At 37.1% G+C, this 66,439-nt stretch overlaps 1 protein-coding gene across 1 annotated transcript; it reads left to right on the top strand.

Annotated features, from left to right (window-relative positions):
* The first annotated feature begins 18,947 nt into the window (after positions 1-18,947).
* LOC107458625 (uncharacterized) lies at positions 18,948-27,962 on the top strand. The gene is made up of 2 exons (XM_016076840.3): positions 18,948-19,248; positions 27,659-27,962. The coding sequence occupies exons 1-2, from the start codon at positions 18,974-18,976 to the stop codon at positions 27,684-27,686; spliced, it is 303 nt and encodes a 100-aa protein (XP_015932326.1). The 5' UTR covers positions 18,948-18,973; the 3' UTR covers positions 27,687-27,962.
* Positions 27,963-66,439: the final 38,477 nt, after the last annotated feature.

The following is a 66,439-nucleotide window of genomic DNA, read 5'->3' as shown; positions in this document are numbered from 1 at the left end:
TAGGCACGACTAGACTGACAGTCACACCCATTTCCTTCACTCTCGAGTCAAGTCGAGAAGCCGGGAGCATAGGGACGAGCAAAAAAGGAAATGCCGAAACCTTGTGGTGATTGGTGCCACCCCTTTCCACTTCTCCATCCTCAGAGTCTGATTACCTATGAACTTCAATAAGCCGACAGACATGAGGTATGATGTTCCTAAAGACCCACAAGAGCACATCACGGCCTTCGTAGCTAGAATTAACCTAAAAGTGTGGGAGACGCAATCCGTAACCTTGGCGGGCTAGCGATTTGTTAGTTCAATTCTCTCCCACAAGGTTCCATAACCACTTTCTCAGACATCACTCAGAAGTTTTTAGCCCAATTTACCACTCGGATTTCCAAGGCAAAGCACCCGATCCATCTCTTGGAGATAACACAACAGGCTGGCAAACCCACTAGGAAGTACCTGGACCGTTTCAACGATGAGTTCTTGGAGATCGACGACCTCACAAACTCCGTGGCCCGCTTGTGCCTCACCAATGACCTAGTAAACAAAGATTTTTGGAAATACTTAATCACCAAGACTGTTTGGACAATGCAAGAGATACGACGTGTGACAAAAGAGTATATAAATGATGAGAATGTTAGCAAGGTGGTAGCTACCAACAAACGGCAGCTAGCCACCCAAACCCCCCATCAGGCCGGCAACCCCAACCGTAGTAGTGAATATGTTGGTCGGTAGGGACGCCCCACAAAGTCAAAGTCCACAAAAAAGAAAGATGCCAAGGTATTTGTCGTTGTAGCCGGAGAGAGGCCTTTCTTAGAGAACTCCCCAAAATATCATTTGGACTTGGAAATCGGTGGTGTGGTGACCTCACGAAGGACCCGCCAATGGTGGTTACGATAAGAGTCAGGACGAGTTTGGTCAAGAAAATTTTAATTGACATAGGGGTAGACTCGTCCATCATGTTTTGAAATGTCTTTGACGCCTTGGGGTTAAAGGAAAGCGACCTCAAGGACCACTGCAGTAGAGTCATGGGATTATGTGATAACTACATCAAACTGGACTGCTCCGTCATCTTTTCGATCTGTATTGGTTTTGGGGCAAGTAGGAAGTCCACCACAGTTGAGTTTGTAGTCCTAAAGGATTCCACAACTTATAGCGTCTTCCTTGGAAGAAAAACCATCAACGACCTGCTAGCAATCATTTGCACAAAATTCTTATCAATGAAGTTCGTGGCAGACGATGGGTTAGTAGGGACAATTCGAAGGGATTTGGAAATGGTTGTCGCTTGTGATAACGCCAGCTTGTCCCTACGGAGAAGGTCCAAGGAAGCGGCCAACATGTTCTTGGCAGATTTAGACGCAAGAATGTATGAGTATCCGAGGCCCGAGCCCTAAGGTGACCTGGAAAAAGTCCAGGTAGGGGAGACAGAGAATAAATTCACATTTGTGAACTACAATACTCGATGAGTTGAAAGGATCTCTGATCGAAACCATCCGAGCTAATGGAGACCTTTTCGCCTAGATCCCAACCGATATGCCGGGAATAAACCTAGAGTTTATGTCCCACCGATTGGCTGTAAAACCGGAGGCATGGCCCATCTTGCAGAGAAAAAGGAAGATGTCCTCGGAAAGAGCAAATGAGGTGGTCAAGTAGACGAATAGCTTGTTGGAAGCTGTATTCATTAGGGAATTAGACTACTCTATGTGGCTTTCAAATGTGGTTCTCATGATGAAGGCAAATAAGAAATGAAGAATGTGCGTGGATTATTCAGACATTAACAAAGCCTGTCCAAAGGACTCATTCCCCCTCCCCAACATAGATGCCTTGGTGGACGCGATGGAGGGATACAAGTTCTTGATTTCATGGATGCTCGGTATACAATTAGATCCCGATACACCGAACTAACGAGGAGAAGACGATGTTTATAACGCTAGGGGAAACATATTTTTACAAAGTCATGCCGTTTGGCCTAAAAAATGCAGGGACAACCTACTAACTGATGAATAAGGTTTTTAAGGAACACATAGGCAATTTGCTAGAAGTTTATATCAATGACATGCTAGTTAAAATGGCAAAACCGGACAGTCTAGTAGCCGACTTGCAGGTCATCTTCAACTCCCTTCGAAAACACAATATAAGGTTAAATCCCTTAAAATGTGCCTTTGCCATAGAAGCAGGGAAGTTCCTAGGTTTCATGATCACTCAATGGGGGGTAGAGGCCAACCTGAATAAATGTGAAGCCATGCTCTTCATGGCAAGCCCCAAATGTGTGAAAGGTGTGCAAAGGTTAGCGGGGAGGTTGACAGTTATGTCCCGTTTCCTCGATGCGTTAGCAGCCAAGGCTGCTTTTCTTTAACTTGATGAAAAAGGAAATGGCCTTTGAGTGGGACCCATATTTTGACGAAGCCTTTAACCACTTTAAGAGAATTTTATCGGAAGCACCTCTGCTCGAAAAGTCAAGAGAAGGGGAGCCTTTGTACTTGTACCTCACGGTGATGGAAGAAGCTTTGGCGGCTGCTCTAGTATGAGAAAAAGGCAAACAACAGCAACCCGTATACTTCATAAGTAAGGTGCTCCAGTGGTTGGAGCTAAGGTACACAAGGTTAGAAAAGGTTATATTCGCTTTGCTAGTTTCTTTTCGGAGGCTAAGGCAGTATTTTCAGGGACACCCGATTACAGTGAGAACCGGCAAATCATGCAAGTCAAATCATTAAGAGGTTGTCATCCATATCTCCTTCCTTGATGGTTATTGTTATTGTTTCCTCGGAAAATCTCAACCTCAAAAAGTCATCTGACTTGGAATCTATTATTGCAGAATTCTCCAAAAGTACTCATAGTTTTATGCAGAAAATCAAATCTTCACTCAGAAACTTGGAGATTCAAGTGGGTCAGTTTGAGCAAGCAAGCACTTGAGAGGCCTCCTAATACTCTTTCTAGTGACATAGTGCCTAATCCAAGGGAAGAATGCAAGACTATTCATTTGAGAAGTGGTAAGATAACAAGTTCAGAAGCAAAGGTTAGTGAGGAGCTGGTTGAAAAAGAAGCTCAGGAAGATGTATAGAGCAAAGAGGAGCATGCCCCTCCTAGACAACCTGATAACTCTTTTCCGGTTGATTTTGAGAAATATCCGGCATTGCTAAAGCACCTGATTACAAGCTCAAGATGGCATATCCTCAGAGACTTCAGAAGGCCTCCAAAGACAAGCAGTTTTCCAAATTTCTAGAGGTCTTTAGGAAGCTTCAGATTAACATTCCTTTTGTAAAGGTCCTTGAGCAAATGCCTCTTTATGCAAAAGAAAATGCAAGATCCGGGAAGCTTTTTAATTCCTTGTACCATTGGAGACATTACTATTCAGGGAGCCTTATGTGACCTTGGAGCTAGCATCAATCTCATGCCACTTTTCTTGATGAGAAAGCTCCAAATTGATGAGGTAAAACCTACACATATTTCTCTTCAACTTGCTGACTGTTCAATTATGTTTTCTTTGGGAGTTGTTGAGAATTTACTTGTGAAAGTAGGACCATTTAATTTTTTCTGCTGATTTTGTCATACTGGATATGAAAAAGGACAAGAATACTCTATTATTTTGGGGAGACCCTTTTTAGCTATAGGGAGAGCCCTTATTGATGTTCAAAAGGGTGAATTGACTCTGAGGGTCAATGAAGAGGAAGTAGTCCTTAATGTGCTTGGGACTTTACAACACCCTAGTGATTCTGAGGGGTGTATGAGAGTTGATCTTATTAAGCCACTGATTCAAGAGGCATTTGAAGCTGAAGAGCTTGACGAGATTTTGGAACCCCCTCCAGAGGATGATTTACTTGTGATTGATGACTTACCACCTTAAAAGGAGGAACCACACGCCATTCACAAGGAAGAAGAGCCTCCAAAGCTTGAGTTGAAGCTCTTCTCTCCCTCTTTGAAGTATGCATTCCTATACAAGAATGATTCATATCTAGTGATTATTAGCTCCTCTCTAAGGCATGAGGAAGAGGAAGCATTGCTTAGAGTTCTCAAGAGTCATAAAACAGCTCTTGGGTGGACCATTAGTGATTGAAGGGGATTAGTCTTGCTAAGTGTATGCACAAGATCTTACTTGAGGATGATACTAAACTGGTTGTGCAACCACAGAGGAGACTAAATCCAACTATGAAAGAGGTGGTCTAAAAAGAGATGATGAACCTTTGAAAAGCCGGGATAATTTACCTAATTTTTGACATCCCATGGGTGAGTCTTGTGCAAGTGGTTCCCAAAAAAGGAGGGAAGACAGTGATTAAGAATGAGAAGAATGAGCTTATTCCCACAAGGACCGTCACAGGGTGGTGTAGGTGTATTGATAACAGACGGCTCAACAATGCAACAAGAAAAGATCACTTTCCCTTGCCTTTCATTGATCAGATGCTTGGGAAGTTAGCTGGCCATGCTTTTTACTATTTTTTAGATGGATATTTTGGCTATAATCAGATTGCTGTAGACCCTCAGGATCAGGAAAAGACGGCATTCGCATGTCCCTTTGGAGTATTTGTTTATCAAAGGATTCTGTTTAGATTCTGTAATACCCCAGCAACTTTTTAGAGGTGTATGCTTTCTATATTCTCAGATATGGTTGAAAAGCTCATTAAGTATTTATGGATGATTTTTTTGTGTTTGGTAATTCTTTTGATTCTTGCCTTAAGCATCTTTCTTTAGTCTTGAAACGGTGCTAAGAAACAAACCTTATTTTGAATTGGAAAAAATATCATTTTATGGTAACTGAAGGTATTGCTTTTTGGCACCGAATTTTAATCAAAGAAATTGAGGTTGATAAAGCTAAGGTGGAGGTAATTGAAAAATTACCACCATCCACTAATGCAAAGGCAATCCGGAATTTCTTAGCACATGCAGGATTTTATAGGAGATTTATAAAGGATTTTTCTAAGGTTGCTAAACTTTTAAGCAATATCTTGGTTGCAGACATTCCTTTTATTTTTGATAATGATTGTTTGCATGCCTTTGAAACTCTAAAAGCAAGACTTGTCTCGGCTCCCATCATAGCTCCCCCCAACTGGAATTTATCGCATGAATTGATGTATGATGCCAGTGAATATGCTATAGGGGATATCTTCGGACAGAGATAAAACAAGCTTATGCATGTCATTTACTATGCTAGCTGTGTGCTAAATGACGCGCAAAAGAAGTACACAAATACAAAAAAAAAGTTATTGGCTGTTGTTTATGCATTTGATAAGTTTAGGTCCTATTTAATTGGTTCCAAAGCTATTATTTATACTGACCATGCTCCTCTTAAGTACCTTCTAACCAAGTAGGATTCTAAACCAAGATTGATCAGGTGGGTGGTCCTTCTTCAGGAGTTTGATATTGAGATTATAGAAAAAAAAGGGTCTGAGAATCAAGTAGCTGATCGCCTCTCAAGAATTGAACCTGAAGAAAAAAAAAGCAAGAATCCACTCTTGTGATTGAGGCCTTTCCGGATGAACAAATCTTTATAATTCAGAGGGCTCTGTGGTTTGCGGATATCGCAAACTACAAGGCTATGAGGTTCATCCCCAAGGAGTACACTAAACAACAAGTTAAGAGATGCTATATTTTCTTATTATTTTAGATATGAATTTAGTAAGTTTTATTGAGATTATAATGTTTGAAGCCTATTTGGATGCTACTTTGAGGCGCATTGTGATTTTATTTATTTCATAAAAATCCGAACGAGTTTGGCAGAGTTCATGAAGAAAAAAAAGGAAGAAGTTTGATGTTGCCAAGTTGGCACCAAATGCTGCTACTAGACGTTTGGCACTGAGCATCTCGTAACGCATGCAACCGTTTTGTTGGGTTGGTGCTAAACTCCATGACCTAAAGTTTAGCGTCGGGAGCTTCGTAAAAGACGCCTAACACACACGCTAGTGGCGCTAAATGCCGAACCTGGCATTTAGTGCCAGTAGTGTGCACATGGATTCGTACGGAAGTCTTCATTTGTGGATTTAAATAATAATTAATTAATTATTTTTTCATTATTAGTTAAAATAAAACACAATCTTTTGGGCCTTTAGTAGTAATTTTATTTTATTTTCAAATCAATTAGGTTAGATATCAAAGGGAAAAAGATTTAGCCCTTCGGGCTGGCTTCTCTTCTCACTACCTCATTCTATACTTTACACATTTTTGAAACCCTAATTTTCTCTGAGCCATGAGCAACTAAATCTCCTCTGCTAAGGTTAGGAGCTCTGTTTATTCTATGGATTAATACTATTGCTAGTCTACTTTGAATTGATGTATTGATTTTAATTCAAGGATTACTTTCGTTCATCATCTTATGAATTTGAGTATATTGGAAAATAGCTCTTTTTCTACATGAATTCTTATTGATTCTTGAAAAAGTTAACTCACTTGAATAACAACTTGAAAGTAACTCCTCCTAGACTACTAATTACCTGGACTTAACGTGATACGTGACATATAATCATCTTATATTTGGGTATTTAGGATTTTTGTGGCTAATAAACTAGAATTGGACCTAAACCTTTAATCTTAATTAAGTGACCAAGGAATTGGCGGTTGATTAGGTTAGAGGATACTAATTCACTAAGGAATTAGGGTTTAGTCAATTAAAGTTTGCCATGAATTGAATCTTGCTTGATTAAAGTATTTGGTAAGAACTATTAATCTGGAAAAATAAATATCTCTTAAACCTTATCTATTTTCTCACGTACTTTTCACACCAAATTTACTAATTGGTTTCTTAATTCCTTAATTGTTGTTTGATGCTTTTGAACCCAAAATACTATTTTCTGCTTGTCTGACTAAGTGAATCGCTCAATTATTTTTGCTTGGTCCATCAAGTCTCGTGGGATCGACCTTCATTCACCTGAGGTATTACTTGGTACGACCTGGTGCACTTGCTGGTTCAGTTGTGGTATTCGAAATTTTGCACCAGTCCCGTGTTTGGTAGTTCCCATTCACTTGGGAGCTAACCACTTATGAGCCTCTGCAAACCTTTAGTTTCTTGGCCCTGACTTCCCTTCCCAGTGTCAATCCAGCCAAGAGGGCTTCGTACTCGGCTTGGTTGTTGGATATTAGAAATTGGTACTAAATGGATTATTTGATAGTGTCCTGTTCTCATTTTCCAGTATTATCGCTGCACCTCTGGAATTGGTGTTTGATGAGCCATCGACGTAGAGCTCCCATGAATCCGGGGGTTCAATTTTGAGGGTGATTTTAGCAATGAAGCCTGCTATGGCCTGAGCCTTAATCGCATTCCTGGGTTCAAATTTTATCTCGTATTGGGATAGCTCGACTGACCAGGCAAGCATCCATCCTGCCAGGTCTGGCTTTTGGAGTACTTGCCTTACAATTTGGTCCGTTCAGACCGTAATAGGATGTCCTTGGAAGTATTGTCGAAGGTATCAGGATGCCGTGAGTAGTGCGTAGGCTAGTATCTCGAGTTTGGAGTAGCGCATTTTGTCGTTTTGGAAGACCTTGCTTATGAAGTATATTGGGCTCTATGTCCTCTGGTTGTCTTCCCGGACGAGCGCGCCCCTTCCATTATGGACAAGTAGAGGTATATGGTCTTTCCCATTTTGGGTTTTAAGAGTATGGGAGGTTCTGCTAGTACTCTTTTAAGGTGTCGGAAGGCCTCCTCGCACTCGGACTCCCAGTTGATACTTATGCCCTTTTTCATGAATATTAAAGAAGGGGATGGCTTTTTGGGCCGATGCTCTGAGGAATCGCGAGAGGGTGGCAAGTGGTCCTGTTAGTCTTTGAACATCTTTGAGGTTTGTTGGTCTACTCATCTCGAGGATGGCCCTACACTTTTTGGGTTTGCTTCACTCTGCGTTGTGTGATCATGAAGCCCTAAAACTTTTCGGCTTCCATCCCGAAAGCGCATTTTGTGAGATTAAGGCGCATTCAATACTTCCTTATCATGGCAAGTATAAGTTTTAAATCATCAATGAGCTCCCTGTCGGTTTAGATTTTGGCTAGCATGTCGTCGATATAAACCTCTAGTTTGGTCCCCAAAAGGTCTTTAAAAATCTTAGTGACGAGTCTTTGGTAGGTGGCCGCAGTGTTCTTTAATCCAACTAGCATGACCATATAGAAGTACGTGCCTTCTGGGGTTACGAATGCAATTTTTTTCTCGTCTAGTTGGTACATTGGTATTTGATTGTATCCAGAGTATGCATTCATGAAGCTGAGGTATCGGTATCCCGAGGCGGTGTCTACTAGCCCATCAATGTTTGGCAGGAGAAAGGCGTCTTTTGGACAAGTTTTGTTTAAGTCTGTGTAGTCGACGCACATTCCCTGCTTCAAGTAGCTTTTAACCTACTTTCTGACCTCGGATGCTCGGTCTATGGATATTTTTCTTTTTCTTTGTGCTACCGGCTTGGCCTTGGGGTTTATGGCTAACCGGTGGGATATTAACTTTGGATTAAATCCTGGCATGTCGGCCGAGGTAAACGCAGATAGGTCCTATTTCCTTTCACGAGCTCCACAAGGTCGCCTTTCTAGTCGAAGGGTAGTTTTTTGTTGATGAATGTAAATTCATCTTTAGTTTGTCCTATTTGTAGTTTTTCGATGTCTCCTTCTAGTTTTAGTCAGGGTTGGTCATCTTGGCGCGCGTCGTGGTCGGCCAGAAAGATGCCCGCCACGTCTTGGGATCTCTTTTGGATGGCTAGATTGGTGTTGTCGTATTCCACAGCGACTTCATAGTCCCCGTGTATCATTCCAATGGTGCCGTTGTCGGCCTGAAATTTCATGATTAGGAACTTAGTGAATATGACGGCGGATAGATCATTAATCGTCTTCTTTCCGAGGATGATGTTATAGGCCGTGGAGTTTTTTAGCACTACGAACTTGGAGAGCATGGTCTTCCTCTGACCCCCGGTACCAATTATGACCGGTAGCACGATGGAGCCGTCTGGTTTAAAGAAGTTATCTCCGAGTCCGGTTACTCCATTGTGATGGCTTTGTAAATTTTTGTTTCGGAGGCATAGCTTGTTGAAGGCACCGTTGAAGAGGATGTTAAAGTCAGCTTCCTTTTATAGTGCCGACTTTGACTTTTCTGGTGCGTCTTTTCCCATGATTACATTTACTATTATGGTGGGGTTGGTCTCCAGGCTCTCTTGGTGTGCCTGTCGAACCATCTCGGGGAGTTTGTCATCTCGGATAGCATGTTCGAGAGCATCCTTCAGATCGAAGCAGTATTGGGTCTTGTGTCTGTATCCTCTATGGTAGTCGCAGTTAGGCTCTTATTTTTACCTGTCCATTCCTTTAAGTGTCGTGCTTTTGGGAGAACGCCCGGTTCTGCTATTTGGTGATAGATTTCTGCGTTAGGGGCCGGTAGGGGGTATAGTTCCTGAACTTTCCCACCCTAGACGGCCGGTTAGGGGCGGGTGACTTGAAGTGCTCTCTTGGGGTGTCTTTCGGTGGCGGGTTATTTTGAGGTGGGGTGCTCCCGTGCTGTCGTTTATTGGCGGCCATGACTTGGCTTACCTCTTTGTTGTTTATGTATTCTCTCATGACATTTTGGATTTCATGCATGGTCCAGACTGGCTTGGTGGTGAGGTGCTTTCGGATATCCTCATTCATGAGGCCATTGGTCAACCGTTAGGCACTCATTATTAAACCAATCGAGGTATTTTCTTGTAGGCTCGTCTTGTCGTTGAGTGATTCTGAGAAGACTGATCCTGGTTGTGAGTGTTCCATGAACTTCCTTGCGACATCATCAAAACTGGATATCGAGCTGTTAGGGAGGGCGTTAAACCACTTAATCGCAGGACCAACTAGGGTTACCAGAAAGGCCCAGCATCGAGCTGCATCGGCGGCTCATTCTAGGTACATCCTGGCCTTGACATCCGCAAGATGTTCTTGTGGGTCCTTCATCCCGTCGTACTTCATGTCGGTCGGTTTGTCAAAGCCTTTTGGAAGTTTGGATTTTTGGATTCTTTTGGTGAATGGGTGAAGAACAAAACTCTCGCGCGATCTAGAATTTTCACAAATAAATTCCCGTGTAAGTATAGCTTCTAGACCGACAAGAATTCCTTTCTTACAAAAGTTTTGGTTGTCACAAGTAACAAACCCCTTTGAAATTGATAACCGAAGTATTTAAACCTCGGGTCGTCTTCTCAAGGAATTACAGGGAGGTGTTCTTATTATTGGTTATGCAAAGGTGTACTGTGGGGTTTTTAAAAGGTATGAACAAATAATTTAATTGACAAGAAAAAATAAATTAACAATTAATAAAACTCTTGGCAATGTATGAGAATTAGAAGTCCTATCCTAGTTATCCTTATCAATTATGATGAGGATTAGATTTTTCTCCCACTTTGTTAACCTCTAACTATGAAGGTAAGTTAAGTGGATAAATTAATTTTGATTCCTCAGGTCCTAGTCTTTCCTTGGGAAAGGCTAGAGTTATTGGAACTCGAATTAATTCTTGAAGAATTTCAATTTTCAATCAACAATGAGTTTGATAATTCAAGTGTCTCCAATCACTCAACCAAAGCCAAAAGGGAAAAATCTAATTATTTATATAAATAGAAGAAAGCAATTATAATTCTGAAATACCTCAAATTGAATTAATAAAGATATCAAATGTAACATGGAGAAGTTCATAAGCCAATTTGGCAACATAAGTCATTAATAAATAAAAGTATTAAAGTATTTCAAAGTAGAAGAGAAGTCAAAATAAAGGAATATGAACCTGGAGCTCAGAAAAAATTGTAAGTTGAAATAATAAGAAATCCTAAATCCTTTAAGAAGAATCCTAATCCTAAATCCTAAGAGAGAGGAAAGAGCCTCTCTCTCCAAAAACTACATCTAAATTATGAAAAGTGAAATATGAGTCATCTTCCTTCATTCCTCCACTTTGCAGCATTTAATCTGTGTTTTCTGGGCTTGAAACTGGGCCGGAAATAGCCCAGAAATCGTTGGGACCGAATTCAAACACGTGCAGGTCGCTGGAATTTCTGCAGAACGACACATCCGCATGATTCACGCGTGCACATCATTTTGCTGTATGGCCACTATAGCGAATTAATATCAAATCGAAGCCCCAGACGTTAGCTTTCCAACACAACTGGAATCGCATCATTTGAATTTCTGTAGCTCAAGTTATGACCGTTTGAGTGCGAAGAGGTCAGGCTGGACAGCTTAGCAATTTCTTCAACTTCTTGTATTCCTTCCATTTTTGCATGCTTCCTTTCCATCCTCTGAGCCATTCCTGCCCTGTAATCTTTGAAAACACTTAACACACATATCAAGGCATTGAATGGTAATAAGAGATGATTAAAATACACAAATTAAAGACTCTAGGAAGCAAGTTTTCAACCATAGAACAAATTATGGGAAGGAAAATGTAAAACATGAAAATCATATGAATAAGTGGGTAAAGAGTTGATAAAAACCACTCAATTGAGCACAAGATAAACCATAAAATAGTGATTTATCAACCTCCCCACACTTAAACATTAGCATGTCCCCATGCTAAGCTCAAGAGAAGCTATAATGGAATGAAGAAGAATGGTAGAATGTATGAAATGCAATCTATGAATGCAACTAAATGCAAAATGTTTCTACCTACTTGGTTAAAAAGTAAATAAATCTTTCAAGAACAAATTTATTGAACTGGATTTCACTAATTCAAATCACAAAATACAATACAAATAACTTGCAAGAAGAAGATAGCTCATGAAAGCAGGGAACATAGAATTAAGCACTGAACCCTTACTGGTAGTGTATATCATTCTTATTCTCAAGTGTCTAGGGTCAATTCTCTCAATTCTCTACTAATCTTGCTTTCTATAGCTTGCTCTTCATCTAACAATCAACAAAAATTTAATGCACCAATACACAAATCAAGAGATCTTTTAAGGGTTGTAATGGGGTTAGGGTCAAGGTAGGATTGTATTTGGCCAAGTGGACTAAAATCTAAATCCTTAATTAACTTAAACTTTCCACCTAACTTAGGACAATCCATGTAATCATAATATAAAATCAATAACTACTCATTAACTGCGTTTACTACATATTTATGCATTCCAAGTTTTGAGTACAGTACATGTGCATTGCTATCACCATTTACTTTGGGGCATTTTGTCCCATTTTTATTTTTCTGTTCTTTTTTTTTCTTTTCTTGTTTCTCTTTTTTTTCTATTTTTCTTTTCTTAATAATTTTTTTCAATGCATATGATTAAGGTATTGAATGTATAAACATGTTCTTAACATTTTTCACATTTTCACACAAAGTCTAACATACTCAATTCTCAAACCAAACGTTTCCAAATCCACTTTCCCCACACTTAATTCATGAGCACTCTCACTAGTCTAAGCTAATCAAGGATTCAAATTAAGGACATTATTGTTTTCTTCTTAGAGTTAGTGATGAGCTAAAGTAAAGAACAAGGGGTAAACTAGGCTCAACATTGGTTTGCAAAGGATAATGAAAGGGTAAGGCCATATGGGTATGTAAGCTCAGTGAAGTAAGGCCTCAATCATATAAATGTATGCACACATTAAACAATAGAAATATAGAATCAAGCAAGACAAGGATCACAATTTTAGAGAGAATAACAGACACCAAAAATAAAATATTAGTTGATAAAATGCAACCAATCAAATAGGCTCAAAATCTCACTGGTTTTGTGTGTTCGAGCTCTAAACCATGTTCCAAAATAATATTTCTTCATACAAGTTTTTCAAAAAGTTTTATTCAAATTAGTGAAATACTATAAAAGGTTTCTTGAAAAAGAAAATATTACTTCAATCAAGTGGTAAAATATGCACAAAATCAAACAAACATGTGAATGCAACAATGAACAAATAAAGAAAATAAGACATTGGTGTTGAGAAGAGAATAGCTAACCCATGGAGATCAGTATCGACCTTCCCACACTTAAAGATTGCATCATTCTCGGTGCATGCTAAGATGTGCAAGTGGATGGGGGTTGTGGTTTCTCAGCTGGTGCTCTTTTTTGTTCCTTTTCTTGCCGGTGGTTTGGGAGTAGCTTTCTCTTTACCCTTCTTAGTGGCCATCCTGAAAAGGGAAAAAAAGTAACTTTTAAAGCTAAGGGTTAGAGCAAGGAAGAGGATGGTACAAGTGATAATCAATGCACCGTAAAGAAGGATGTTGTTAACACATGGTCATGACTACATGTGAAAAGTTCATCAATTGGAAATATGACAAGTGCATGTGATGGCTATTAAATGCAAGATGTTTATTGGCATGCTGGCAAAGGCATGAGTAGCATAGATCAAGCATTCAATATCCAAGTTAGATTACCAAGCCTTTCAAACTAACAATATGTTTGTATGGACAATTATAAATAATTAATAAAATATAAAAAGGTTTTGTGAAAAGCAGGCATGAAAGTAGGATAACAGAAAAATAGTGCGTGATGCCATACGGGCTTTTCACAAACACTTAGCATGCATGATAAATAAGTTATTGAAAGTATTAAATTGAACATGCACGCAACCCTATAAAAAGTTATATATAATTGTCAAACAATTTCTTAATAATCCACAAGCAAAATAATGACCCAAATAAATTTCCAACACCAATTAAAAGAAAAAAAGAAAAAAGAAAAAGAAGGGAAGGAAAAGATTTAGATTTGGGGAAGAAAAGATAAGATAGTTGGCAGTGATTAGGATAAGCTGTGTGGCGCAGGTGACGCGGACGCGTGGAGCACGCGTTCGCGCGGTTGGCGCGATTTGTAAGTGACGCGAACGCGTGGGCGACGCGTTTGCGTGATGGGGTTTGTGCGTCCAGCACCATTCTAGCCCCACTCCATCACAACTTGCTGCCATACACCCGTTTACGTTGATTTTACAGGGCCACGCGTTCGCGTGGGTGACGCAGACGCGTGGAAGGCATTTTTCCCACATGACGCGGACGTGTCAGCGACGCGGTCGCATGGGTCAAATTGTGCCAAAGGCACGCCTCCAGCCACACTTTCGCGTGACTCTTTGTTCAATCTTATTTTCTTCCCAACGCATATTTGACGCAGACGCGTCAGCAATGCTGTCGCGTCGTGTGCGTTTTTTTTAATATGCAAAATGCAGAATGCAATGCTAATATGAATGTTATGCATGATTCTAGGTTCAATCAAATAAAATAAAACTAAAAAACAAACAAAACGAAACAGAATTAAATTGAAAAAGAATGATCATACCATGGTGGGTTTTCTCCCACCTAGCACTTTTAGTTAAAGTACTTAAGTTGGACATTTGGTGAGCTCTCTGTCATGGTGGCTTGTGGTTGAACTCATCCTGAAACTTCTACCAATGCTTGGACTTCCAATAAGCTCTATCAATACCAAGTAAATTCCTCAAGCTTTGATGGAGTTCTTCACATGCTTTGAGCTCCCAAATTTGATCCTCATATATTCCCGGATCCCAAATCTTGTTTCTACACCCGTCTTCAAGTTGATTATCATGATTCCATCCGGGTGGTTCAGCTTTAGAATTCTCACTAAAGTGTCCAAATAACTTCCTAAACCCATTCAATTGAGCTATACACCAACCTTTGCGTTTAAACTTAAAGCTTCCAACCATAATGAACCTTGCAGGACAATTCTTACCACTGACCATCTTCCTCTTACTCTTAATGTCACAAAGAGCTCTAAGTTGACTGTCCGTCTCTAGTAGCCCATATTCAAGTGGAATTAGAAAGCTAAGGGATATGAATTTTACCCACTTGAATGTTGTGAAGGATGATGGCAACTTAGGGGGAGGGGTCTCCAACAACTTTGGCAAGGTAGTTGCAGGCTTTACTCCCTTGTGCTCTTCTCTGACAACTTCCACCTCTTTGCAAGCTTCTTCACTTTCAACCTCTTCTTCTTGGTAGCTTTCTTCCAATTTAATCTCTTCTTCATTGCTTACCAAGGGCATGGGAGGCTGTGCTTCTGCTTCTTTAGTCTCTGTCTCTTGATCAACCTCTTCCAAGTCTTCAACCAGGATATGCCTTAGAGGTTGTACACCCTCCTCAGCATCAATTTCAATCACCTTGGAAGGAGGCTTTATAACCTGACTTTCCCATGGAGGTTCCGCATCTCCTAAGTCTTTGACCACTTCTTCCTCTTTAACGATTACGGCTTCCTTCAATTGTTTCAATACAAAGTCATGCTGCTCATTGTCCACCGGAGTTTCTAGCTTCTCCTTCATGCTGCGTTCTTCAGTAGATTCTCCACATGAAGTCATGGGAGTTCCTTGAGTGTCCAGATGTCGGGAGTCTAGTCGGCTTATCGCTTGGCCCAGTTGTTGAATGGTTGCATTGAGTCGATCCATTGTCTCCTTGAAACGATCCTTTGACTCTTGTTGCGCTCGGCTATGATAAGTAGGATCATAGTTCTCTTGGATTGATGGATATGAAGATGGTGTATATTGAGGTGGTGGTTCTTGGGAGTGATTGGGTTGAAATTTGGGTGGTTCTATATATGGTTCATAAGGCTCATAAGGTGATTGGTATGATGGTTGAGGGTTAGGGTCATATGGAGGTGAATGACGGAAAGGAGCTTGTGAGTATGGTGGTCTAAAGTCATGTTGAGGAGGAGGTTCATAGGCATATGGTGGTGGTTGTTGATAATCAAAAGGTTGTTCACCATAGTCATTGCCTTGATATGCATCACAGAATGGTTGTTGATAGTCCATTGGAGGTGGTTGTTGCCATGAGGGTTGATCAAGTCCTTGTGGCTCCTCCCATTTTTGATTGTCCCATCCTTGATGCAAGTTGTCATTATAATCTCCTTTTCCTGCAACATAATTGTAACCAGACTCATAGCCAAATGGGTGAGAGTTCATAGAAGTAAGAGAAAATAAAAAAAAAACAAAAACTAACAAAAAGAAAATATTTTGAAAAAGATATGATTTTTGAAAAAAAAAAGATAAGATAAGATTTTGAAAAAGATATGATTTTTGAAAAAAAAATTTTAAGATAAAAATCTGATTTTTTTTTGAAAAATATTTACAATAACTAATAATAAGACACACGTTTGCAATTCCCCGACAATGGCGCCATTTTGAAGAACGAAACTCTCGCGCGATCTAGAATTTTCACAAATAAATTTCCGTTGTAAGTATAGCTTCTAGACCGACAAGAATTCCTTTCTTACAAAAGTTTTGGTTGTCACAAGTAACAAACCCCTTTGAAATTGATAACCGAAGTATTTAAACCTCGGGTCGTCTTCTCAAGGAATTGCAGGGAGGTGTTCTTATTATTGGTTATGCAAAGGTGTATCGTGGGGTTTCTAAAAGGTTTGAACAAGTAATTTAATTGACAAGAAAAAATAAATTAATAATTAATAAAACTCTTGGCAAGGTATGAGAATTAGAAGTTCTATCCTAGTTATCCTTATCAATTGTGATGAGGATTGGATTTTTCTCCCACTTTATTAACCTCTAACTATGAAGGTAAGTTAAGTGGATAAATTAATTTTGATTCCTCAGGTCCTAGTCTTTCCTTGGGAAAGGCTAGAGTTATTGGAACTCGAATTAATTCTTGAAGAATTTCAATTTTCAATCAACAATGAGTTTGATAACTCAAGCGTCTCTAATGACTCAACCAAAGCCAAAAGAAAAAAATCTAAATTATTTATATAAAGAAAGCAATTATAATTTTGAAATACCTCAAATTGAATTAATAAAGATATCAAATGTAACATGGAGAAGTTCATAAGCCAATTTGGCAACATAAGTCATTAATAAATAAAAGCATTAAAGTATCTCAAAGTAGAAGAGAAGTCAAAATAAAGGAGTATTGAACTTTGAGCTCAGAAGAAATTGTAAGTTGAAATAATAAGAAATCCTAAATCCTTTAAGAGGAATCCTAATCCTAAATCCTAAGAGAGAGGAAAGAGTCTCTCTCTCCAAAAACTACATCTAAATTATGAAAAGTGAAATATGAGTCATCTCCCTTCATTCCTCCACTTTGCAGTCTTTAATCTGTGTTTTCTGGGTTTGAAACTGGGTCGAAAATAGCCCAGAAATCGCTGGGACCGAGTTCAAACACGTGCAGGTCGTTGGAATTTCTGCAGAACGACACGTCTGCGTGATTCACGCATGTGCGTCATTTTTCTGTACTGCCACTATAGTGAATTATATATCAAATCGAAGCCCCAGACGTTAGCTTTCCAACGCAACTAGAATCGCATCATTTGAATCTCTGTAGCTCAAGTTATGACCGTTTGAGTGCGAAGAGGTCAGGTTGGACAGCTTAGCAATTTCTTCAACTTCTTGTATTCCTTCTATTTTTGCATGCTTCCTTTCCATCCTCTGAGCCATTCCTGCCCTGTAATCTCTGAAAACACTTAACACATATATCAAGGCATCGAATGGTAATACGAGATGATTAAAATACACAAATTAAAGACTCTAGGAAGCAAGTTTTCAACCATAGAATAAATTATGGGAAGGAAAATGTAAAACATGCAAATCATATGAATAAGTGGGTAAAGAGTTGATAAAAACGACTCAATTGAGCACAAGATAAACCATAAAATAGTGGTTTATCAATGAGGTTGCTCCCATTATCATATGCTCGCTTTTCGTCCACTTGGAATCCCGACGGTGTCTTCTGTCGTCCTCATCGCGTTGGCATTCCGGCTCTCGGGAAGGGCTGTAATCTCTTTGTTTCCTTGTCGCCGTTTGGATGACTTCTCGTTCTTGGTTTCTCGATGTGACTGGATCTTGGAGGTCGCTTGACTCGTATGTTCTGGCTGGTATCTCTTTTTGGAAGCGATCTGGCCTTCCAGGGTTTGTAACCTTTCATATAGCTCTTGAACTATCTGGATCGCCTTTTCTTCTAGGCCTTCGATATTTTTGGGAATCCCGTCCTCTCGTTTTTGCTGTTTGTCAGTAATTGACTGGCAATACACTGCACTGCTTACCTTCCTGTGGGTTGGCGAGGGAATATTGTTTCGTGGTGTATGCGTTAGATTTGGCGGGTTAGATTCATGGTGATGACTCGAGGATCGCTCTTTGAATTCCTCTGTCATACCGACAAGATTTGGTCGGTCCACACAGAGGGCGCCAATGTACAAAATGTCACTCGTATGGATTTTTAAAGGGATCGAGGACTAGCCGTACTTGATAACGACTGGTCGAATTCTTGAAGTGATGGGGGGCGTGATACCTGCAAAGGCACTCTAACGCTCAAGTTAGAATGGATCTAAGAGGTATAGGAGAGGGTTTAGTGCATTACGTATCTAAAAGTGTCCTTGACTCCGTTTATATAATATGCGGTTGTTATCTTATCTTATCTTGTTGGCTAAGATAAAATAAGAGAGCTATTTAAATTTAAATGTTTGGCTAGAAATTCCTAAGCCAATTTGTGGTTATTGGGCCTGCTTAGACTGTAGTGGTGACCCAGACCCGAATAACCAGGTTCAATGATTACTCCGAGGAAGGATCAGGTATCCGGTCCGGAACAAAAGGCTTCCATTTTTTTTTTTTTGTCATGCATGATGAAAAAACGACCATTATTCCATCATGCTTAAAATATCTTTCTGTTTTATCTTTTGTCTTCACTACTATTATAAATGGCATTATTCCACATCAACGATATTATGCTTTCAATTTTTTGTATAGCTTTTCATTTCTTTGTTATGACTTGTGACCTTTATTTTATATTTAACGCCATCTGTGCAATAATGTCTATGTCCTACTATATATATTTAGATTTCTTAAGTTAGCACTATATTATCTTATAATGAGTATCTTTTTAATCAAAATTGATTAAATTTAAGAGGCAGTCAATGTTATCAAATAATAAACAATTCTAAGATTATACTTTCGTTGCAAGGAACGACAATATTTTGTTTTATTTATATTAATTGAAATTTAAGCTTTTAGTAGAAGTAAGAGACATAAATTAACAGAGAAAAATATCTTCATTTTAGAATTTTAGTGAATATGATAATGTTAAAGAATACTTTAATTTAAGTATATACTGAACTTTGTATATAATAAATTTCTTGTTGTAAGATTAAAATAAAGAAGAGACATGGCTAGAAACAATAGTACGGCTCATGCACTTATGTTGTTGATTACTATTGTAGTGATTAGTAGTTGTGCTTCCGTTGAATTAGATGGCAATATTCATGAATTTCCTTCCAAGAGTAAAAGGCTGAAGGAGTGTATTGCTAAATGCAATCATCGTTATTTGCGTTTGCCTTCTACGTCTTATTCGGAAAAGATTGAAAAGCTTTCAAATTGCATTCGGGAATGTTATGCTACGTATTACAATGTTGGTGTCTATTACTATATGCGGATCTATAGGTAAACGTTTATTCTAATACAGGCTATTTAGTTTTAATTTTTGGCTTGAGATTATTTGGCATTGTGAAGATTTATTATTTGCCATATGTTTTTTTTTTTTTTTTTCCGTGCTTAGACTCTCTTATTTTTCCTTTTGTTCTCCTTAAAGTCTTTGTGACTTTATAGAATTTCTCTCTTTTTGGGATCAAGTAAATCATTTGTTAACGAAATAATCAGAGCAAACAATTAAATTGTTCTTGAAGAATTTTAAATTAAATATTTTATTTCTTAACAAATTTTTATTATTGTGGAAAATTTCGAGATAGTATTGGTTAATTTATAAGGGAGACTAATTTGTTATATAACGATATTTTTTTTATAAAACTAATTATTTTATAATAATTTTTTTAAGAATATATTTGCTCAATCACATACTAAATTTTATTAAAAGCAATGGAAAGACCAATTTATCTGGTGATAGTAATTTTTAGAGATTTTCATAGTACTAAAAATATGTTAAAAATAATCAATTTGGATTAGTCTAATAGTTAGTTTATTGTAAGACTTTCATCATTAGAATATCACGCTTTCGGCTGCGCCATTCTAATAGCGAGAATATTAGGACAGTACAAGAAAAAAGCCTGTCGACACATTTTTTCATGACACACTTTAAAAGTGTGGCTAAAAGTGGTCAATGGCCACGTTTTTATGAGGGTGGTGACTGCTTAGTGAATTGGCCATGCTTTTTTTGGCACGCTTTTTCTCTTTCATGAGAGTAGCGATTGATTAGTGATTTGGCCACGCTTCAAAAGCATGGCCATAGAGGATAACAGGCACGCTTTTGAAGCGTGGTTAGTTTGTTTTGTTACGATCACATTTTTAAAGCGTGCCTATATCCTCTAATTATTTGGGCACCCTAAAAGTGCATAGCGACAGAGTTCCCGCAAAAAAAATTAATTTTCCACCATTTTTTTTCCAAACACTTTAATTTTTTTCATGTTAAACCCTTTAATCCTAAAGAAGCTAAGTGAGAACCCTTTTACTACTCAAGCCATCGAAGACCCAGTCATCTCTCTCAGCCCTTCATCTTCATCACTGTTGAGAACCAATTCATCACTGCTGATGAGAACCCTCGCACCCAGTCCTCTCTCCGAGCCCTCTTTTGCAGCCCTTTATCGCACCCTAGCTCTATCGCAACCTTCTCTCGCACCCTCTCTGTCGCTACCCTTTCTGTCGCAACCCTTGCACCTTCAACACAAGCCTCCTCCTCAAATTCGCAACCCTTGCACCCTCCATCGACACTGCCTTTGTCGACGCACCCTGCATCAACGTGCCTTTCCTCAGCGGTCACTCTCTCTCCCAAACCCTACCACCCATCGACGTTGCCTTTCTCTCGCTCCTCCCTCAATCGTCACTGTTTCTTTGTTTTCCGTAAGTATTTCTTCTCTCTGTTTCTCTGTTCCTATTCCATTATTTTGATTCCCTGGCTATTTCGCTATTCCTGTGTTGCAGTGATGTAAAAATGGAAGTTTAAATATTGACACATGAAAATGGAAGTTCAATTTCTCATCATTCATCAATGTTTTTCTTTGACCCATTTTTCATGGCTTTACAATGAGTTACATGATTTAAATTTCAATTTTTTTAAAAATTTGTTTGTGTTATGTTGATGTTTTCCATTTTCTAAAATCTAAAATTAAAGAATGTGGTGCATTTTTTAATTGGTAATGTGCATTATGGGCGGCTTTTATCTAAATTGAAATTGTGGAAGTGGTTGTTCTTTGAATGGATAATGCGCATAACTGGATTGGAATTTGATCTGAAATTACAATTGGAGAAGGGGCTATGTTTGTAATTGCCTGTATGTGTAATTTAATATGATTTTAGATAGCTAGGCAATTAATTTAGTTGATAAAACTCTACTATCAACTGGAAGTGGAAGTTTGAATGTCGCTAGGAAGGATGTTGAGAATCAATGACATTTCTTTAATTCTCTTTCTAGAAATTCATTTTCGTTTATGTTTGTAAATTTCATGTACGCGGTTGTTGCATGTATAGATATGACATGGCTAATTTGGTTTGAATTTTACTAATATAATACTAATTTTTATTGATTAATTTTTTTAAATGATATTCACATTTTTGTCAATGATTTTTATCGTTTTTGGAGCGCATTAGAGTACATGTAAAAGCATATACCAAGTTTTTTTTAATTTAATAAGAATATAGCCATACTTTAAAAGCGTGGTTAATAGGTTCATTTCTAGGTACATTAAAAAAGTGTAGTTAGATATTCTCCTATCAGCACGCTTTTGAATCGTAGCCAAAACCAACCCAATAGGCATGTTTCTAAAAGCGTGGCTATAGGGTTATACATATAGTCACGCTTTTAAGCATGGCAATAGATGAAAGCGTGGCAAAAAATAAACCTGTCAATAGATGGCAATAGAGTAATTGGCACGCTTACAGATTGACCCTTTTAAAAGTGTGTTGATAGCTCAAAAAACGTGGCAAAAATCTATCGCAACGCTTTTTTTATTTTTCGGCACGCTTTAAAAGCGTGAAAAAAAGGCTAATTTTCTTGTAGTGCGATGACTTAACTATATATAACTATAATAAGTAGAGCCTTTACCTGCAATTCTTAAATGCATCTCAATTTAATCTCATCTCTCATCATAAGCCTAATATGAATCTCACTTTTGTTATAATCCTCAAATCAAAATATCGTTTTTCATCGATAATCTCATAACAAATATAAATCACATCATAATAGTCAACACACTTCCACTTTCTACTCCACACTTTAAATTTCATCGGGTTAGGCTTCGGCGATTACATACGGCTTGCGGGTATAAGGTGTCAAATATAATACTCTAGATTCGAGGTCAAGATTGCAAACTAACTCAAATACAACATAAAAATCTATAGACAACCTCCTATATCTAACTTAAACACATAACCTTTTCTTCATTCAATCTCATCATAACATTATTCAATTATTCACCTTATAGGATAAGAAACCAAACTTTCATAATCCTCAAGTTTAAGCAACATTTACAATAACACTTTTTAGACCTTTTTCTTCTGCAATCAATACCTATCAAACCGCATCCATGTTCAAGCCTAAATCGTATCCATCCTTCCTAACACCCAACAACTCATCAAATATCCAATATTCATCTTAACCATCACATGAATCTCTCGTGTTTTGTTCATCGGATCAATAACAATGGCTTCCAATTGACGGTGACGGGAGCTTCAGTGATAGCGACAAGCCCTACCAGCGGCGGTCGAAGATTCAGAAGTGACGGAAACAAAGCGCGGTGGCGACCTCAACTGGCTCCCTTCTGCGATGGCGATGGTCTTCCATGGTTGTAACCGTGACGACGATAGCAATGGCGGCAGACCTTAGCCGGCGTCGCCCCCTTTTTTCTCTCTTCATCATCGTAGCTCTCTCACTCTATGCATCTCTTCCTAGGGTGTGTGTGTTTTGTGTGCGGCAAAGAGTGTGTGTTAAGGTTAGAAGAGGGTTTTAATTTGGGAATTTGGGTTTGGTAAAAGGGAAAAAGGGTTGTGTAGGACCCTTAATAAAATTAGAGGGTGGAGTAGTAATTTAAAACTAAAATTAACCCAATAAAATTATTTCAAGAACATTATTTGTTTATCTACTTACTGATTAGTTTCAAATAGCTATTCTAATTTAAAATTAGAGATATTCTAATTAATTTTTTCAGTTCATAAAACTAAACCAAAAATTTTAATATTCAAATTAAATTAACAAATCTTCATTATTTTTCAGTTATTAAAACTTTAAATTTTAATTAAGAAAATACTAAAATTATTAATTTCAATTAAGCAAAATATCTAATTAAATAGAATAAGATTCATAATTAATTTAAACTCATTATCATAAAAATTAATTTAAATACCTTCAATAAAAATAATTTCTATAATAAAAAGCTCAATTTAATAAAATAAAACGTAATTTATTCATAATTAAATTTTTCTAACATAAGGGGTGTTACACTCACTAGTTTATTTAAGCAAGTGTCAAGATTTTAATCCAGCATTGTATATGCAGCAATCTATTAATCAGTGACAAACCCTTAAATAAAGTTCAAATCTACAATGGTTAATTCTTGGTCTACCAAGCTAAAAAATACTGTGAAAATCCAAAAAACTTTTGTTAAAGACCAAAGTAGTTAATCTATAATCTGTTAAAAATTATTTTGACTATATTCATTTAAGAGATTATAAGTATTTCAAGTTATTATAAATATTTTTGTTTTATATTTTTTATATAAATATTTTTTATCATAAATACTCTAGGATTTTATAAGCGATGATGTGATCTCAATGAGATATCACTAAGGAAATATATATAAGGCATATATTTACCAATATCTGAGGTATTAAAAGATTACAAAAACAAAACAAACAAGTTCAAAGAGCACAACACACTAGCTAAAAGCAACACCATCTCTCAGCAGAATTCACTCTAATTCATCACTAGGGTTGATCCAGGTAACATAAGTTATCGTATTTCTGGCCTCAGTTTTGGTCAACCAATTTGTAGCATAATTTGCTTCCCTTCGAACAAGATGAAAATGAACCTCCCAAGCCTTGGACAAAAGCTCCTGGAGCTTGAGCACAATATCTGTATCCCCATTTGAATTGTTCTTGGTGATATTGCTCAATACAAAATAAGCATCTAAATCTGTCTCACAGATAACACACTTGCATTCAGCTTTCTAAGCCAACATTAGTCTCTACCAGGCTACCAACAATTCACAACGATAAGTAGGCCAAAAAGAAAAAGCGCCAAAAGAGCCCAGCAGCCATCTCCCTTTATCATCCCTCAATACACATCCAAATAATCCAACCAATTGAGCTTCATGAAAGACACTTGCATCACAGTTGACCTTGAACTTGAACATGTTATTAGGGGGAGGCTCCCTCTGATAACTCCAATCAATATTCATGATGATGGGGCAAATATTTTGCAAGGAATTCAACTCATAGTTCAAGCTTCTAGATAGCATTGCCACCTTCTTCTCTGACCAAGACTCACCAAGGTTAAACACCTCTTAGAACTGATGCCTCTATATCCACCAAATTCATACCATGATAAGACAATCCTTTCTTGAAATACTATGCTTAACCCATGAAGAGAAGTCAAGCATTCCGTTAAGATCATTAATAAAGGAATATAATATGTTCTAGACAGCTTTGGCTCTATCATTGTGGATAAAGAATCGATTTTGACTTATCTCTGCAATACTGGCAAATATCACTTGAAGATAAATTTTGATTGAACCAAAACACTTCGATAGGAACAATATTCTGGATGGACAACCACAAGAAGAAATTGATCTTCTCAAGGATAAAGATCTTCCATAATCAGTTCTAGCCTTCACTCTCATTCCTCTGGTATTTCCTTTTCACCAGCCAAGGTAACCACTTCTGGTAGTGTAATCCTCAGTTAAGGCAGCTTTTCAAACCCACCCCAGGCCATATAGTTGTGACTAGGAACGAGAAACTCAGCCAAAGTCAATTTGACATGATGGGGTAAGGGAGAATAAAGCTTACTAAAATTCCATCTACAGTTATGGATAACATCAACAATTGAAAGTTGGACGTTTGTAATAGGCACATAAGGGAGGAAGTCTGCATGCTTACCCAAAGGTAACGACTGATCGAACCACAAGGATTGGTCTGAATTGCCACAACACCACACAAAACCCTCTATTAAAGGCCTTTATCACACTTTTCCAAACATACGAGGCTCTGTAAGAAACTTCAAAACCTCTACCATTTGAGAAATACTTGCTGGATCAGAGTTGGACCCATAATTTATCTTTATAGTGTAGAAGTTGCCAAACAAAATTTTCGAGAAGGACAATATTCACACACTAAGAGTTTCTCACCTTGAGACTTCCGTATTTTTTCAGGGTCACTACCTTTGTCGACTTCACAAAAGATAATCCTCTCCCATCCACCTAATCTTTCCATCCACCTAATCTTTCCAAAGAAATTGTTGCATCACCGAATCAATTTTTTCACATGCATAAGAGGAAAATTAAGAGACGTGCATTTCATAAGCTAGAATGGATGTCAATACCGACTTAACTAAACACAACCTTCTTGCCTTATTAAGTAGTCGACCTTTCCAGCTAGCTAATCTTCCTTAAATCTTCTTAATAACCTCTTGCACTACCTTTTTTTCCGCTTTATCATGGCCAATGTTAACCCTAGATATTTTCCCAGATTTTGAGTAAAGTGGATTTGAGAAATCCTCGACAATACCTCTTTCCTCTGTTGTGTGACATTCTTAGAACGTTGCGCCTTAGACTTGGCCAGATTAACTTTCAAACCAAAAACCTTGGTAAAAAGCTTTAGAACTTGCATGACCATGTCAACCTGAAACCTGGTTGCCTTGCAGAAAAGGAAAAGGTCATCAGCGAACGTATGATGAGAAATCCTGAGCCCACCTTTGGAAATAGCAACAGTTACCCAAGACCCATTTGACACATAGTAAGATATAAGGCATGCCAATTGTTCGATACATAGCACAAAGAGGTACAGGGACAACAAGTCACCTTGCCTCAGACTTCTCTGAGGATTAAAATTTTGTAATCTCTCACCATTCCATAAGATCGAAAGAAAAAAATAGCAAACGCATCCCATGATCAGACTAATAATGTTGTGCAGAGAGCTAAAACTTTTAAGAGTATGGTGAAAAAATCTCTAATATACCCTATTATATGTCTTCTCAAAGTCTATTTTAAAGGCAATGGTTTCTTTCCTAGACTTGATCTTACGCATGAAGTTGAAGATCTTCTAGACAACGATAATTTTCTTGATCTTAACCAGAACCTTTATTATAATTTTATATATGATATTGCACAAACTTATAAGCCTAAATTCCCTTATGACTGTCGAGTTATCCACTTTCGGAATAAGAATGATAAGGATCTCAAATATAGATGCATCTAAGACCTTTCCTGCAAAAATTTTACATATAATCTTTCAAACATCAGTTCCAATTACTTTCCAATATTTCTTTAAAAAAAAACCGCTGAAAATCCATCCAATCCAGGACTTTTAAAAGAACTCATCTCTGTAACAACTCTCCTCACTCCATCAACCAAAACCGATTAATATGCTTCTCAACTTATATTAACCAATATGATACAAGTAAAAAAGACAAATGAAATATAATAAGTATATATCAAAATATTTGCCAATCACCTATATATGATATTAAAAATATTATTTGTACATTAAAATAAGTTATTATTTATTTGTGTATAAATATATATGTGTAACTTAATTTATTTTTAATATACATTTTATATTTTTATGTGTATCTTATATTAATAGTTTATTTTAGTGACTAATTTTAGTATATATCTAACATGGGTGATATGACATACAAATGCAAATTTCAAAAGATATGGCAAACATTGAATTTTATTTAGATGTAGTTTTGTTAACATATCAAATATATTTCAAAAGTTTTAGACTTTATTTTGCTAACGTTCCTGTTGGATTTTAATTTTGGTGAATTTTACCCAACCTTCTTTAAATTAGAGGGTAAATTATCTCTTATGACATATTTTTTTATTATTAATTAAAATAAAATTAATTGACTTATCATAATTAATTTAAACTCTTAATCTAACCTAAATTTTGTTAATTTAATTAATTAATCATGATCTAACTTTTTTTGTAAATTATAAAAATTATTAAAACATTTAAAATTAATAATGATGTAAATTACCCTATCACTGGACTATTTAATTCGTTCATCCTTTCACATCAAAATCTTAATATATATGATCTTGTGATAAGTTATTTTACTTAGGACTCATCATATTATTAGTAGAGAGTAGTGTGTGAATCACAACAATAGTGCTAATTTTATCTTATTATCCTCATCATCAACTCGATGGATAGTATAGTAAAACGTGAAGTTGATGCAATTTGAGGTTAAATTACAGCATAATCACATTATTCATTGTTTAAATCAATTTTTGGGGGGAGGGAGAATTGAAATTGGAAAATTTTTGTTTAAATCAGTGATGTAACTTTTGTTATAAAAATTTCATTTCATTTCATTTCATTTAATAATAAAAACATATGTTATAAGAAATAATTTATCCTCTAATTTAAAGAAGATCGGATAGAATTTACTTTTAATTTTTTACGGGGTTTTTTTCTTAATGAGTTATAATCTATATGCGTCAAGCTTTGTTAATCATTAGTGAATTTAGTTTTAGAAATTAGAGTTTAGTTGAGATAATTGTTTATTTATTATGAATTCATTCTATTTGAAATTTTTTAAATAATCTCAAATTAGATAGCGAAATATTTGAACACTTTCATATCTAACTTCGAAGCAACTCATGATTCAAATTATTTTATGCAGACGCCGTGCGGATGAGATCACGTTGTAGTAAGGCTCAAGGTGGCGCTATGATATAGATGATACATAAGGTGATATTGATGTGGCCTATTATTGTGGCATTATGATGATAAATGACGTGATTTATACTAACGATAACGACCTATCATGACATTGTGATGACAATTGAGATTAGAATAATGGTAGGAACCAAAAGGGTATTAGTAAAAAATTAGTTAAATATTTTTGAGTGAATCTAAAATTTTTACGAGTTAATATATATGGATGTTTTTTCTGCTAAATATTGGAATGTTTCTTTTTCATACTAAATGGATTTTTTTTATATATTTTTCGAATTTCTTTGTATTACAAATGTGAATGTCTCTATTTCTTTGAGAATTTCATAATTTTTTTTAAATTTTATAGGTATTTAATTATTTTTCCTAAAATATAACTGAATATTTCTTTTGTTAAGTATAAAAATGTTTTTTTTTCATATTAAATGAATATTTTTTTAATAACATCCGTAATGCCCCACTTCATACTCCCTAAAAACACAACCTTCAGAATCTACACTCTCCCTTCAACTATGACCAAGATGATCCAATATTCCAACCGGCTTCATAGGCTTCCTATGCACCAATTCCCTGCGCCGCAACGCAGTGCAAGTCCCTGGACCTCTCCGAGTGCCGTAATAGAATCTGCCTCCAAACAACAATGAAGGAGACTATTATGGTCCGCTCCGTTTCAGTCTCCAATGTAGCCATCGGCTGCGGCCACAACAACGAAGGCTTGTTCGTCGGAGCTGCTGGCTTTCTCGGTCTCGGAGACGGCCCATTGTCTTTTTTGCCTCCATGGCTTCTCAGGCTGTCCTCCCGCCCTCGAAATCACCGTCGCCTTAGGGTTGAGTTCAAGTTTAACTCCAACTGCAACGGCGGCTCCGGTAACACATCTGGTTTGCGAAAGAAAAGCAGTTCTTGTCGACGGTGGCGAATCCGACGAACCAGATGTCGGTGATAGAAGAGGAGTGGGTCGCAATGGGAAGGTGGAGAGGACCTGACGGTGAGAGAAAGGGGTCTGTGTGTGTGATTGTTGGAAGTGAATAGGTTAATGTGAGAGAGAAAATGAAAATTTTTATAAGTTTTAATTAGGTTGATCTAATCAATTTTAAATTTTTTAAATTTTGAATTTAAAAAGTTTAAAATTAATTAATTATTAATATAAATTATTGTGGTTTTATTTAGGCAGGTAATAATTTATTATGCATCAAAATCTAATATTTTTGTCACAATGAAGAGAAGATTTTTTTTTCTATCATAAAAAAGAAGAGAATATTTTTTTATATTTTTTTATTTTAAAGGATGAACTAATAAATTAGAAATTAATATAACTTGTAACGGCAAAGCTTTGAATTGATAAAATTAATAAAATTTGCGGTAAAGATCAGAGACGATAAATATAGATCCTGAATATAAAATGATTTAATTAAAATTTGTTGGAAAAAATAAATTACATAAAATATAATGTAAATTTCACATAATTAACGAATAATTAATTAATAAATTAATTATTAATAAAAAAATTTAAAAATTGAATTTTATAGTTTAATGAAATAAAATTAATTAAAATATGAATTTTGACACAAATTTTAAAAATTTGGACCAAATAAATCGAACTGATCGGACTGAATCTAAACCGAACCTAAGACCCAACTCAATCCAGCCCGCACTTAACGAACTCAGCCTCCTTTCCCTTTTTTATTCTCATTTCACGCTGGAACTTGGTAATGACGGGGAAGAACAAAAGAAAACACAAAACCCTTGAATTGAATTTAAATCCACATAAATCTCAACTCCGAGCTCCGATCGTCATACCGTTTGGAGCCACGCATTTATCACGTCGAACTTTATAAAGTCCAGTAACCAATTTGGTAAAGAAGTGGCAATGTCACTCTCAGTTTGCTCTTCTACAATTTAAAAAATTTAATGTTTTGAGTGTTGAGAATTGTGGTTAATTTGATATTTTAGGAATAAATTAGCTTGGGAAATTAGCGGGTTTTTGGTTTTTTATATGTAATATATAATGTCTTGTGAAAATTTATGTTAGACGACTTAGGATAAGTTGAATTATGAGTTTGGAGCATGTTTAGTGATTTAGTTGATAATATATGTAGAATTGATGATGTTTGATTAGATTAATGAATCATGATGTGAATGTGATTGTGGTTGGAGAAATAGATTGATGAATGATGATTTGATGGCGATAAATGAGAATAATGATTAAGGGTATATGAATATTGATAAATTGTGAATTTTGTTTGTATAATTGAGAAGTTTTGGAATAAACATGATTAAATTGAGGTATCGATGGTTGTGATAGGATATGAGTTGTGTTGGATTTGGTTGGTGTCATTTTGAGTGCTAAAAGTTTGATTTTGGTAAAAATAGAGGTTTGAGATTTGTTGAGAAAAACTAATTTTTGACCAAACTTCGACAAATCATAACTCGGCTTCCAGATCCTCAAACTTTTCCAAACTTGTATTAAATGAAAATTGTGCTCGTGAAGTTTACGCCATTCAAAGAATGGATGAAAAACGATTTTTAGCGAAAAAGTTATGCATGTCGAAAGTTTGGTGTATAAAATGAAATTTTGCATCACTTAACAATTTTTAGCCATTCTGTAGAACTCGCGTACGTGAGCATACACGCGACGCGGGTATTCCATTCTGTTAAAATTAGTATCCCCGCGGGAGTGTGCATGCATGCGTACACGGGACCCTGTTTTTCAGCAACTTGAGTTTTGTGATTTAAACATGATTTTGAACCTCTAAACCTCTATTTCTACTCTCCAAGACCTTAGAATTTAGTTGTAATGATAGTGAAGGGGGTTGAATTATGAAGGGGTGGTAACTTAGAAGTGAAGAAAGTTTAAGATATGATGAATTATGATTGAGAAGTCGGAAAATGTTATATAATTGATGAATATTGGCCATAATGATGATGAATGAATGAATATGAATGATATATTGGCTTGTGCACTTTATATCTGAGATACGAGTTTTTCTCGGTAGATGTAGTGGCTTGCCACCACTTGCTCTAGGTTGAGATTCGATACTCTGTTGACCCTACGTCGCAAGATGTGGCCGGGCACTTTAACTTTCTGGAAAGTCCCCCAATGAGCTGAATTTGATACATACGTACATACATACATATATATATGATTGAGAAAAAGCTATGCATAGACTCTTGGGGATGGGCGCATGAGAGACTGTGCAGAATTAGCTACCAGACATGTCGAGCAGGCTTTATAATCGACAAATGAGACTCATCAGCCATAGGGCAGGCATACATCATATGCATACATGTGTTTTGTTTGATTATGCATTAATTGGTTTTACCTATGTGATTATTATGCTTACCAGCGATATTTGCTACCTACTGTATCTGTATCCTACTTGTGTTTACTTTGTCTGTATTGCTTGTCTGCGCACTGGAGTTTTAAGGATTGGAGGAAGGCGGAAATTAAGGCTTAAGTTAGAAAGGAATCAGAAATAAGAAACTTAGATAACCTACCCTGTTTAGGGTTTTCAATTTATAAACTTTAAGATTTAAATATGAGTATCGGAGTTCTAGGATCGCCTTTGGCTTTCCCGAGACCTTATATATTATATATGTTGGCACCATTACCATGATGAGAACCTCCAGTTCTCATTTCATACATATATTTGTGATTTTCAGATGTAGGTCGAGAGGCACCTCGTAGGCGTCGGAAGTTCTTGTCACAGTAGAGTTGGGACTTTGTATTTTTTGGGGGTTTTAATGTTTATGTACATATATGTATAGACTTCTCTTATTATGTTTCGCTTTTGTTCCTCTTAGAGGCTTTTGGAGAACTAGGGTTTATTTTAAATACTTTGGGAACTTGGGTTTTGTATTTACTTATGTAAATATTCTCCGATCAGCCTTATCTTCGTTGGTTGAGCCCGGAGCTTGATTGTTTTGTATCCTTGACACTATGTTCCTATTATCTATATGTATCTTTACTTTTCTTTGTACGCAAGAAATCGTTATCTTGAGCATTGCGCTTTTATTTTTTACTTTTTTGGTTAACTAACCTTCAAGGCTCCTCGAATATTATATTCTTTCAATTATATTATTATTATATATATTTTTTAAATTTTAGAGGTCATAATACCACACCACCTCTATTTTACGGCTTAAGTGTAAAGCTCTGTGTGGTAAGGTGTTACATTATGGTATTAGAGCAATTCATTCTTATAGAGCCTGAGAGGCGGACTGACTATGCTTTTGGGCATAGCCTCGGTGTCTATACATGCTAAATTAGGTTATCTAACTGATATATGTGGCATGAATGTTCATGATCATGCATTTAGGACTTTGAAGTATTAGACTTGCGATATTGAGACTGATCAACTTGATATCACTTGTTTGGTGTGAATGGGACCCGATATCGACTCGTGGACGTGGTCATGGTCGAGGGAGAGGCAGAACTACTAACACTAAACCTGAATTGACGGGGAATAACCTTGTAAACTTTATGTTAACCCTGGAAAACATGGTTGCGGCTTTGCAGGCGACAGCTGAAGCGTTAGGGAATCAGGCGAATAACAGAAATGGTAATAATGGTGAGGAAGGGCCGATGACACTACTTTTCTGAAGGTGCATCCTCCGATCTTCAGAGGGACCACAAATCTTACTGAGGCCAATAACTGGCTCCAAATAATGGAGCGGGCTCTGCAAGCTCAGCAGGTTCCTGAAGAACAATGGGTGGAGTTTGCGACCTACCAGTTACAGGGTGAAGCTCAATACTAGTGGCAGTGAATGCGATGTATTCTACAACCAAACGGTGCTGTGATATCTTGGGAGGTATTTTAGAACGAGTTCTACAAAAAATACTTCCCTAATTCAGTTAGAAATGCTAAGGAGCTTGAGCTGCTATAGTCAAAACAGGGTCAGATGTCTATTTCTGAGTACACAAATAATTTTGAAGACATGTGCCAATTTTTCCGAATCTGCCAAGGTGCTCTGGAAGACTTTGCAGAATGGAAATTTATAAAGTACGAGAGAGGACCTCGAAGTGATATTTTGAGCTCGGTTGGGCCGATAGAGATTAGGGTTTTCTCTAAACTTGTGAACAAGAGCCGAGTCGCTGAAGAATGTGTAAGGAAGGCAACAGTGGAGAAAGGGAGTCAAAGGATGCCTTTTCAGAGGAACCAAGAAAGGAACTTTGCACCAAGGGGTAGGACCTTTAAGCTTGGAGGATTTGTTTTGCAACAGAACCAGGGTCAGAATAATTTTCGGAGGCCTTATAGCAATGATCATCAAGGGCAAAGGTTTGGGAAGCAGTTACAGAATGAGATGACTTGCCAGAGGTGCGGGAGTTACCATCTTGAAACTCCGTGCAGAGCTGGACTGAGAGTGTGTTACTTTTGTGGAGGAGCCGGATATAAGTCTTGGAACTATCCAGAAAAAAGAAGTGTGAAGCCGAGAGTGCACAACAACCAGGGTGAGTATTCACTACATCTATTGCAGGTGTCGAGGGATCCAATACATTGATTAGAGGTAGCTGTGAAATAGATGGTAAAATTTTAAATGCTTTATTTGATTCTGGAGTGACACATTCATTCATAGCATTCAAGAAGGCTAGTGAGTTAGGATTAAAGATAGTTGTGTTGACTTATGATCTGAAAGTGCATAATGCTACTTCTGAAGCTATTGTAACTAGATTTGGCTGTCCACAAGTTTCGTTCTGAGTTAAACAGTGAGATTTTGTTCATGATCTAATTAGTTTTCCGATGACGGGTCTTGATATCATCTTGGAATTGGATTGGTTATCTAAGAATCGTATTTTGCTTGACTGTTCTGAAAGGTTGTTGCATTTTATGTCGGAATGGTTGGAAGGACCGGTTGTGGCGAAGGGATACTATTTGAACTCTGTGGTAGTAAACTATTCTGGATATGAATGTCAAGGTGTTATGCTGTTAGCTGCGAATGTGTAGGGCAAGGAGCAGAGTTTAAAATAGATTCCGGTTATGAGAAAATTTTCTGAAGTGTTTTCAGATGACTGATGAAGAAATTTTTGATTGGTAAAGAATTTCACAAATGAAATCTTGTTACAAGTATAGTTTCTAAACCAACAAAGAATCCTCTCATACAAAAATTTGGTTATCACAAGTAACAAATCCCTATAAAAATAAACCGAAGAATTCAAACCTCGGGTCGTCTCTCAAAGAAATTGCAGGAAAGTGTTCTTGTTATTGGTTATGAAGTATAATTTGGGATTTTTGAATAAAGAAACAAGAAATGTAAATGGCAAAAGAAGTAAACTAACAACTAGAAAAGCTCTTGGCAAGGTATGAGAATTGGAAGTCCTATCCTCATTATCTTCATCAATTGTGACAAGAATTATCCATTGCTCCACTTAGTTAACCTCTAACGATGAAGGAAAGTCAAGTGGAAATAATCAATTTGATTCCTCAAGTCCTAGTCAACTCCTAAGGAAAGACTAGCTTTAGTGGAATTCAAATCAATTAGCAACTTCTAATTGTCAATCAACAAAAGTATTAGATAACTCAAGAGTCTCCAATTACTCAACGAAGACCAAGAGGAGAAAAATCTATTCTAGCATCCTTCCAAGCATTTTATCAAACACTTGGAAGGCATAAAAGGAAAGTAAAATCAAATTGCAAGAAAAGTATATCTACACTACCAATTGCAAGGAATTAACAACAATAAAGCAAATCAACAATAAAAGAACTCAAAACATAAATTGCATTAAAAGGGAAATAAGAGGAACAAGAGTTCATCAACATAAAAGTAAACAATTACAAGAATCAAATGCTAAACTAGAGAGAGGAAAGGTAGAGGAACAAGAAATTGTAAAGGAAAAGTAAATCAAAGCATGAACTAAACCTAGATCTAAGAAATCCTAATCTAGATCTAACCTAATTCTAGAGAGAAGAGAGAGCTTCTCTCTCTAGAAACTAACTAAAGCATTCCCTCCAAAATTCAATTATAACTTCTCCCTTGACTCCTCTTAGTTTCTGCATGAAATAGGCTCAGAAGTGAGTTGGATTTGGACCTGGGAAGCCCAGAAATTGCCCCAAGCGGATTCACTTTAATGAGGTCACGTGCAAGCATTGACGCGTACGCGTGGATCATGCGTACGTGTCGCTTGACATTTTCCATCCACACATACGCGTCATGTACGCATGCGCGTCGATCTCAGGATCCCAAATCCTTGTTTTTCGATGAGTTCTCCACTTGCATGATTTTCCTCTTCATCCCTTTTATCCATTCCTAGCCTTTTCAATCTGAATTCACTAACAAACATATCAAGGCATCTAGTGGAATCAAAGGTGAATTAAATTTAGCTAATTAAAGGTCTAAAAAGAATATTTTCACACTTAAGTCCAAATTAAGAGACAATCATAAAACCATGCCATTTTATTGAATAAATGTGGGAAAAGTGGATAAAATCCACCTAAATTAAGCACAAAATATACCACGAAATAGTGGCACATCAAATCTCTCCACATTTAAACCAAGCATGTCCTCATGCTTAACCAAGAAGGAAACAAAGCGTACTATCATTTATTCAATGTAAACTAACTAGATGCAATCTACCTACATGAAACTATCTAAATGCATGAAATTGCTTGGTCAAAATAGATCAACTCACAAGAAAACCAATATAAGCATAAGGGCTAAAGGTATTAATCAACCAAGCCAAACTACAATTGAATTGAGCTATTAAAGATTTTACAAACTTGCAAGAAAAGTGTTGATTCTAGGTGAAAACATGTAACTGAGCAATCAAACCCTCACCGGATGTGTATCTACTCTAGTCGCTCAAGTGTATAGGGTCAATCCACCCAATTCTTCCCTAATCATGCTTTCCAAGATTTGTTTTTCATCTAACAATCAACAATTATTTAATGCATGCATACGAATATCATGAGGTCTTTTCATAGGTTGTAATGGGGCTAGGGTCAAGGTAGGATGCATATGGTCAAGTGAGCTCGAGATTTGAATCTTTGATCAACTTAAACTTCCCACCTAACCTATGACAACCTATACAATTTCAAAGCTATCCTAACTACCCATTCTTCACTTTTTCACATACTCATGCATTCTCCTTTTGAATACAATTCATATGCATTGATTATTATTGAGCTTCACTTTGGGGCATTTTGTCCCCTTTTTATTACTTTTCTTTTTCTATTTTTGTCTTCTTTTTATACATTTTTTTTTGTTTTTCTCATTTTTTTTCTCTTTCTTTTTCTTTTTCAAACTAAAATATATACAAGAGCATTAATGCATATGGTTTTACATTTAATTAACGCATGAGTATGTATCCAATTCCCAATATATTCAACAAAACTACAACACACACACCTTTTCCAAACCAATGTCCCAAGTTTCCCCACACTTGAATGATACACACATTCACTAGCCTAAGCTAATCAAAGATCCAAATTAAGGACATTTATTATTTTTTGCTTTAGGGCTTGTAATGTGCTAAATTAAGAACAAAGGGGTTTTAAAATAAGCTCAAAATTGGCTAGCAAAAGTTGATGAAAGATATGCTATTTGGGTAAGTGAGCTACATGAAACAATGGCCTCAATCATATATATGTATGTATACAAGGAATAATGGACATATAGATTCAAACAAATCAAGGATCACAATCATAGAAAGAGAATAATGCACATAAGAAGGAAAATAAGTGGTTATAAGATGTAACCACACTATTAGGCTCAAAACTCACAAGGTTGTGTGTTCTTAGGTCAAAAACATGATCCACAATGTATATATTTCAAGCAAGTTCAATAAAAAGTTTTCACTCAAATCAATTGCGGTGCTCTATAGATAGATTCTTGAAAAATTTCATTACCTTGACTAAGCTTATTATGTATATAGATGCAAAATAAGAAAATGCAACAAAGAATCTTAAAAGACCTAAAATGAAATGCAAAAGTGTTGGGATTAGAAACTTGTCACCCAAAAATGCCGACTGGTCGGACGACCTCCCCATACTTAAAAGTTTACACCGTCCTCGGTGCATTCAAAGATGAACAAGGGGGTACGGCGACTCTCCGGATTGCTACCTTCAGCTGGTAGATCAACCGGTGCTGCGTGTTCTTTCTCCAGCTTCCATTTTTGCTTATAATGACTCATCCTAAAATTAGAAGGTGGGATAGTAAGAAAAGTAAATGTAAAAGCAAGGAAGCGTACATTGTTGGAATGAGGTGATAATCACTAGAATGAAGTGAGTGAATTAGTGTGACATTAATGAAACAAGTGTGAGAGTCCCAAGATGCATGCGGTCTAGAACACACACTAGCATCAAAAGCTATGTCACCAAAAAAGCATGCACTTCACTCGTCCTAGGGTGCTTGGGATACTCTAAACTCGTAAGTGTAGACAACCAAATAAGCAATAAAGAAGCATGAAAGCATTCAAGCCAAAAACATATGGATGCGTATAATCAAGAAACACAATGCATTAAGATAAATGCACAACATCAACCATCAAGAGATTGCCTAATCAAAGAGGGGGGGTTCAAATCACATGGTGGCTAGCTACAACATGCAATTCGAAAAGGGTTAAGATACTTGGAGACAATTTTCATTCACTTGGTATTCAAAGATTTTCAACAGGAAAACTCAAAACCAAGTAACAAAATATAACCTCAACAATGATTAGCAGCAATAAACAACAAATAATATTAATAATCCAACACTTATAATGAAAAACAAAGAATTGGATGAAAATTAAACTAACTAAGCAACTACTAACTGACTAACTAACTAAAAGAAATGGTTATGGATGGTGTTTGGTAGAGTTGGATGATGGATAAGAGGTGGAAAGAAAAGAGAAGAAGAGAGAACATGAACGAAAATGGAAAGAAGAGAAGAAAAGAAGATAATGAAAGAAGGCTGTCCACGCGTACGCGTGGAGTGACGCGAGCGCGTAGGTGGGTGAAATGGCAGCGGCGTGTACGCGTGGGTCACGCGTACGCGTGCCTGGTAAATCAGAGAGTCGACACGTACGCGTCTTTCACGCTTACGCGTGGGTGGGTTTGTGCGAAAGGCACAAAGCACGCACAAAGTAGGATCAACTCTCTGGTTTTTGGGTGGGAGGTGAAACTTCTGGATCCACGCGTACGCGTGAGAGACGCGTGTGCGTGGATGGTCGAAAATACTTGGGGCACGCGTTCGTGTAGATGACGCGTACGTGTGGGTTGGTGCTCTGTTTTCAAAAATTTTCAAGTTCTTGCACCAAACTAAGCATTTCAACCCTACAATAGCTACCAAAACACCATAAAACCTTATTCAACCTACTAAACTACCAAACAAGCTTAACAACCAAACAAAACATGAAATTAAGCTAATTTTACCAATATTTAAAAAAGAGGAAAAATGAAAAGATTTTGCCATGGTGGGTGTCTCCCACCTATCACTTTTGTTTATTGTCCTTAAGTTGGACTTATGGGGAGCTCCTCATCAAGGTGGCTTGTGCTTGAATCCATCCTTGAACATCCACCAATGCTTGGACTTCCAATAGGTTCCATCATTCAAAATCAATGCCTCTAAGCTTTGATGGAGTTCTTCACAAGCTAAGGGCTCCCAAAAGTGATCCTCATGTATTCCCGGATCCCATATCTTGTTTCTACACCCATCTTTTAGTTGATCATCATTATTCTATTCGGGTGGCAAGCAAGATGAATTCTCAATGAAGTGACCAAACATCCTTCTAGACCCTCCTAATTGAGCACTAGTCCAACCCTTGTATTTAACCTTTGAAGTATCAACCAAAATGAGCCTTGATTTACAACGCCAACAATGAAACATCCTTCTCTTACGCTTCATCCTACAAAGATCCCTAAGTTGACCAACCGTTTCAAGCAAGCCATATTCGAGTGGGACAATAAAGCTAATAGAGATAAATTTCACCAACTCAAATGTAGGAGTAGATGACAACCTAGGTGAAAGAGCTTCCAATGATCTTGACAAAGCGTATCCCATTCTCTTTTTTCTAAGGACCTCCACCTCTTCACAAGATTTTTCAAATTCAATCCTTTGCTCATCAATTTGAGAAGGTTCTCTAAGCTCAAAAGATTCTTCACCACTAAGACTTGATGCTTGATCTTCATTGCCAAGGGAACTCAATTCTTCCACTATCCCATCCAATTTCTCATATGGAGTATGCCTTAGAGGTTGCGCACATTCCTCCTTAAAATCAAATTCGATCTTCTTGGAGGGGTCTTCTTTCACTCTATGTTCCCAAGGAGGTTCCGTATCCCCTAAGTCTTCAACCAATTTTTCCTTTTCTTCAACAATTAGATCTTCCTCCAATTGTTCCAATACAAAGCAACATTCCTCATTTTCCACCGGAGTTTCCAATCTCTTCTTCATGCAAGGCTTTTCATTTGATGCTCCACATGTAGCCATGGGAGTACTTTGAGGATTCAAGCATTGGGAGGTTAAGTAGCAACGTGAGATACTCATCCATTGGAGTTTGGGGTGGATAGAAGGGTTCATTATTTTGGAGAAAGGGTTCATGAAAGGAAGGTGGTTGATAAACCATTATTTTATGATTTATATTGTGTTTAACTGAGTGGTTTTATCAAGTCTTTACCAACTTATTCATATGATTAGCATGATATTACAATTCCTTCCCAAAGTTATTCTATGGTTGTAAACTTGCTTCCTAGAGATATTTTTATTGTGTATTTTAATTCTTTTTTATACCATTCAATGCCGTGATTCGTGTGTTAAGTGTTTCAGGTTTCATAGGGCAGGAATGGCTTAGAGAATAAAGAGGAAGCTTGCAAAAATGGAAGGAACACAAGAAATCAAGGAGATGACCAGCGAACACTGATGCGGACGCATGGCTCACGCGACCGCGTGAAATGAGAAAATCGCAGTGATGCGTTTGCATGCCTGATGCGAACGCGTAGATTGGAATCTGCATGAATGATGCGAACGCGTAGACGACGCATACGCGTGGCAAGGAAAAACGCTGAATGACGCGCACGCGTGGACGACGTGTATGCGTGACATGCGTGATCTGCAGAATTAACAGAACACGCTGAGAGCGATTTTGGGCCGCATTTTGACCCATTTTTCGGCCCAGAAACACAGACTAAAGCCGAGGAGCATGCAGAGACTCGAGGAGATTCTCACGAGGATAGTTTTTAGTTTTTAGATCTGATTTCACTCCTCCTCTAGGTTTTCACACTAAACATTCATAATTCTTAAAATTTTTCATTTTGCTTTTGGATTTGGATATTGAGAAGAGTTGTTACCTCCGCCAAGACTTCATCATTCTAGTTTGTTTTCTTACTTTTCACTTACTCTTTCATATCCTTAATTTGTCCAGAGTTACAATTGGATTATTTTTAGAGTTTATTAATACAATAATTATTTTTATTTTTAATTGATCTTTTTTATTATTGTTTATCATGTCTTTATTTATTTTCCCTTTTAATTTTATGAAGTCTATATTTATGATAATAGAGTAGTTTCCCAACTTGATTGGGAGTTGATTAAAAGGAGAACCTTGAGTTGGAATACTCAAGAGTCAAATTGTAATTAGGTTTATTGTTGGTTGAATCTCTAGTCACTAACACTAATCCTTCCCAAGGGAGAGGATTAGAACTTGTGAATAGAAGTTGACTTCCAACTTACTTGACCTTCCTTTATTCAGTAAAGGATAACTAAGTGGAAACAACTACCAATTATCAATTGATCTTGAGAAAAATCCAACAAGGATAGAACTTCCAATTAATCTTCTCCCGGTCAAGATCTTTATTTAAATTACATAAATTCTCTTATTTATTTTTCTGTTTCTCAAACTCAAAATTTTTTTGAAAACCTCTGATCAATAAGCTGCACTCTTTTGTTGGGAGACGACCTGGGATTCATACTCCCAGTATTTTTATTCTAATTTTGTGACGACCCTTTTAAATTGATAAGCAGATTTTCACTGGTTAAGAACTGTACTCGCAACGTATTTATTCCATTAAATTCTTAATCGGTCAATTTTCGCCTCCGTCAATTTTTGGCACCGTTACCAGGGAGTTGCAATAGTTTGCTAATTTATTGGTTAGAATTTATTTATTTGCATGTTATTTTATTTTGTTTTATCGCCATGAGCTGTATGTTTCTCTCGTTGAATGACGCGCTCACTTCCTGATCCGAGCTTAGCCGCATTTGATCCTAAAATTGAAAGAACTCTTTCACGTGTTAGGCGAGCTCGACGTCGGTTAGCCTCTGAGGGTGGTGAAGTGATTGTTATCGATTCACCAATCTCATCTGAGGGCGAATCTGAACCGCCATCTCAGAGCGAAACAAGCTCATTTACTACTGATTCAGTTGATTCATGTGCAGGTAACATGGCAGAACCTAGGAGGATTACTCTCCAGGAAGCTGGAGTCCTAGATTTTACACTGCAGCCGTATCAAGTGCATCACCCAATGGTAGCTGCAAATTTTGAACTGAAAACTGCACTAATCAACTTGCTGCCCAAGTTTCATGGCTTACCTGATTAAGAGCCTATTAAGCACTTTAGGGATTTCCAGACAGCCTGTTCTACTGTTAGGCATCATGGTGCGAATGAAACTCCTATTCTATTAACCGCCTTCTCGTTTTCTCTTGAGAGAAAGGCGAGGGAATGGTACTATACCCAACCTGAAGCGACTGTTACCAACTAGGATACGTTTAGAAGAGAATTTTTGGAGAAATACTTTCCAGCTGAAGTTACTGATAGATTGAGGAAAGAAATTTCTATGATCATTCAAGGCGAATCCGAGACTCTCTACGAATATTGGGAGCGCTTCAACAATCTCCTGGATGCATGCCCCCATCACAAGATCAACAAGATGGTGCTGATCAGCTACTTCACACAAGGCATGAAGCCTCAGGATAAGACCACATTAGAAGGTGCTAGTAATGGTTCTATGAAAAAGTACAAGACCGAAGATGAAGCATGGCAATTAATCAGCGACTTAGCTGAGTCCACTAGGAATCACAGGCATAGGCACAGCCACTCAAAACATGTTGCTGAAGTTTCTTCGAGCAAAGAGACTACTGCTCTGAGCCAGAGTATATGTGAAATGACCAATCTACTGAAACAGGTGCAGTTGAATCAACAACAAGCGCAACAAGCTCAGCCTCCCCTGCCACAACAAAGCCAATAGTTGGTTCCATAAAGAGTATGCGGGATCTGTGCTGATTATAGTCATTATACTGATGAATGTCCGCAACTCCAACAGGAAGACAACACTGTGGCAGCCACTCACAACTTCTATGACCGCCCAAATCAAGGATACAATCAAGGTGGCAACTATAACCATGGATGGCAGGACAATTCCAACCAAGTTTGGAGAGAAAATTTCTAACCATGGTTTGAGGGACAACTATAACAGAGGAGGCAGAGATAACAATGGAAACCAGAGGTGGAATAACAATAACAGCAACAAACAGCAGAATCAGAACCAACCTTACAGAGCCCCTCACCAAAGACAGTCTCAAGGACCACAGCACAACCAAGCACAAGTACCTCAGATCACTTATTTTAACTCTTCATCAAATGACGAGATGCTTCGTTCTCTCGCACAAGAACAACAAGACATGCACACGCAGTTGAGTTCTACTTTAAATGGTCCAACTACCACTTTACAAGCTCTTGTTTCCCGGTTAGACTCACCACCTAGTTCCACCAATCAACCTTCAAGCTCCAGTAGAATTCCTTCTCAACCCCTACCTAACCCCAAAGGTGGCATCAATGCCATCACTCTGAGGTCCGAAACCACATTCCAGGAGAGGAACCAGGAGGAGCCAAGCCCAACAGTACACGTCCCAGCTGAGGATGTAGTGGAAGTGGAAGATGTTGAAGAGGAAGAGGACGTACAGAACATAGTTGAAGAAGAAGCAGCTCAACCACAGAATGAAACACCAAAGGATGCAGAAGCTGCAAACAACGCCTTCCCTATTCCCTTCCCACAACTTGCAAGGAAGCCCAGAAAGCATATGGAACTTGATCCCAAAATGGTAGAAATATTCAAAAAGGTCGAGGTAACTGTTCCCCTTTTTTATGTTATTCAGCAGGTACGTAAATATGCAAAGTCTCTAAAAGATTTGTGCATACATAAAGATAAAATAATAAATTCGAAACTATTCCTTTAGGTAGTTCTATATCTGCTTTAATGGGAAATATACCTGAAAAATGTAGTGATCCAGGTCCATGTATGGTTAACTATTCCATTGGAGGTGTAATTTTTTCTGATTGCATGTGTGATTTAGGAGCGTGCGTAAGTATTATGCCTTTGTCTGTATATGATGCTTTGAGGCTCCCTCCCTTAAAAAGGTCGGCAGCTCATTTTGTGTTAGCAGATAAGAGCATTATTACAGTGGCTGGAATTGCTGAAGATGTATTGGAAAGCATTAAGGGGCTCACATTTCCCATTGACTTCTATATCTTAGAGTTGCCCCAAAATAACTCAGGAAAGCCGTCATCCATCCTACTTGGAAGACCCTTCTTGAAGACTTCAAAGTTCAAGCTGGATGCCTTTTCAGGAACCTATTCTTTTGAGATAGAAGGCCGAGCAGTGAGCTTCAATCTGAATGAAGCTATGAAGCATCCTCCGGAAGATTATTCAGTATTCCAATGCGACATTATTGATGAGATTGTAGCTGCAGTTCACCAGGAGGAAATAGAAGAGAAGCACATGGAGCAAGGTCCAAGTGCAGGGACATCCTCTGAACAAAATGAGGATGCCTTACCATTATCATTAGCTCCAGAAGGTCCAGAGGCTAGCCATAAGTAGAAATTGGAATTAAAACCCCTCCCTTCATACCTCAAGTATGCTTACCTTGAGGATAAGCAGAAGTTCCTAGTTATCATTGCAAGGGAGATCACTTCCCAACAGGAAGAACAACTGCTTGGTGTGTTGAGGAAGTATAAGAAAGCAATTGGATAGAGCTTAGTGGATATAGTAGGCATCAGCCCTCAAGTTTGTGAACACAGAATATTCTTAGAAGAAGGAGCAAAGCCTGTCTGTCAGCCTCAAAGAAGATTGAATCCCACCATCTTAGAAGTTGTCAAGAAAGAAGTAACCAGACTACTTGAAACAGATATCATTTACCCTATTTCAGATAGCGAATGGGTCAGTCTAGTACAAGTGGTGCCCAAGAAGTCTACAGTCACAATAGTGAAGAATGAGCCTGGAGAGCTTCTGACAACCAGAGTGCAGAATTCATGGAGAGTTTGCATTGACTATAGGCGTCTAAACCAAGCCACTCGCAAGGATCACTACCCCTTGCCTTTTATTGATCAGATGCTTGATCGCCTGTCAGGTAAATCTCATTATTGCTTTTTAGATGGTTATACATGTTACTTTCAAATCCATATAGCTCCTGAAGATAAGGAAAAGACTACTTTTACATGTCCTTTTGGAACTTATGCTTATAAGAGAATGCCCTTTGGCCTATGCAATGCACCAGCTACTTTCCAAAGGTGTATGATGAATCTTTTCTCTGATCTCATAGAGAACTGTATGAAAGTTTTTATGGATGACTTTAGCATATATGGTGATTCATTTAGCCTTTGCTTGGATAGTTTATCTAGAGTTTTAGACAGGTGTGTTAGTTCAAACCTTGTTTTAAATTTTGAAAAATGTCACTTTATGGTCAAATAAGGTATTGTTCTGGTACACGTTGTTTCTAATACTGGTATCTCTGTAGATCCAGCAAAGGTAGATGTTATTTCTAGTGTACCTTACCCCTCCTCTGTGAGGGAAGTCTATTCGTTCCTTGGCCACGCAAGTTTTTACAGGAGATTTCTTAAGGACTTCAGTAAGGTTGCATTGCCTTTATCCAGACTAATGCAGAAATATATTGAGTTCGAGTTCAGTAAGGATTGCATACAAGCATTTGATAAGCTAAAGATCGCCCTGACTCAAGCTCCGATTGTGAAAGGCCCAAACTGGAGCCAGCCATTTAAAATCATGTATGATGCCTCCAATCATGCAGTAGGAGCAGCATTGGCTCAACGCGAAGGTAAGGATCCTTTTGTATTTGCTTATGTATCTAAGAATTTAGATGCTGTTCAGTCTAATTATACTACCACTGAAAAAGACCTTCTAGCTATTGTTTTTGCTCTAGATAAATTCCGAGCCTATTTACTTGGTACTAAGGTAGTAGTATACTCATACCATGCAGCTTTAAAATATTTATTAGCAAAAAAAGAGTCTAAACCAAGACTAATACGTTGGATACTACTGCTGCAAGAATTTGATTTAGAAATTAAGGATAGGAGTGGTAATCAAAATTTAGTGGCAGACCACTTGAGTCGCCTTGAGCACATTAAGAATGACTCCATTCATATCAATGACACTTTCCCATTTGATAGCTTACAGGCAGTATCTGAAGTAGTTCCTTGGTATGCACCTGTAGCTAATTATCTAGTTAGCCATACTTTTTCTCCAAATTTTACTAAGCATCAAAGAGACAAGCTAAAAAATGAGTCCAAATATTATATATGGGATAATCCATATTTATGGAGGTGTGGTGCTGACCAGGTAATTAGATGGTGTGTGCCTCAATAAGAATTCCAGTCCATATTAGGGGCCTGCCACTCATCTGAGAGTGGAGGACATTTTGGCCCTCAAAGAACAACTAGAAAAGTTTTAGACTGTAGATTCTAGTGGCCTACTCTTTTTAAAGATGTTGCTGAATTTTGTAAATCTTGTTCCCCTTGCCAAAGGTTTGGTAAAATATCCAAGAGGGATGAGATGCCTCAACAGATTATGCTTTTCTGTGAAATTTTTTATGTTTGGGGCATCGACTTCATGGGTCCATTTTCATATTCTAATGGTCACCTTTATATACTGTTAGCTGTAGATTACGTTTCTAAATGGGTGAAAGCAATTCCTACCCGTACTGATGATGCTAACACTGTTGTTTTTTTTGTTAGAAACCATATTATTTGTTACTTTGGATCACCATGAGCAATCGTGAGTGATCAAGGCACTCACTTTTATAACAGGAGACTAACAGGATTACTGAAGAAGCATGGGATAATTCACAAAGTATCAACAGCCTACCAACCCTAGACCAATGGGCAAGCCGAGGTGTCTAACAGAGAGATAAAGCATATATTACAGAAGATAGTCAAGCCTCATAGAAAGGATTGGAGCACCAGGCTCCAAAATGCAGTTTGGGCATATCGGACAGCAAGACACCAATCGGGATGAGTCCCTTCCGCTTAGTTTATGGAAAGACCTGTCACCTCCCAGTTGAGGTAGAGCACAAAGCCTTCTGGGTGGTAAAAGAATGCAATATGGAATTTGGGAAAGCCGAAGCTGAAAGGAAGTTGCAACTGCAAGAATTAGAACACCTTCGCCTAGAAGCTTATGAGAACTCCAGGCTGTATAAAGAGAAGGTAAAGGCTGTGCATAATAAGCACATCAAGAGGAGATAGTTCCAACCTGGGGACTTAGTCCTCTTTTACAACTCCAGATTAAGGCTCATGCCAGGCAAGTTTAGATCAAGATGGGACGGTCCCTATCGAGTAAAGAATGCTGAGCCATACGGAGTCTTCCACTTGAGTCATCCTTCAAGCTCTGAATTCATCAAGGTTAATGGACATCGCTTAAAGCTATATCATGGTGATAAGATACAAAAGAACAAGGAGCTAGAGATCTTTCTCTTGGAGGATCCACCAATAGCAGGAGACAGAGCTAGTGGAGCGTCCAACAGCAACTGACACGACAGCATCGCCGATGCGTCCGCGTCATATGTGCCTCGGGAAGAGAAAAGAATTTTACAGAAAGTCGTGCGATAATGTGGCTGGAGGCGTGCCTTTGGCACAAACATGCTCACGCGACCGCGTCACTAACGCGTTTGCGTCATTTGCGAAATAGCCTCCCCACGCGTCCACGTCACCCACGCGAACGCGTGGCCCTGTAAAATCGACGTAAATGGGTGTATGCCAGTAAGTTGTGATGGAGCGGGGCTAGAACCATGCTAGAAGCACAAGCCCTACCACATGCACGCGTGACCCACGCGTCCACGTCATTTTCAAAATATGGCCTTTCACGCGATCGCGTCAACCACGCAAACGCGTCACCCTAAATTTTGGCAAATATGCGAATTAAACAGAAAGTTGTGCGTACGCGAGGCTGCTCTGACGCCACTAGCACAATTCACGTCACACGTTCGCGTGACCGACGCATCCGCGTCACTTCAAAACGCGCCAACCGCGTGGCTGCGTGCCCCACGTGTCTGCGTCGCCTGCGCCGCACAGCTTATCCAGATCAGCCAAATATCATATCTTTTCTTCCCCAAATCCTAATTTTTCTTTTTTCCCTTCTGCTTTCTTTCTTCTTACTCCCTCCCCTCTTCATTCTTTCCCACTTCTTACTTACTTTCCCCCCTCTTTCTTTTTCCCACTCATCATCAAGGTTCTTTTCTTTCCCTCTTCTCTCTTTACCTTTCCATTTATTTATTTTCTTCTTCTCTTTTCTTTTTTCTTTCATTATCTATGTTTTCTTTTTTCTGTTTTCTTTTTAAACCTTTTTTTATTGGTGTTGGAAATTTATTTGGGTCTTTATTCTCTATATTTTGCTTGTGGATTATTAAGAAATTGTTTGACAATTATATTACTTTTTACAGGGTTGCTTGCATGTTCAATTTAATACTTTTGATAACATATTTACCATGCACGCTATGTGTTTGTGAAAAATCTCGTATGGCATTATGCACTATTATTGGAATTATTTTATTCTACTACTCTAAATGCTTGCTTTTCACGAAAACCCCTTTTATATTTTATTAATTAAATATAATTACCATTACAAACATATTGTTAGTTTGAAAGACTTGGTAATCTAACTTGGACATTGAATGCTTAATCTATGCTACTCATGCCTTTGCCAGCATGCCAATAAACGTCTTGCATTTCCATTGATGAACTTTCACATGTAGTCATGACCATGTGTTAATGACATCCTTCTTTGCCGTGCATTGATTATTACATATCCAGCTCTCTTCCTTGCTCTAACCCTTGAAGTTTTAAAGTCCTTACTTTTTCCCTTTCAGGATGGCCACCAAGAAAGGTAAAGAGAAAGCTACTCCCAAACTACCAACAAGGAGAGGAATGAAACGAGCATTAGTGGCAGAGCCATCTTCAACAGCGATTAAACCCTCAACAAAACAAATCAAGAGGATCATCAAGGTCGATGAAAAAGAGAAGGCCTTTCCAGCAAAGGACACTACGCGGTTCACTAACCACTACTGTGAACAGATGTTCCCCATTCTGGCGGAAAAGAACTATAACAATGAGCACCTTCTCATCCTCCCAACCCAAATTGCTGAATTTGTTGAGCCCCGCATTGAGCAAAGACAATGGGGATTCCTATAAAGACAACCACGACAGGTTAATCTATCATTGGTAGTTGAATTCTACTCCAACTTTTACTTGCCAACCCTGCATTCTGTCTATGTCTGTCAGAAGCACGTCCCCATCACAGAAAAGGCCATTCAAAAAGTTTTAGATCTTCCCCATGCTCCAAAAGGACTGGACGCATTTCAAGAAGCCGCACCAAGCGCCAGACATACTAATTTGACTGGGAAACCATTCTCAGAGTTATCGCACAACCTGGCAGCAGATGGATTTATGGATACCATCGCTCCTGACCTAAGGGGATATCGGCTTCCGTACTTACCTTAGAAGTTCGAGTATGGGCGCAGATTATGTCCCATAATATCTTTCTGAGCACTCATGGGTCCTCCTTCACTGCAGATATGGCTGTTTTACTCTAGTGTATCATTACAGACCAGCCTCTAAACCTACCAAGACACATCCAGAATGTCATGAGACACGTACAAATTGCGGGCAACTTACCTTTTCATGCCTTGGTCTCAGATCTCGTCTCAGCAGCTGAAGTCTCCTACAGGACTGGGGACACCAGAGCCATACTTCTACGGAGTGATCAGTACGTCCCTAATGGAAAATATATCAGACCTTCAGCAGCCATTACCAGCCAACCTGCAGAATAGGCTGAAGACATTCCTCCTTCAACTCCACAAGCACCTTTAACAAATCAGCTACTCCATCAGATACTGGAGAGGTTGGACCAGCAAGAATAGAAAGCGAAGCTAAGAGAGCGCCGTAACCAGCACCGATTCACTTACCTCAAGGAGCTACTAACAGGAAACCACAGACCTGACAAAGACCCTGACACTCCGAACTCCACTTCATTTACCAGCACAGGGAGCCATGACGGTCCCGACTGTGGAGATACTGCTACCAGCCCCCCTTTGTTCCTGATAGATGGCACCAAGGACGGTGCAAAGCCTTAAGTTTGGGGAGGTCGGTCAGTACCCAACTTCCGGAGGTAACTTCTCTTCCCTAACATCAATAAAGTAGGATATTTAGTTATTTTTTCTTTGATTAGGATAGGATAGATTGTTTAATAATAGGTTATTTGCATGCATGTTCTATTTGGTTGAAATATAATGAGTTTCTTTTCAAGACCCTATTCTTGAAAATTTTCACTAATTTAAATCAAAACTTTTTGTGTTAAATTTGTTTAAAGTTGTAATTGGAACATGGTTTTTGAGCTAAAGAACACACAACCCGTGAGATTTTGAGCTTAATTATATGGTTACACTTTTTAACCATAAACATTTTATTCTTGTGTGTTTACTTCTCTATGATTGTAATTTATATTTTGTTTCATCCTATATGTCCAATGTTTAATGTGTTATATGCATGCATATGATTGAGGCCATTATTTGTTTAGCTCACTTATCCCAAATAAGCCTAACCTTTAAATTACCTTTGTTAGCTACTTTGAGCTTTTTAATCCCAATTGTTCTATATTTTACCACATCACTAGCCTTAAGCAGAAAAACAAATTAATTATCCCAAATAGAATCTTTGGTCAGCTTAAGATAGAAATTATGTGTTAATTAAGTATGGAAAAACTGTGGAAACAAGGGTTAATAAGGAAATGTGTCATGATAAAATAATGGGAATTTGGGTACCTACTCATGTAAAACAGAAAAAAAATCCATATGCATTGATATGTTATTTTATCTTTCTAGAAAAAAATCCAAAAATATTCAATACATATATAAATAAATAAGGGGACAAAATTACCCCAATGCTAAGTTTAATTAAAGATCTATGCATATGTGATAAAAATTAAAAGAAAATTTGATACATGAATATGTAATGCAAAGTGAGAAATTATGGGTAGCTAGGTGTGATTTTTAGAATTATATAGAGTGTATGTATACTAGGTGAGAGCTTAGGTTAGTCAAAGATTCATATTTTAGCTCACTTAGCCTTATATATATACCCTTACCCTTACCTTAGCCCCATTACAACCTTAAAAAGACCTCATGATGTTTGCATTGGTACATTGAATATTGTTGATTAGTTAGGAGAAGAACAAAATTTAGAAAGCAATATTAGAGAAGGATAGAGTGATTACCCTATACACTAAAGAGATTAGAGTGCACATACACCATCAGTGAGGGTTCAATGCTTGATTCTATGTTCCCTGCTTTTATGAACTATCTTCTTACAAATTTACCTGTTTTTACTGTATAGTTTGAATTAGTGGAATTTGATTTATGTCTATCTTAAAAAACTTATTTGTTTTTAACCAAGTAGACAAAATCATATAGTTGCATCCATATATATAGGTTGTATTGCATTGCATGAGTCTTACATTTTTCCTACTCATTTATTTTATCTCCTTGAACAAAGCATGAGGACATGCTAATGTTTAAGTGTGGGGAGGTTGATAAACTATTATTTTATGATTTATATTGTGTTTAATTAGGTGGTTTTATCAAGTCTTTACCCACTTATTCATATGATTAGCATGATATTACAATTCCTTCCCAAAGTTGTTCTATGGTTGTAAACTTACTTCCTAAAGATATTTTTATTGTGTATTTTAATTCTCTTTTATACCATTCGATGCCGTGATCCATGTGTTAAGTGTTTCAGGTTTCATATGGCAGGAATGGCTTAGAGAATGAAGAAGAAGCTTGCAAAAATGGAAGGAACACAAGAAATCAAGGAGATGACCAGCGAACACCGACGCGGACGCATGGCTCACGCGACCGTGCGAAATGAGAAAATCGCAGTGACACGTTTGCGTGCCTGATGCAAATGCGTGGATTGGAATCTGCACCGAATGACGCGAACACGTGGACGACGCGTACGCGTGGCGAGGAAAAACGCTGAATGACGCGCACGCGTGGACGACGCGTACGCGTGACATGCGCAATCTGAAGAATTAACAGAACACACTGGGAGCGATTTTGGTCCGTGTTTTGACCTAGTTTTTTGCCCAAAAAACACAGACTAAAGCCAGGGAATATGCAGAGACTCGAGGAGATTCTTATGAGGATAGTTTTTAGTTTTTAGATATGATTTCACTCCTCCTCTAGGTTTTCACACTACACATTCATAATTCTTAAAATTTTTCATTTTGCTTTTGGATTTGGATATTGAGAAGAGTTGTTACCTCCACCAAGACTTCATCATTCTAGTTTGTTTTCTTACTTTTCACTTACTCTTTCATATCCTTAATTTGTCCAGAGTTACAATTGGATTATTTTTAGAGTTTATTAATACAAGAACTATTTTTATTTTTAATTGATCTTTTTTATTATTGTTTATCATGTCTTTATTTATTTTCCCTTTTAATTTTATGAAGTCTACATTTATGATAATAGAGTAGTTTCCCAACTTGATTGGGAGTTGATTAAAAGGAGAACCTTGAGTTGGAATACTCAAGAGTCAAATTGTAATTAGGTTTATTGTTGGTTGAATCTCTAGTCACTAACACTAATCCTTCCCAAGGGAGAGGATTAGAACTTGTGAATAGAAGTTGACTTCCAACTTACTTGACCTTCCTTTATTCAGTAAAGGATAACTAAGTGGAAACAACTACCAATTATCAATTGATCTTGAGAAAAATCCCACAAGGATAGAACTTTCAATTAATCTTATCCCGGTCAAGATCTTTATTTAAATTACATAAATTTTCTTATTTATTTTTCTGTTTCTCAAACTCAAAATTTCTTGGAAAACCTCTGATCAATAAGCTGCACTCTTTTGTCAACTCGTTGGGAGACGACCTGGGATTCATACTCCCAGTATTTTTATTCTAATTTTGTGACAACCCTTTTAAATTGATAAGCGGATTTTCACTGGTTAAGAACTGTACTCGCAACGTATTTATTCCATTAAATTCTTAATCGGTCAATTTTTGCCTCCGTCAGTGGTTCTTCTTGATTGGTATGTGGCGGTTCAACACTTTCCAATTTTTCCACTTGTTGCACACCATATTCCATGGTGGCTCCTCCACAATCATCCTTGCACATGTTTTGCTTGTCCCATGAGTCTATCTTTTGATGGATGGTTGCTTGAAGCCGGTCCATTGTTTCTTTGAGACGATCCATTGGCTCTTGTTCCAAATTGTTAACATAAGTAGGATCATATTACTCTTGAATTGATGGACATGGATATTCTTCCATGGAGGGTTGTGGTGGAAGGTAAAAGTCATATTGTGGTTGAAGATTTGTGTACATTAGAAGTGGTTCATCTTGGTAATAGTATAAAAGTGGTGGTTCTTGGAAGTGTTGATATCCTGGTGGTTCCATATATGGTTCATATGACTCAAAAAGTGGTTGGTATGATGGATATGCATTAGGGTCATATGGAGGTGTTTGGTGGAAAAGGGCTTGTGAGCGTGGTTGAGGGCTATGTCGAGGATATGGCTCATAGATATATGGTGGTGGTTCTTGATACTCACAAGGAGATTCACCATAGCCATTTGATTGGTATGCATCATAGAATGGCTTTTGTTCATAGTCCAATGGTGGAGGTTGTTGCCATGAGGATTGATCATATACATATAGCTCTTCCCACCATTGATTGTTCCATCCTTGATGCATGTCTTCATTGTAACTCCCATCTCCTACAACATAGTTAGAACCAAACTCATAGCCAAAGTGAGAGTTCATAATGAAAAGAGAAAATAAAAACAAAAGCTAACAAGAAACAATGAAACAAAGTTTTAAAACTAGCAAAAACTAACAAGCAATCCAAAAACCAAGCTATTCACAATATTCACATATATACAATAACCAATAACAAGGTACACGTTTGCAATTCCCTGGCAACGGCGCCATTTTGATGAAGAAATTTATCATTGGTAAAGAATTTCACAAATGAAATCTCGTTGCAAGTATAGTTTCTAAACCAACAAAGAATCCTCTCATAAAAAATTTGGTTGTCACAAGTAACAAACCCCTATAAAAATAAATGAAGTATTCAAACTTCGGGTCATCTCTCAAAGAAATTGCAGGGAAGTGTTCTTGTTATTGGTTATGAAGTATAATTTAGGGTTTTTGAATAAAGAAACAAGAAATATAAATGGCAAAAGAAGTAAACTAACAACTAGAAAAGCTCTTGGCAAGGTATGAGAATTGGAAGTCCTATCCTCATTATCTTCATCAATTGTGACAAGAATTATCTATTGCTCCACTTAGTTAATCTCTAATGATGAAGGAAAGTCAAGTGGAAATAATCAATTTGATTCCTCAAGTCCTAGTCAACTCCTAAGGAAAGACTAGCTTTAGTGGAATTTAAATCAATTAGCAACTTCTAATTGTTAATCAACAAAAGCATTAGATAATTCAAGAGTCTCCAATTACTCAACCAAGGCCAAGAGGAGAAAAATCAATTCTAACATCCTTCCAAGCATTTTATCAAACACTTGGAAGGCATAAAAGGAAAGTAAAATCAAATTGTAGGAAAAGTATATCTACACTACCAATTACAAGGAATTAACAACAATAAAGAAAATCAACAATAAAAGAACTCAAAACATGAATTGCATTAAAAGGGAAATAAGAGGAACAAGATTTCATCAACATAAAATTAAACAATTACAAGAATCAAATGCTAAACTAGAGAGAGGAAAGGTAGAGGAACAAGAAATTGTAAAGGAAAAGTAAATCAAAGCATGAACTAAACCCAGATCTAAGAAATCCTAATCTAGATCTAACATAATTCTAGAGAGAAGAGAGAGCTTCTCTCTCTAGAAGGGTAGGAGTATGCGTCTGTGTGTAGACTACCGGCAATTGAACAAAGTCACTGTGAAGAATAAATATCCGTTACCAAGAATCGACGAGCTGATGGACCAATTGCAAGGTCCTAGATTATTTTCTAAGATTGACCTTAGATCTGGTTATCACCAGATAAGAGTGAGAGAAGAAGACATTTCGAAGACTTCTTTCAGAACTCGTTACAGCCACTATGAAAATACTGTAATATCTTTTAGTTTAACCAATGCCCCGGCGATGTTTATGGACTACATTTTTATTGTCATCTTCATTGATGACATATTCATCTATTCCAGGACAAAAGAAAAACATGTGAATCCCTTGCAGATTGTGCTACAGATTCTGAAGGAAAGAAAATTGTACGCCAGGCTATATAAATGCAAATTCTGGAAGAATAAGGTGAAGTTTCTTGGTCATGTGGTGAGTCAACAAGGAATTGTGGTGGTTCCTGCTAAAGTTGAGGTGGTAAGGACTGGGGGAGACCAACTTCTGTGACAGAAATTAAGAGTTTCTTAGGTTTGGCAGGTTATTATTGGAGATTTATCAAAGGTTTCTCACAACTTGCTTTGCATTTGACTAAGCTAAATAGGAAGGATATGCCATTTATTTGGACCTCTGAATGCGAGGAATGTTTTCAATCATTAAATTAAAAACTGACTACTGCACCTGTGTTAGTGTTGCCTGAGCCAAACAAACCTTTTGATGTATACTGTGATGCATCATTGAAGGGTTTGGGGTGTGTGCTGATGCAGCACCGTAATATCGTGGCATACGCGTCACAGCAGTTGAGACCATACGAAATGAATTATCCGACTCACGATCTTAAATTGGATGCGGTTGTGATTGCTTTAAAATTCTAGAGACATTATCTATATGGTGTCAATTTTCAAGTCTTCTCAGACCACAAGAGTTTAAAGTATATTTTTGATAAAAAATAACCGAATATGCATCAGAGGTGGTGGATGGAGCTGCTAAAAGATTATGATTTCGAGTTAAACTACCACCCAAGAAAAGCTAATGTTGTGGCTGACGCTTTGAGCCAAAAGTTATTATGTGCTGCTTGCATAATGCTTCTAGAAGAAGAAAGGCATTTGAGAATCTGAAATTGGGTGTCAGAAAAGTGTACGGAACTCTCTGTTTAAGTCAATTGCAAGTTTCAAGTGATTTAAGTCTGATGTCTTAAAAATCTCAACAAGACGATTAGGAGTTGCAGAAGATGTTGCTGGCAATTGAGAAAGGAAAGTGATCGAGAGTTTCATGGGACGGAGACGGAATATGGAGGTACAAGGGTAGGATTTGCGTGCCGAATATTGGGAATTTACGGCAAGATATCTTGAAGAAGGCACATAGGAGCGAATTTTCTATTTACTAGGGAAGTACTAAGAATTACCATGATCTGAAGGCGATGTTTTGGTGGTCATGAATGAAAGCTGATGTGGCGTCATATGTATCTAAGTGCCTAACCTCTCAGAAATTCAAAATTGAACATCAGAGACCATCTATAACCCTTCAACCTTTAGAAATTCCGCAATAGAAGTAGGAAAGCATCGGAATGGATTTTGTGTCAGGTTTGCCAAGAACTCGAGCTGGATTTGATGCTGCTTGGGTGTTTGTGGATCGGCTTACTTTTTACCCATTCAGATGAATTGTACCTTAGAAGAGCTAGCACATTTGTACATCAAGGAAATTGTGAGGTTGCATGGCGTGCCTACCACCAAAATTTCAGACAAAGATCCACGTTTCACTTCTAGATTCTGGAGAGTTTTCCAACGGGCGTTTGGGACTTAGTTGAGCTTAAGTACGGCATACCATCCTCAAACCAATGGCCAATCAGTGAAGAGAATCTAAACCCTAGAGGATATGTTGAGGGCTTATGTTTTGGACCAGCCGAGGAGTTGGAATCGGTATATGCTGCTAGTGGAGTTTGCGTATAATAACAGCTACCATGAGAATATCGAAATGGCTCTGTTTGATGCTCTATTTGGGAGAAAGTGCCAATCTCTACTATGCTGGTATGAAGCTGGGGAAACAAGCTTGTTAGCACCTAGTTGGTAGCTAAAATCACCGAATAGATCAAGAAAGTCTGAAACATAATGCTTATTGCTCAAAGCCACCCAAAAAAGCTACACCGATCAGAGGCAAAAGCCTTTAGAGTCTAAGGAAGGGGAGCATGTGTTCCTAAAGGTCACATCAACAACCAGAGTGGGTAGAGCGATCAAAACAAAGAATCTAAACCCTCGTTATATGGGTCCGTTTCAGATTCTGAAGAGAATTGGGCCGGTAGCTTACCGAATAGCCTTTCCCTCGCATCTTTCGAACTTGCATGACATGTTTCACATGTCACGGATTCAAAAGTATACTCCTGATTTCAATCATGTCCTGAAACCTGAATCAGTTCAAGTGAAAGAATCTTTGACACTTCAAGTAATTCTGGTTAGAATTGACGACACCAGCATCAAATGACTATGCAGAAAAGAGATTTCATTGGTTAAAGTTGCTCGGAGTCAGGCTAGAATCGAAGAACACATGTGGAAACTTGAATCTGAAATGTGGAAGGACTATCCACACTTGTTCTCAGGTAACTAAATTTGAATTTTGTGGACAAAATTCTTATTTAGGTGGGTAGGATATAAACCTCGCATAATTAACGAATAATTAGTCAATAAATTAATTATTAATAAAAAAATTAGAAAATTGAATTTTATATTTTATTGAGGTAAAATTAATTAAAACATGAATTTTGACACTAATTTTAAAAGTTTTGGCCCAATATTGGGTCGAATGGGCCGAATAGGTCGAACTAGCCTAACCCAATCCAACCCACTTAGTGAACTTAGCATCCTTTCCCTTCTTCATTCTCATTTCACGCTGGAACTTGGTAATGAGGTGGGAAGAACAAAAGAAAACACAAAACCCTTGAATTGAATTCAAATCATCCTAACTCTCAACTCCGAGCTCCGATTGCCGCATCGTTTGCGGCTACGCGTTCACCGCGTCGAGCCTTACAAAGTTCGATAACCAATTTGGTAAGGAAGTCTAAATGTCACTCTCAGTTCCATCTTCCCCAATTTCAAAAATTCAATGTTTTTGGTGTTTAGATTTTTGGTTAGTTTAATGTTTTAGGGTCAAATTAGATTGAGGAATTAGCGGGTTTTGTTCGATTAAGGCACGTATAAGGTAAGGATTCTCAAACCCTAGTGAATTCCTTCATTATTTGTGGTTGAGTATTGAAATTTTATATATGGATGAAATAATATGTATTAGAAAGTGTATATGTGAAATTGAAATACAATTGAGAAGATTGGAAGCTTGGTGGAGCTTTGGATGCTAGAATCTTGACGGTTGAGAACCTTGGAGGATGAGTTCTGTGTCAATTTGAGGTGTCTTTGGGCTTAGAGAGAAATTGGCCAAGGTATGATTTTGGTTTCTCGTATATAATATATAATGTCTTGTGAAAATTTAGGCTAAATGACCTAGGATAAGTTGAATTATGAGTTTGTAGCATGTTTAGTGATTTAGTTATAATATATGTAGAATTGATGGTGTTTGATTAGATTAATGAATCATGATGTGAATGTGATTGTGGTTGGAGAAATAGATTGATGAATAATGATTTGATGGTGATGAATGAGAATAATGAATAATGGTATATGAATATTGATAAATTGAGAATATTTTTTTGTATAATTGAGAATTTTTGGGATAAAGATGAGTAAATTGAGGTATGGATGGTTGTGATAGGATACGAGCTGTGTTGGATATGGTTGTTGTCATTTTGAGTGGTAAAAATTTGATTTCGGTAAAAGAAATTGGTAAAAATAGAGGTTTGAGATTTGTTCAAAAAAAAACTAATTTTTGATCAAACTTCGGCGAGCCATAACTCGGCTTCTGGACCCCCAAACTTTTCTAAAATTGTCTTAAATGAAAATTGGGTCTGTGAAGTTTATGCCGTTTGAAGAATGGATGAAAAATGATTTTTAACGAAAAAGTTTGGGGAAACAAAGAAAGGGGGAGGGAATCAAAGGTGTTGGTTGAGGGTTTGAATTCAAAAATGAAAGGGGGAGTGGGTTCAGCGTACTCGGTGCTAAACGTCGGGATGTGGACATTTAGCGCCACCCTCCCGAGTCAAATTCACATTTTTTGCATCCTTGGCGCCAAACACTGAAACCCTGACATTTATTGCCCAACCCCTTTTTTTCTCAGTCCTAGCGCTAAACGGCAAGGGTTGCGCCAAACGCCAACCCTCCAGTATCATTTTGCACCAATTTAACACCCCTGGCACTAGATGCCCAGAGCCGATGCTAAATGCTAGGCGTCTAGAGGAGATTCTCCCTTGTGCGTGTGCCCTGGTCTTGGCGTTTAGCGCCCAACCGCTTGATTCCAGTTTCACCTCTTTAGAGCTCTGAGCCCCGTTCCAAACGTCCTTGTTCCTATTTTAATCAAAATGCATGACTCAAATACAATTAAAAACAAGGAAAAGTATGAGATATAGAAATAAAACAAATAAAATATGAAGAATAAAAGATAACTAAAGGATACTAAGGAGGAGGTTGAACATATTGCTTTAGTTTCTCCCCTCTCACTGTAAATTTTTTCCCTATGTACTCATGAATCAACTCAACATGCTCAAGAGAGAGTTAGGAAAATTGGATCTTTGATTAGCTTAAACTAGTGAGAAGTGTACATGATTTAAGTATGGGAAAATTGAATTTGGGAACATTGGTTGGGAGAATTGGGTATTTTTCTTTTCTTGTTGAAAACTTTAGAAATTGGGTACATATTCGTGCATCAAATGAAAAATCATATTCAGTAACCTTTTAAGCATGTGTTAAAAAAAGAAAAAAAAAAGAAAAAGAAAGAATAGTAATAAAAAGGGGACAAAGGTTAACCATATGGTAAAGTAATAAGAATAATGTATATGTGACATAAATTAAAAGAATGCATGAATGTGTAGAAAAAGAGGAATAATGGGTGGTTAGACTTTGATTATAGTTAAATGGTTTCTCTTAGGTTAGGTGGGAAGTTTAAGTTAATCAAGGATTCAAATTTTAGCCACTTGACCAAATACAATCTTACCTTGAACCTAGCCCCATTATAATCTTTGGAAAGACCTCTTGATATTTGTATGCATGCATTGAATACTTGTTGATTGGTAGAAGAACAAGTCTTGGAAGTAAGATTAGAAGAGAATTGAGATAATCAACCCTTAAACACTAGAGAGATTAGAGTGTAAACACTTCCAGTGAGGGTACGATTGTTCAATTCTATATTTTTTGCTTTTATAAGCTTTCATCTTGCAAGTTTGTTCACATTTTGTTTTAAAACCCGAATTAGTGGAAGTTTGTTGATCATCATACTATTTTAGCCTACGTGCTTACATATGTTCTTAGAGATTTATTTATTTATAACCAAGTGAATAGAAGCATTTTGCATTAGCTACATTAGTCGCATTCATGCAGATAGGTTACATTCCATAAGTCTTACTATTTCCTTTATCATTTTTGGTCTCCTAATATTTAGCATGAAGACATGCTATGTTTAAGTGTGGAGAGGTTGATAAACCACAATTTTATGGTTTATCTTGTGTTGAATTTGGTGAATTTTATCAAATTTTCTTGCATTTATTCACTAAAATAGCATGGATTTAAGAATTCTTCCTAGTTTATGTTTAAGAGTAAAAACATGCTTTCTAGGCCTCAAAGATGTTAAATTTTAATTCTCTTTTATTACCATTCGATGACGTGATATGTTTGTTGAGTGATTTCAGGATCTATGGGGGTAAGAATGGCTTGGAAGATGGAATGGAAGCATGCAAAAGTGGAAGGAAATGAAGACTTGAAGTTTTGAGGATCTAGCGTTCGCGTGAACGCAAGACCCACGCAAAGCCCAACTTGCGCGTACGCATGACATGAAGCGCGTGATTTTCTTAGAATTGTACATGCCAACGATTTTTGGACCTTTCTTGGGCCCAAATCAACTCAATTCTGAGAATTGAAACACAAACAAGCATACACACATTTTACTTAATTTTGAGCTAGTTTTTGTTCCTAGATTTCTAAAGAGAGAAACTCTCCCTTCTCTCTAGGATTTTAGTGCATTTTGATTATATTTTGTCTTAATTCCTAGTTTGGATCTTGTTGAATTTCTCTTTTGTTGCTTTAATTGTAGTTTCTCTAACTTAATTTTACTTAGAAACACTGTGAGCTACTTTCCCTTAGTTTGTTGGTTTATGAATCTTGTTAATTTTGAATTTCTGTTAATGCATTAAAGTTTTTATGATTTATATGTGTTAATTGAGTTGTGATCATTACTAATTAGTAGTGGGTAGATTTAATTGTGCTTAATTTTCTCAATTACATGATGTTCCCTTTTCTTACTCACCAAGTATTTGATAAATTGTTTTCTCTAATTATGGAGTAGATTTCTATACTCTTGGCCTAGGTTCAAGAAATTGAGTAACCTTGAGTCATTGAGTCTTATTGAATTGATGATTTGGGAATTGGCTGATACTCATTGACACTAATGTTCTACTAAGTTAATTAGTAGCTAGATTGGGACTTGGGAGTTGATATTGATTATGTCCATTTGACATACTTCAATTATATAAGTAGACTTAATGAGATTGATTCCTCATAATTGTCAATATATGGTTGTTAGACAATGATAGTGATCTTAATTTCTATACCTTAGCTGAGAGTTATTTTTGCAACTTATTTGAAAACTCCAAAATTTCACTTGCTCAATTCTTGTTTTAGTTACTTTTAGTTAGTTTAATTAGTTCTAGAATCAATTTAATTTCATACATTGGCTTGTTAGATTGTTAATTGCTTAGATAGTTTTTGATTGCTTGGATTTAATTTCTTGCATTTAAGTTTCTTGTCTGTTAAGTTTTGCTAGTTTAAATTCTTGCTTATGTCTTTCAACCCTGGAACTTTGACCAACTTTGATACACACAATTTCCCATTCTTGTAAGGACGATCCGGGAGTAATACTCTCGATTATTTTTATTGGGTTGAACTTGTGACGACCAAAATTAAACTTTGATTGAGAGTTATTTGTCGGTTTGGACTATACTTGCAATGGAATTATTTGTGAAATTCTAAACTGACATTAATTTTCATATCAACTAGCTTGAACACGTGACATATATTTTGACCTAAGGACTACTTTCAAATTTTATTTGAATCTAAAATCAGTTTTTGTGCTTAATCTCTTGATTAATTAATTGATGCCTAATTAATGCTTGAGAAACTGGGGAGTCAAGGAATTGAAAATCAGTTACTAAAGGTTTTGTTGTGAAAAATTTTTGTAAACTTCAAGATAAATAAACAAGATTAGTTTTTAAGAGCATAAGCATCTCCAAATCCCTTGACTCTCATCATCACTGTCTTCTCTCAATTCATCACTCAAGCTCACTATCTGTGGCATCCAAGCATTGAACATTCAAGATTTTCAAGGCTCTCAGCAAGATACTCTCTTGCCCTTTTCGATCATCAATACGGTTTTATTAATCTAATTAGAATTTTTAATCGAAAATTTGCTTGTTCAACCCATTAATAATCCTCATGGGAATGATATCCACTCACCGTGGTATTACTTATGCGATCCGGTGCACTTGTCGGTATCTGTGAGTTTAAATTTCCACTCATTAAGTTTTTGGCACCGTTACTAGAGATTAATTGAGATTGACAATATAAAACCGATTAAATCCTAGTTTAGATCTTGTTTACGTACTTTCCTTTAGTTCACTATCCTTTTTCTTTTTCTTTTACGTTATTTTTCTTCTTTCCTTTTATTTTCTTATTTTTTTGTTTCACGTCATTCTACTTCCTTTCTTAGTTCCCGTTGATTCTTCTGATTTATGTAAGTTTACTTTATTTAAAAAAAAATAGATCGTGTTTTATTTCCTTATTTCTTTGCATTCTTTTGGTTGGCTTAAATTCTTTATTCTTTATTTTTCTTAGATTCCATGTTCTTTTTCTTTGCATCTTTTTTCTTTTAATGTTCTTTTAATTTCTTATCTTGTTTAAATTACTTCTTTTTTTCTCTTTATTCTTCTTTATACCGCAAGGTAGTTTGATATTGTTTTATTTCACATGCAAGGAAAAGATGAAGAAAGAATGATGGCTGGTAATAAAAGTGTAATTTGATTAAGAAAAGACCTCACTTCTTTTTCTTAAAAGGAGAGCAAATCATTTTATAAAGCATGGGAGAGGTATAAAAAACTATTCGAAAGATGCCCACATCATGCCCTATCCTATTAGCTGATAATCTACTTCTTTTATGATGTGGTCTCTCAAACCTAAAGAATGATAATTGATTCATCAGTAAGTAGTTCATTACTAAAGAGGACATTCGAAGAGGTATTTGTAGTAATAGCAATTACAGTCAACAATATGAGGAAGGAAAGCCACAAAGGGCTGGCTAAGACACACAGCATTGAGGAGTGATGTGAAATAATCCAAACCCCAACCTAAGAAGCCCAACGTCAAGCTAGTGATGATAAAGAAGCGTTTGTTCTTAGAGAGCTAAAACTTAAATTGCAAGAAAAGTAAATTGCAGAAACTTAAAGGACAAAAAATGTAAAGTGCTGAATCTAAATTGCTGAGAAATGTAAATTGCTTGAAGAATAAAAGGATTTGGGTGCTAGGATTCAGAATTCAACAAGGAAATGTAAGTTAAAGTAAATCAGATAGCTATGAGATGAAGAGATTCAGCTCAGTAGCCAAACAGAAATGGAAAATTGCTTGAAGAAACAAACAGCAAGAAAACTTAGCTTAATTATGAAATTCTAAAAGAGAAACTGAAGATCGAAGAAGAGCAATGAGATCAAAAAATAGATCTAGATCTCAATCACTCCCTTGACCAAACAGAAAAGAAATTCCAGAAAAAATGAAAATGAAAACAGCAGAGAAGATCTTGATCCAATTCTCCAATTCTCAGAACTAAACAAAAGGAAAGCAAAGATGATCCTCAGATCAAGAAATTCAATGGAGTTCTTTTATTTGAATTCAAAAACCCAAAACAGAAAGTAGAAGTTTCAGAAGAAAGAAAATAAAAACAAAAAGTAAACTAGATCTAATCCCAATTCCCAAATTCAAAACAAATAAAAATTAAAAGTGAAAAACTAAAATGAGCTAAAAGTCCCTCTTCAAATCAAATCTACTCCTATTTATACGCTTTCTATTTTAGTCACTAAGCATTTGGAATGGGCTTGTGGCTTTGGCCTTGAAGGAACAATAAATCCGGATGGCACTTGATTGAAAATGGATCAGGGGTGTGCTCTAGTGGAGTGCTCCGTTGAGTTTTGTGAACGCTACGTTCACTTAGCATTACGTGCCTTGTCACGTGTGCATTGCTTCTTGCCTATAGCATTCAATAAGTGAACGCTACTTTCACTCTTTGAACGTGGCTGGTGTGTGCTATTCTTGCCTCGGCTTTCTCTCTTCGAAAATGTTAACTCTAATGAACGTCACGTTCACTTTTCCAAATGCTGCCTCCTTGATGTGTGCTACACCATTTGTGCGCCTTGGCTTTGTTGAGCGCTCCGTTCCATCCTTTGAACGCTACCTAGCTGAGCATTGCTTCCTTGGCCAAAAGTCACGAGAAAGTTCACAAAAGTGAACACTACATTAGGACTTTTGAGCGCTACCCTTCCTTGGTGTGTGCCTCCTTTCGAGCCTTGGCGTTGTCTTTAGTGAGTTATTGAGTGTGGTTTTTGGGCCTTAAAGATGCCTATCACTTATGCTTCAATTTCATGCCAAATATAGACTGCTATATATCGTTGGAAATCTCTGAATGTCGGCTTTCCAACGCAACTAAAAGCGCATCAATTAGACACCTGTAGCTCAAGTTATGGCCCTTTGAAGAAGGCATGGTCGCGTTGTTTTGGAGGCCGAAAATGTTCAATTTAGTGAACGCCACGTTTACTTTAATGAACGCTAGCTGTTTGGAGGCCAACGTTTGCGCCAGCTTCTGAGGCTCAAATGGATGTTCATCCCATACTAGTATATATCGTTGGAAAGCTCTGGATGTCTACTTTCCAATGCATTTAAGAGCGCATCATTCCAAGCTCTACAGCTCAAGTTATTTTCCTTGGAAGGTGAAAAGGTCAGCTGGCTTTACTGCAGGTTGATACTATGTTCATCTTTGCACTTTCGGGGTAAGTTTTCTCCCTCAGATTTAATATTCACCATGCAGTTCCATATATACTTGGAAAGCTCTAGATTCCTACTTTTCAATGCCACTGGAATCATATCATTTGGAGTTTTGTAGCTTGAGTTATTCTTGTTGGAGTTTAAAGAGGTCAGAGTTGCAAATCCTCTTTGCTCCTCCTTGAGTCTGTTTCCACTCTTTTGCCACCTGGGGTTGTGATTCTCTTTTAGTGCTTTTATTGCTCCTTCTCCTTCACCTTTTCACCTATCAACTAAATAAATACATCAAAGCCTTGGCATAATCAACAAATCTTGCATCATTCATATTATCAACTAAATCTTGCAAGAAATTTAATGAAAATGCATAAAATTACCATTTTTTGATTGAATCAAGATAAGGATGAAATTCTCACTCAAACACTTACTTATTGCCTAAAAATGCATGAAAACCAAGTGAAAACTAATGAAATAGACTTGTGAAACTAGGCTAAGATGACTTGTCATCAAGAGGCAACCCAACCATGGTCAGTATTTCCCTTTTCGTCTTTGTTTCTTTTATTTAAGAGTCCATAGTCATCATCATCATCATCATCATCATCATCATCATCATCATCATCATCATCATCATCATCATCTTCTTCTTCTTCTTCTTCTTCTTCTTCTTCTTCTTCTTCTTCTTCTTCTTCTTCTTCTTCTTCTTCTTCTTCTTCTTCTTCTTCTTCTTCTTCTTCTTCTTCTTCTTCTTCTTCTTCTTCTTCTTCTTCTTCTTCTTCTTCTTCTTCTTCTTCTTCTTCTTCTTCTTCTTCTTCTTCTTCTTCTTCTTCTTCTTCTTCTTCTTCTTCTTCTTCTTCCTCCTCTTTTGCATGCATATTTACTTTCCTTTGTTTTACATTAAAAAAATTGTCCCATGTTTAAAATCATGTCAGATTAGAGTTTTTATCTTATCCTTTTTCTTTTCATGCACGTACGCTTTTGGCCATGATTTACATCCATTATTCTGCCAATCTTTAATTTAACATAAATGTTTAAGTTTGGTGTAAACCCTTAAGTTTGTTATTGGTAACACCATGGAGGAACCAGCACAAGGAGTAATAATGATAACTAAATAGACTTGAGTAAGATTAGAATAAGATAAAACCTCTCTACTAGTGGTTAGTTATTTTCTTTCTCCTTTTCTGTTTTAGTTTTCTTATTGTTCTCTTTTATTTACATTTCCCCCATGCATACATAGCATATTCTATCTTTTCTTATCTTAAAGCTTGAAATTTGAATGCTTGTTCCTCCAGTAAGTATTTTTATGGAGGATATCTTGATGAAAAGATTGAATTAAATAAATTTAAAAACAAACAATGGAGGTGCTTAAATATATGTGGTTACATTTGAAGAAATCTGAAATGCTTGAATCTTAAGGAAATGAAAAAAAGAATCTTCAAGAATAGCAATTTAAAGAAATATTATGAGAATCTGACCATTAATTCCTTGAAGCAGTTGAAAAAAAAAAGAGAAAAATCAAAAGAAATCAAAAGTTCCAAGGCTCTGAGCACTAATGATTTGGGCCCAGTTATGTACTTATGATGTTTCTGTCTTAAGGATAGACTTGGGCTAGTAAATCTGAGGGGTGCTTCATCACCTGATAACTTGGGCCAACTGGACCGAGATTATCGATTGAAAGCATACTTAAAGAGTTGCCTTAAAACAAAATATTAAGAAGTCTAAAGAGGATCTGGGCATTGATGTCTGGATGAAAACTCTAATTATGTGCTTGTGGTGTGATGGTGTCAAGGAAAGCCTTGGATAATTAGATCCGAGAGGCACTTTATCACCTAGTAACTTGGGCCAACTGACCTAAAATTATCGATTGAAAGTCCGTTAAGAGTTGCCTTGTGACAAAGTACTAAGAGTCAAAAGCCCGAAAAAGATCTTTTCCCGATCCAAATAAGAAGTAAACTGCCTTAAAGCCATTCAAATTCAAAAGAATCCTCATAATATAATTCAAATCTTTGTTTTTGAAAATTCCCAAATCTTAAATATGCAAGATTCATAAAGGATAAGAAAAGTCGAATGTAACCACAAGGATTATCCTAGACCCTACTTTTGTTTTTCGATCTTAAAAGCTTTTCAAATCTTTTTCATTAAGCTAAACTCTATTTATCTTTCTTTTTGCTTGAGAATAAGCAAAGTTTTAAGTTTGGTGTTGTGATGACTCATCATCTAAAGCAATTTTTAGGGGTACTTTTTCAATTATTTTTCTTAAGTTTTAATTAAATTCCTTATGTTTTCTCATAGAAATTAATAATTAATCGAATATATGGAGTTGTGTTGGTATTTTTATAATTTTAAAAGTTTTTAATTTAAAATCAATCAAGAATACAAAGAAAAAACTCAAAAGTGGCAAAAAGAAAACGTGACCTAAAGAAACAAAAGCGTGCCTCAGGGAGCGAAGCACATCAGCACACATGAGGCAT

The sequence above is a fragment of the Arachis duranensis genome, chromosome 7 (assembly GCF_000817695.3).
Source record: "Arachis duranensis cultivar V14167 chromosome 7, aradu.V14167.gnm2.J7QH, whole genome shotgun sequence".
Lineage (NCBI taxonomy): Eukaryota > Viridiplantae > Streptophyta > Magnoliopsida > Fabales > Fabaceae > Arachis > Arachis duranensis.
The sequence above is the reverse complement of the archived record's forward strand: the minus strand, read 5'-3'. Positions and strand labels throughout refer to the sequence as shown.

Excerpts from the sequence above, each read along its gene's own strand:
- LOC107458625 (XM_016076840.3), top strand. The coding sequence starts at position 18,974 with ATGGCTAGAAACAATAGTACGGCTCATGCACTTATGTTGTTGATTACT. Across the intron at positions 19,249-27,658 it reads TACTATATGCGGATCTATAG|ACGCCGTGCGGATGAGATCA; the intron begins GTAAACGTTTAT and ends TATTTTATGCAG.